Here is a 72,089-nt window from a genome sequence, read left to right as displayed (position 1 = left end):
CCCCAAACCGTTTAGAATTTTCAACTCTTGGTTGGAGAGAAAGGATTTTGACAAGGTGGTTCATAAGGCGATAGATGATTTTGTTTGGGTGGGAGAGGCATATTTGGTTTTAATGCAGAAATTGAAGATGATTAGGGAGGGTATTAAAAAATGGAAAAAGGATTTTTATCCAAAGAAAGGGAAACAAAAATGGCTCTAAAGGAAGATTTGGAAAAACTGGATGAATTGGCGGGAGGTAAAGAGTTGTCAGAAGAGGAGGAGTAGTCCAAATTGGAATGTTCGAAAGATTTAAAGGAGCTGTAGGCTTATAGAACTAAAGATCTTAAACAAAGAGCTAGGATTAGATGGGATCTAGAAAGAGACGAAAACTCGACTTTCTTCCATGGGTTCATAAACAGTAGATGCGCGATCAACAATACACCTGGGCTCTTGATTGATGAGGTATGGACATCAAAACCATCCTTGGTTAAAAAAGAGATAATAGGCTTCTTCAAAAACGTGTTCAAGGAAAAGTCGATAATAGACCAAAACTTAGGTGTTATAATATCAGGAGGCTTTCGAGAAAGGAGCTGGGATCCGTAACGGTCCCTTTCATGGTGGAAGAGAACAAGAGTGCGGTGTTCGAGTGTGGGGCTGACAAAGCGCCTGGGCCAGACGATTTTAATTTCAAATTCATTAAATGGTACTGGAATTTCTTTGAAAATGATTTTTCTAACATGTTAGCTTCCTTTTACAGCAAAGGCATTATATCGGCCGGGTGTAGCTCTTCTTTCATAACTCTTATCCCTAAGAACAAGGATCCGGTGGGGCTAAATGACTATAGACCTATAAATCTGATCGAGGTGATAAGCAAAACTATTTCTAAGATTCTTACAGATCGCTTCAAGAAGGTTATCGGGTCTATAATCTCAGAAAATCAGATGGCGTTTCGTAAAGGGTGGTACATTCTTGACAGCCCCTTAATGTTAAATGTGTTAATTGCTTGGATTAAAAAAGTTAAAAAAGGCTTTCCTTTTAAAAGCTGATTTTGAAAAGGCTTACGATAACGTTAATTGGGGATTTCTTTTGGATTCATGGGTCAAATAGGATTTCCTATGTAGTGGTGCAAGAGGGTTAAAGGGGTTTTAATGTGGGCGAGTTCTTCAGTCTTAGTTAATGTGCCTCCTACTTTTGAATTTAAGTGCTCCAAAGGTATTAGACAAGGAGACCCTTTGTCGTTATTTATGTTGCTCTTGGTTACGGAAGCTCTATCTAGCATTTTTTTTCTGTAAAGCTGGAGTAGAAGGGTTGTTTAAAGGAATTCAAACCCCTAATAACGGCCCAGAAATCTCTCATCTTTTTTACGCCGACGATGCTCTCATTCTGGAGGACTGAGATAGAGTGAATGTAGCTAATGTGGCTAGATGCTTGAGAATCTTTTATTTGTGTTCTGGCTTAAAAATTAATCTTCATAAATCAAACTTATACGGGTTGGGTGTGGAAAATTTTGCTATCACTGAGATGGCTAAGGTGATTGGTGTAAAACTGATAATATTCCGCTCTCTTACTTGAGAATTACGGTGGGGGCTAATATTAATAGAATTAATAACTGGGATCCTATAATTGGTTTTTCAATAAAAGGTTGTCGGTTTGGAAAGCTAAAACAATTTCGATAGGGGGGAGGCTTACTCTGATTAACTCTGTGTTGGAGAGTCTCCCTATCTATTTTTTCCCTATACAAGACCCTTGCCAGAGTTATTAAGATCCTTGAAGATAAAATGAGAAAATTCATTTGGGCAGGTTCTAATGATTCTAATAAAATGAATTGGGTGGTTTGGGGTTGGATCACTTGGCCTAAGAAAAACAGGGGGATTGGGTATTAACAGACTTAAAGAGGTAAATGAGGCTCTTTTAATTAAATGAGGTTGGAGGTATAGGGTGGAGTATCATAATCTTTGGAGGAAGGTGGTGGAAGCTTGTTATTGTAAAATCAATCAAAGGAACTTCCTTCCGCTTAACGGTAACATCCCAGGGAGTTGGAAAAATATTGTTAATCTGATTTGTAAAATGAAGATTAACGGGAAGGGTGTTAATCGTTTGATTTTGGGTAAGGTGGGGAATGGGCATGAGATTCAGTTTTGGATTGACACCTGGGTGGGCGACATTCCTTTCATGGAAAGATGGCCACCTCTGTTTGGTTTGGAAATGTTTAAATATTGCAGGGTGGCAAATATAATTGGTACGAATCAGGAAAATGGAGATTCTTCATGGAACTGGCCTAGACAGCTCGAGTCAGATGTGGAGCATTTGGAATGGCAGGAACGTCAAGATATTCTCAACTCAGTCACACTTTCCAACGATAAGGATTCTTGGTGTTGAGATGGTGGCGATCAGTGTGGTTTCTCGGTGAAGGCAGTCAAAAAGGCTTTAATTGGTGATAGAGGGGCAAGCCCCCTCCCTGATTTTGTTTGGTGTAAATGGGTGCCTCTTAAATGCAATATTATGGCCAGGAGATGTAATTTGGATAGGTTGGCTACGAGAGTTAATTTAAGAAGAAGGAACTTAGACATCACATCGGTTATGTGTCCTTTTTGTGATGAGTACGAGGGAACGATAAAGCACTTATTTATTGCTTGCTCGGTGACTTATCAGGTTTGGTCCGAATTCAGTGTGTGGTGCAACATTCCCCCAATTTATGCTTTTGATTTCAAAGACATTTTGGAGATTCATAATTGCTATCTATTGGGTAAAAAAGCAAAGAAGATCATATACGGTTTAGTGATTATCTCTTGCTGGTGTATTTGGAAAGAAATGAATGAGCTGATAATCAAACAGATTAATCGAAGCCCGCAAGATATTATAAGGGAGATTAAATCGAGGGGTTTCGGCTGGGTTAAAAATAGAACTTCGTGTGTTAATGTACTTTTGGTGATAAGTGCAAGGCTTCCAACATTTAGGGTCTTTATTGTACAAGTGCCAAAAGTTAGTCCCAAGAAGTTCCTAGGGACAATTTGTCCAAGTTTTGGAAGGAATTTCTTGGTCAGAGTTTTATGTAAAGTTAGTCCCAAGAAGTTCCTAGGGACAATTTGTCCAAGTTTTGGAAGGAATTTCTTGGTCAGAGTTTTATGTATAGATTAGCTTTTGTCTGAGTTTTGTGGCAAAAGCTCTGAGCTTTGTGCTTTATGTTTTGTCCGGGCTTTCTAGTTAGTCTTGAAAGTCCGGGTTTCACCTTGTATATATACTTTAATATGGAATAGACAAGGTAACGATTTCTGTGTGAATTTCTGTGCCCTAATCATTGTGTTTTGTCTGGCGGCGCTTTGTGTGAGTGACGTCATTCATCTTCATCAAGAATACTCAGTGTATTCTTGATTTCTCTCTCAAATCCTTGCATTCTTGTGTTTCATCTACAGTGGTTGATCATCAGGTGGATTCCGCACACCTGTTGGTTGCTTTGGCTGAGTGAGATCTTGGATTAGGAGGCCTTACAAGTGGTATCAGAGTAGTGTGCTCATACTACTGTAGGTGTTCTTAGTTTGAAGGTTTTGGTGAGAAAAGTTCATACTTTGATAGGGTTTTAGTGAGAGTTTAGTGAGTTTTTGTGTTCTATTCATGATTCTTCATTCATATCTAGTGATTTGATGATGGATTTTGAGTAGTTTAGTGAGTTTTTAGTGTTTTCTTCATCTGGGTTTTACAGGGGTTTTTGTTCTTGTTCATACAGAGCTTTGAAGGTGATAAAAGATTCTGAGTTTGATCTTTGGAAGCTTGGTCCGTGGTTTACACTTTGTGTTTGTGTCTCCGGGGTATTGTTGAACCAGTGTGTAGTCACATTGGGGAGATACTCCGAAGATTGATTTCTTCTGAGTTTTGAGACTTGTCTGAGTTTTCAAATTCAGTCTGAGCTTTTGTCCTTGTCCGAGTTTTTCCTTTTAAAGTTGTTAAGAGTCTGAGTTTCTTTTTAGGTTTGTCCGAATTTCTCTTGTTTAGGTAAATTAGTGTCTGAGTTTTTTGTCTGGTCCGAATTTCATTAGTTATATTAGTCCGAGTTTGAGCTACTTAGTCCGAGTTTGTTTTTAACATACTCTAGTCCGAGTTTGTTTTTTAACATATCCAGTCCGAGTTTTTCTTCATTTCTTAAAGTCCGAATTTTTTATAGATCATTGAGTCCGAGTTTCTTGTTTTTAATTACAAATATATAGAGTCCGAATTTCAGATATAGTCTAGAGTCCGAGTTTTAGGTTAAGTTGAGTCCGAGTTTTACTACATATATTAAAGTCCGAGTTATAATTTATTTATTTAGTCCGAGTTTGAGCCTTAGTGTTCATTATCCATTAGTCAGAGTTTTATCCAAAGGATAGGGAGTCCGAGTTTTTTTTTAAAGTATTAAAGTCCGATTTTCATCTTATTATTCTAGATCCGAGTTTCTCTTTTTATTTTGTGTTATAGTGTCCGAGTTTAATACTCTGAGTCTTTGGTCCGAGTTTAGTAGAGTATTCCATAGTGAGTCCGAATTTTTATAGAGTCCGAGCTTTTTGATTAGTCCGAGATTTAAGTCTTTGATTAGTCCGAGTTTTTCTTTTAATTTTGGTGTGTGATTTTTTTTGGTAAGTCCGAATTTTAAGGGTGTCTGAGTTAAATTTCTAACAGTGTTGTGTCCGAGTTCTTTTGTCTGTGTTCTATTTCAGGTTTCTGTGATCCGGGGTTCACACTCTGACTAAAGCTCACTTCACTGCTTGGAAGTTCTCTGTTGTTTTTCTGAAATGGCAAACAACAATCTGACTACAATGGTGCAAAACCTCAAGCACAATGCTGAGGTAGGAAGCAGCGACAAACCTCCTTTGTTGATAAACGAGCTTGATTTTCCTGAGTGGAAGGAGCGTTTTGAAAGATATGTGCGAGCAAAAGACATCAAAATTTGGTTGTGTATCGTTAAAGGATGTGGAGCTACTCCAGTACGTACATTGACGATTGATACGTATTTGGCACTCACTGATGACCAAAAGAAGTTTTATGACTGTGAAGAGAAAGCTATGTCAATGATAACGATGGCAATGACACAGTCTATACTTCATACGTTTCGTAAGAGAAATAGCTCAAAGGAATTGTGGGATAGTATGATCCAGCGATATGAAGGAAACGAAATGTACAAGAAACGACGTCTCGAACGTTTGAAGACTCAATTCGTTGTGTTCAAGGCGTTGAAGAATGAATCATTTGATGACACTGTGAATCGATTTTATCATCTGCTGAGCGAACTTGATAGAAGTAAAGAGGGTATCTACACTGAATTCGAGAAGGTTGAGAAGTTTCTGAATTGTCTTTCGAGAGAATGGAATATGTACACCGCTTTGATCAGAGAGGGTGTTCTCTACGAAGAGCTTACATTGGAAGAAGCTGTTCAGAAGCTGAGGGGTTACGCTTGGAATATGGAAGATCAAGCATCTGATTTCGAGAAGATCCAAGATCCTCAGTTGTATAAGGCTTCGAAACCAACGGATAAGGGTAGTAATGGTGGAGTCGGTGTTGCTTTGTATTCGGAAAATGAAGGTCCTGCAAGTGAACACGCCTTCATAAGCAACAATGACAGTTCAGGTGGAACAAACAATTCAAATCAAGGGATGTACTCTTCTAGTGGAGCTCAGAAATCTCAAGGAACAAGCCTGAACATTCCTAAGATAGATGCAAGCTGTTTAAAGATGATTGAAGAAAACATGAGTCTGTTGGCGTCCTTCATGACTGCCTACGAGAACTTCTGTCTTGGAAAGCTCGTTGAACCGTCAAGTCTCGATGAGGACTTTGATCAGATAGATCAAGACGAAATGGAAGAACTTGATCTACAACTCAATATGGCACTGTTAGTCCGAAGAGCGAAGAAGTTTCTGTTGAAGACGGGTAGGAAGTTCATAGGAGGTCAGACAAAGACTCGAATGGGAGTCGACATGTCCAAAGTAAAATGTTACAACTGTGGTATCTACGAGAATTTCGCACGTGATTGTCGAAAGCCGAAAATGGAAAGATCTGACAACAATTCCCGAGGAAATAATTCAAGACCTCACAACAATTCATCAGCTGGTACCTCTAACTCAAGTGCTCGTTCAAGTGGGTCTGAAAATCTTACACCTTCGACAAACAATGCCATGGTGGCTCAACCTCTACAAAATGTGACTGAGCCTTATGACTGGGGTTGTGCCTTGGAAGACATTTCGGGAGCTATTGTGTCACAAGCTTTTATAGCTGAAATTGTGAACGAAGAAGTGTGTGAAGAGGTTGTCGAAGAGACTAGCATTGAGGAGCTTGCAGTTATAGCTGAGGTTATTGGGGAAGAATTGGATTCGGGGAATGTTGCTGAGAATGAAAGTCTTTCGATCGAAGAGACTGTTGAGAAGTCTAGCAAGACAGAAGATGGAGAAAAGGGAGAACGCTTTGAATTCAACATCTCCACAGCCGAAATGCAGCAATTTGCGGATGCAGAAGCTAAAAGGTTGGAAGAAAACTCCATAGAAAACGAGGCTTGTGCATTCATGGCTGGCATTGAGGTAAAATCATCTTCTGTAGATAAGCGATGTGCTAGATGTGTTGAGTTTGTGACTAAGATAGATAGATATGCACTTCATAACACAAACTTAATTGCAGATTTAGAAAAATCCAGAGAACTCATTGCTGTTTTGTCTAATTCGGATAAAGAACACCGAATTAAGATAAAAGCACTGAAAAATGATATCTCTGAATTTGAGAGACTTGTGGCTGTGGGTAATCTTAGAAATCAGGAATTAAAATCTGAACTTGAAATGAATCAAAATTGTGTTTTGGAAAAGAACAAAATCATTTTGGAAAAAGATAATCTGATTTTAGATTTGCAACGAAAGATCGAAAAGTTCAGGGATTCATCCGAAGTGATGAACTTCTGTATTAACAGCCAACGTCTCAAAGAATCTGAGGAAGGAATGTTTGGCATTGGTTATAACAAGGTGCCTCCACCGGTAAACCATAATTATACATCAATGCCAAGCATCGATCCTGAATTGGCAAACTTTGTGCCAACGACCCCTCTGACAGTTGAACCACAAAGTGAGTCAGAATCTGAACCAGATGAAGTCACTGACTCAGATCAGTCGAAGAAGAGTGGAATTTCAAAGAAAAATGAGGTGAACCTTGAAAATATTGAAAATTTGATAAGCAACAAGATTTTAGAAATTTTCAATCAAGTTCAAAATGAGAAGTCAAAACCTAAGTCACGTGGGAAAACTAAAAAGACTTTGAAAAATATCCCTAAAACTGAGTTTGTTAAAGGGGAGGATTTTGTCAAAGAAGAAGTAAAAATCGAAACAGGTTCCAACTCTCAGTTTGTGAACCAAATTTTGAAAAATTCCACCAACGCCTCTTCATCTTCGACCGATCATGAGGAACGTCCGAAGAACGCTGCGAAAATTCGCAAATGCTACAAGTGTCGTGGGAAAGGACACTTAGCAGCAGACTGTCCAGATGACAGGGGTAAATCACTTGTTGATCCTGATCAAAAGAAACCTTTTGTTGACAAGCCACAAAATGAATCAGTTAATGTTGAAAAGAAAAATGGTAAAAATCAAAAGGTTGAGAAAAACAAAGTGATTAAACAAGAAGTAAAACCTGATGTTAAACCAAATGTTAAATCTCAACAAAATCAGGATCAAGAAGAGAAACCCGTTGTTATTAACCGTGGGGACAGATCAGAAAATGTGCCTCAAAGACATGATACTCGTGAGAAAACCCCTCACAGACGACAAAATCATGTCACCTTTCAAGGAGTTGAGAATGACAAACGTTCTGGAGGTTCGAACAACAACTATGCTAGACCTCATGCACAGAACAGATTCGTGAATGATCGAAATGCGTCACCCCCCCGATTTCCAAATCAAAGACCGCATTCGGATAATCATCCACGATCATTCTCAAGACACGAAGATGCTCCTAGATTTGGTAGGAATTTTGAGCCTCCCAGGAATCAAAATTACAATTACCAAAACTATGGAAGCCGAGGGTATGGAAACTCTGGTTATACCAACAGATCGTCAACTCCGTATAATCCACGATTTGCGGGGACTCATTCCAACAATTTCCAAAATGGAAATGGTGGACACAGAGGCGATGATGGTTATTTCAAAGAGTTTTCTTATGTTGACGAATCAGGACGACCCAAGACCATCATGGCTTGGGTCCCACACTCTAACTAAATTTTTGTTGGGGAGTGTAGGAGCAGCTGAAGAGGGCTATCTATATTTGGTATATCGATAGTGGCTGTTCCAGACACATGACAGGAAATAAAGAGTTATTGAACAATTTTAAACAATTTCGTGGTGGTTATGTGAATTTTGCCGGTGAAAAGGGTGGTTACATCACCGGTGAAGGCTCTGTGTCAAATGGAAAAATCACGCTGCATAAAGTGAACTACGTTGAAGAACTGAAGTACAACTTGATGTCGGTTTCTCAAATCTGTGATAACAAGTACACGATGTTGTTCACTGATAAAACGTGCTTCGTTTTGCGTCCGGGATTTGCTGTTCCTGAAGATTGGATCGTTATGAGGGCTCCAAGGGTGAATAACACATATGTCATGGACATGCGCCCATTGGTTAACTCGACTGCTCCAGCGACATGTCTACTTTCAAAGGCAACTGAAGATCAATCGTATCTCTGGCATAGGAGAATGGGCCACGTGCATCTGCGAAAAATGAACCACTTAGTGAAAAACAACTTGGTGTTGGGGGTTCCTTTACGTAGTTTTAATATGCACAACAAATGTGAATCATGTGAAAAAGGAAAAATCAAACGAAAGCCTCATAAACCGAAAACAGTTAACTCTATCCAAAAACCACTTGAGTTGCTTCACATGGATCTTTTCGGCCCGATCCATGTTGCTTGCATTGGTGGTATGTCTTATTGCTTAGTTGTCACTGACGATTTCTCACGTTACTCATGGGTATTTTTCTTAAAAACAAAGGATCAAACCGCTGGTATTTTAAGAGACTTATTCAAACAACTTGAGAAAAATTATTCACTTCCTATTAAGAAAATCCGAAGTGACAACGGCTCTGAGTTTAAAAATCAGTATATGGATGAGTTATGTCGTGAAATGGGAATCATTCATCAGTTCAGCGCTCCATATGTTCCTCAACAGAACGGAGTTGCAGAACGAAAGAATCGTACCCTAATTGAGGCGGCCCGCACTAGGCTTTCTGAATCAAAATTACTAATTTTCTTCTGGGCCGAGGCGGTGAACACTGCATGTTATGTGTTAAATCATGTGCTTACTGTCAAAAGAGAAGATAAAACTTGTTATGAATTACTTGAAAACAGGAAACCGAACCTATCTGGTTTTCAGCCTTTTGGGATTAAGTGTGTTATCAAACGCACCAAAGATACTCCGAAAATGGGGGAAGTTGGTGAAATTGGGTTCTTTTTGGGTTATGCCAATGGAACTCCAAACAAACGCGTTTATAACATCAAGAAGCGAACAGTGGAGATCGTGTTTGACATAACTCCTTTGAGTTTCGATCCTCCACCGTCCGAATTCGGTCCCAAAAGCGGATATGATTATGATAAATTGTTTGATTCGTTTGATCTTCCTGATGTTTCAGAAGAAGATTCAGAGGTTGTATACACACATCTTGTGAACAAAGATGAAGTGGATGCGAGCTGGAGAGCAAGTATTCCTACTAATGTGTCTTCGAATGTTCCAGTCGCTGATTCTTCGACCGTAAATGATGTTGTTGCTGAGCAGATCCCCAATGCAGTGGCTCAAACTACAAGTGGAGATCTATACGTTGACTTTTCAGCATATCCAAATGTTAATGCGTCTTCTGGTAATGATCAAGCTTCTAGTAGTAATGCAAATGCTGAGGGGGAGATTCAATCGAATTTGGGAAACAATCTTCAAGCTACTGCAATCCCAGTTCCAAGAACAAATATTCATCATCCTGTTGATAATATTATTGGGAATCCAAATGCAGGAGTGCAAACGCGAAGGAGTATTTCAGAGATGCAATGTCTGTTCTCTGCTATCAAGAAAGAAGAAATCTACAATCTTAGCCTGCATGAATGTTTTATCTCTCAGATAGAGCCGAAGAACTATCAAATGGCTCTGAAGGATAATTCTTGGTGTGAGGCGATGCAAGAAGAGTTAGCTCAGTTCGACAAGTTAAAGGTGTGGAATTTGGTCGATCTTCTAAAAGGCCAACATGCAATCAACACGAAATGGGTTTTCAAGTGCAAGAAAGACGATAAGGGTGTCGTTGTCAGAAACAAAGCACGGTTGGTTGTTCAAGGCTTCAATCAGGAAGAAGGGATTGATTATACAGAAGTTTATGCACCGGTGGCAAGACTGGAAGCTATTCGTTTGTTTCTAGCCTTTGCTGCACACATGCGTTTCAAAGTCTATCAGTTGGATGTGAAAAGCGCCTTTCTTTACGGGAAATTGCATGAAACTGTGTATGTGTCCCAACCACCGGGTTTTGAAGCTCCAGGGTTAGACAACAAGGTCTATTTGTTGGACAAGGCTCTCTATGGTCTCCATCAGGCTCCTCGAGCTTGGTACGAGACGTTGTCAAAGCATCTTTTGGAGCATGGGTTCTCGCGTGGTGCAATCGACTCCACACTGTTCATTTTGAAGAAAGGGGGAGATTTTCTGATCGTGCAAATTTACGTTGATGACATAATCTTTGGTTCTTCAAATGAAGAGTTGTGTCGTGAGTTTGAGACGGTGATGAAGTCAAAGTTTGAAATGAGCGCGATGGGCGAGTTATCATTCTTTCTAGGTCTTCAAGTGAGTCAAGAAAAAACCGGGACGTACGTGCATCAGACAAAGTATGTCCACGAGATTCTCAAAAGATTTGGATTGGAAGATAGCTTACCCTATGACACGCCTCTACCGACAAATCTCAAGCTTTCACCCGATGACGAGAAAGATCCTGAAGTGGATCCGACTCTATATCGAGCAATGATAGGTTCATTGATGTATCTTACTGCTTCACGACCAGATATTATGTTCTCTGTTTGTTTGTGTGCTAGGTACCAATCAACTCCGAAGGAATCGCACTTGAAAGTTGTCAAGCGTATTTTCAGATATCTGAAAGGGACGCCTAAGCTTGGATTGTGGTATCCAGCTGAAGATGGTCTGGATTTGATGGCGTATGCTGACGCAGATTTCGGAGGGTGTCGGATGAATAGAAAGTCAACCTCTGGCGGCGCACAACTTCTTGGAAATCGTCTTGTCTCTTGGCAATGCAAAAAGCAAGTTGCCGTTTCTCTATCCACGTGCGAGGCCGAGTACATTGCTGCTTCAAGCTGTTGTGCTCAGGTTTTGTGGATTCAGCAGCAAATGAGGGACTACGGTTTGAATTTTACTCGAACTCCTATCCTTGTCGATAATAACTCTGCCATTTCCATAACAAACAATCCAGTAAATCACTCACGCACTAAGCACATAGATGTTAGGCATCATTTTATTCGCGACTGTGCTGAGAAGGGTTTAATAGAAGTGGTTAGGGTAGACACCTTGGATAATCTTGCCGACCTGTTTACGAAAACATTCGATCGGGCTAGATTTGAAAATCTGGTCCGAATGATTGGCATGATCAACCCAGAGTAAAATACTTTCAAAACTCGCATAGAAACTTTACTTTATCTTTCTGTACAGTTCTTACCGCTTTCGAAAAATTGAAAAACTCCAAAAATATTTTACTTAGTTGTAGGATAAATTTCAGAAAAATACAAAAACATTTGAAAAATCTAAAATGAAGTCGTGTTGAGATATAAGGGAAATGATAGTACATCGGTTAGTCGTATCTGGTGCAGGACTATGGCTATATATATATATATATATATATATATATATATATATATATATATATATATAAGATTAACTGTTAAATGTGACAGCTTCATTATATGTTGCTTCGGTAGGTTTTACGCGTAAATAAGAACCTGTCTTTGGTATATAAACATAATGAACTGCGTAACTCGTGTGGCGCATCTCTCGGATATATGGTCTTGGTACCGTAATTTCGTTTGATAGATTGCCGAGGTTCTGAGATATGTGGTCTTTATGCTATTTATCATCTGGGTATCATGGTTGTTTCTTTTACCGGAAAACAACGGGGACGCAAGTCTAGATCTTCCATGATACCATACATACGTGTAAATATCTTCAATACATGATGCATTCGACCCAAATAAGTGATAAACTGTAACACCTCGAATTTTTGTGTCCAATAATGTGTTAACACGTGTCATTTGTTTACACGTGGCATTGATATTAAATAAAGGACTAATTTTGACAAACCTTGAAAGTATATAAATTCGAGTGTTATAAATGTCAACAAGGGTAAATATACTGTATAGTAACCCTAAATAAATGCTTGAACCTTCAAACGAATGTATCATAGATCGTACGAAAGCGAAACACGAAAGAAAGTGAGAGATTACAAGCTACAGGGGTTAACTGTGTCAACATGTTTAATTATACCTCTGAGTGACCCTTTAAAGTTCCCAAGGCTTTGTAACGGTATTATACACTCACTAAAATACAACATATAAATTCCGCGAAGTTTCGTTATGAAACGAGAAAGTTACGATCGAATTCGTAGGAGAAGGGTTAAAAGCGTCAATAATGAAAGTAAAGGCTTTCTGAATAATTAATAAACTAACCGGGGACTTAACAACGCGGGTAAATAACACGAGGTCCCTAGTTGTAATTAACCGAGGGCCAAACCGCAAAGTTACCCCTTCAAACCCGAAAGGTCAGGTAAATCATTACGAAAGATTTCGTTATTAATTACCAGGATTCCGTAATCATTACAAAAGATTTTAAAAACCTGAAAAACAGACCTCTCGCGACCCGCGTGAAGGTTAGGCTTAAGTTGAGGCGGGCCGCGAGCCTCCTCTTTTACGCGTCTGATATTTGAAACTCAGGCGACCCGCATTAAAAGTGCATGGAACTCCCATGCGGGCCGCGTGGGACGCCCAGATGCAGAAAACTTGTAACTACTTGCCTCTTGGAGCCTTTGAACGACCAACAACCAATAAATGAGGCATGGGCACCCTATGCTCGACCCATATCACTTAGGGACACCTGCCCATGATCCATGATCAAATGTAGACTGAGTTGTGATGATCTTGAGGTCTTTTGAACACTATAAATAGCCACACTTGGCTCATAAGTTCACCACACTTCAAACAACTCACCTCTGATCATTCTAAGGCTCCCAAGCATCCATCTCTGCTCTATAAGCAAGAAATAACTTCTGTAAGTCGTTCACAATCAATATGGTCTTGCATTTTCATAGTTATAGCTTATAAACACAACTGTCGTAACTAACGGTTGTCATTACAATAACTTGCAAATGGTTCAGTCTTATGACGGATCAAAAGTAGTTATGAGCTGGTATTTATGTGGGTAATAAACCCCTAAAAGGGTTCCCTCTGACCACCACTCTAACTATGTCAAATATCAAGTCAAACGCGCACTTAAAAAGTCAACAGAAAGTCGTTTTGCCATTTTCAACATAATCTGTAATGTATACGTTATGAAACCTGTTTTGATGTTCATAAAACATGATATTAAGCATATAAACTTGTTTGCGCTCGTTTGAATCGACCATTTGCTATATTGACCCGGTTCGGAGCCGAATGTCGCAAAAGTTTGACTTTTGCATTGACTTCAGTTCTGACCCGTTTTAGTGAGGTATAGATATACCTTAGGACTCTCTTAGGACCAGGTTACATGATGGTATAAACCTCTGTGATCGGTTCACGAGTTATCCGAGTCTTTTGCGCATTTCCGTTAATCGCCTAAAAGTTGACCGTAACGCCATTTTGAAAATAAAACGAGTATTTCGGACACGTGAACGGACCAGAACCTTGCCTATTGAATTATAAGCATGTCCTTAAATTTTCACGCCAATCCGAGGTCTAGAATGAGAGTTATGCTAAAAAGCGCAATTAAAGTAAACTTTTGTAAATAACGGCGCGATTAGCATAACGCCTATCTAAACCAAGATTTCGTCACCAAAACTTTTACCCACTGTATTAAAATAATATTTTGGGAATTTTAAATATTTTTACTAATTTTTACCTCGCTCATAACCTGCGGTTATGGCTACGGTTCGGTAAATACCGAATATGCCCTTTTCGGCCAAAACTTGAGTTCTACAAGGTCTTTTGACCCGATTCCAGTTGCTACTGATTTTAAATAATAAATAAAGTATTTTAGACTTTATAAACTGTTCGGGAAACTCAGATTTCCTGTAGAACTCGAAAAGCTCTTTAAAAGTCTTTAAAATGACCAAAAAGCCCCCACGGGGCGTAATGTTAACTTAAACTCGTTACGGGCATCACGGAAGGTATCCTACTGATACCACAACCTCTTTAAGGCATATTGACTTAGGAAATAAGCATAAGACTCTCATGGTTAACCGTTTCGCCTATTGCGCGCACGGTTCGGCTTATGAAACTAGTTTTCATAAATTAGCCGATACGGGTCAAATTATATTATTCGAACCCCAAAATCCAGAGTGTGAACCATAAACCCATATAAAACAAGTCTCTGAACTTGTTGGGTCAGAATCACACTCCATTCTCGGTTTTTGCCTTTTCGCGCGATTAAACCATATCTATATATATCGGAACCAACCGGTCTAGGCTACGGCTAATATAAGGACCCGTTAGGATTCTAAGAGGTTAATTAAAACCTTCGTTCCAGATTAGGAGCCCCGGTAAAAGCTATCGGCGATTTAATCGAACTAAGGATATATACTTGCAAAGGTAAATACTTTTAACTTATTTCCCCTATATGGGCTTGGGTTACGGTATATTAATACCGCTTGATTGAGCATTATATTTTTCCATCGCTTAGGTGGTTAATTAAATAATATGATCGGCTCATTTAAACAGTTTTGTTTCTTAAAAGCCTTTGGGGGGTTTAATGACCGTTGTCCCGGATATCCTTGGCATCATTTTACAAAATGGCCACGACCATCGACATCCCGGTGTAGGCGTACACCCGGTATATATTGTCGACATTAAATTAAAAGACGTAGCCGTTGGTTTTTATACTACGGTTTTACGCAATGTGGTGTGTCTATAAATCTTTAACCCGGCACGACCCGGGCTACTGAACGCATAAAAGAACATGTAAAACGTTCACAAGATTTTATTAATTTTCCCAAGTTATAAAAGAGTTTGTGCCTTGTGCATTCAAATCAATTTTAATAAACATTTTCAAATGTGTCAGTTGAATGTATTTACCAGTGTAAACTGACGTATTTTCCCCAAAAAGATTAAGTGCAGGTACTATACGAAATGGGCTGGTATTAGCTTCCTAAGCATCACGAATAGTCTCGCAAACTCGATGCCGTATCTGAATGAACAATATTTTATTATTATTTTGATCCGCTGTGGATATATTCGACTTCTGTAATACATTTGATATTACAACCAGAGGTTGAAGTATATATTTATCTTTAAGCTTCCGCTGTGCATTTATATAATTGTGTGGTTTGACTATATTGTTGCCAACATCGTCACGGTAATCCCCCACCGGGCCCACCGGTGAAACACGTGGAAATCGGGGTGTGACAGGTTGGTATCAGAGCCAACATTGAGTGAATTAAACACTATCCTAATGTGTTTAATCTCAATGACACAATTGCACATACTTGAGTCTAGACAAGAACTTAGGACAAATTCGAATTGTTATTCCAATTTTGTCTTTTCTTTTATTATTGGAATTTAAAGTTTTATAAAGCAGGAAAATGCCACCTGTTATATTCCGAGGAAGAGGAAGGGGAAGAAGAGGCAGAGGAGAAGTCGTGACACATCACGATAACGAAGCTGGACCATCAGGTACAAGACATCCTTCAATGACAAGGAGCGAAGAACCACAACGACGAAGAGATCTTTACGAACCTGCGAGGCATTCCACCTCGCACAGCTCGACGCCATCTTACCGGCACTCCTTTGGGCCAAACTCAGAGAATGATCCCAACAACCCACAACCTTCCTTCATACCTCTACAACGTTCGGTATCGCACCGAAATTACGACGACCCTACTCCATACTTCATAGGTCAGTTTAATCCGGCTGACTACATACAGGAACCTTCAGGCTTTGTTCCATTAGGGCCACAAGATCACTTCTCCGAAGACCATATGGATGAAGACACTGATCCAACTGAACATACTCGCCCACGCATCCGATAGAAGTCTCTGATGGGTCATCCTTCCATGGCACACCCTATCAGGGACCAGACAGTTTCCAAGCGTTGTTCGACCGACATGAGTGGTACTACACGCCACCTCAACAGACATCACAACAACCGCGACATCCACAGGATCCCTCTGAGGATTCACGCTTTGAGGCAGTTACGCCACCACCTCCGCCACCGGCGCAACCAGTAATGCCTGATCCGCCAAGGCGTAGGAGGACAAATGCTCGTATGTCCACACGAGGAGGAGGGGGTATCCACTTCAGCACCCCTCGACACTCTAGTAGTAGCCACTATCCGCCACTACAAGAAGAAGGACCTTCAAGTCCTATACAGGAGGCGAACTCCGCACCAGCTGCACCAAATTCGCCACCATTTGGGTATGACCAACCCATACCTGCTTACACGGGTCCAACGGCTTACAACCCGTTCGAACCGTCGCAAGCACAATATAACTACAATTATGAGCGCGACCCGTATATGGTGTCGGCTAGATATAATGCGCGCTACCCCGACGGAGCTCATGGGAACATGGGACCACCGGACTACTCAGCTCATGGGTATCCAATACCTCCCAGACCCCCAGTTCCGCAACAAGCGCCACAACCACGATTCTCTCCTCCTGAACAGGAAGAGATACTCCATCGACTAGATCGTGTGGAGAGAGAGTTCGAAGAAGAGAAAAAGAGCCACCGAGGATTTCTCAAGGGCTTGGCGAACCTACTAAAGGGCAAAAAGAAGAAACGTGACCACTAGCCCTTAATAGTTGTACTAATGTAATTTCTACTTTGAAATAAGTCCCTGCGTGGACACTTATCGTAATTCAGTCCCTACGTGGGCTTATCTTTTAGTCCTTGCATGGACACCTATTTTGTATTAGTCCCTGCGTGGACTTGTCACTTATTTTAAACCTCTATGGAGGTATGTACTATTTGAAAGACCCGTTTAGGGCAATATGTAATTGTATTTAAGATATTGGAATGTATGTTATGAGTTTTGTTTTAATACGTATGAAATAAATCAAAACCAATCCTTTTAAATTGATCTGCCTAAATAAAGAATCTTACGAGTGAAACCTAGCCTGGTGTCTTTTAAGATCCGGTCAAGATGGTAGGACTTAATTAAAAGATTCAGATTCCTTGTTAACCGCTGCAAGCATGTTAACAACCATGGCAGATGTGATTCGTTAAAATCACGCGCGTCATTCTTATACAATAATCCTTTAAGGATTTCAAAACCCAACTAAATGATTTATAAATCGTGGGTTAAATCACCAATGAAGGTGATCAATTATATTAAAACATCCATTAGTGATGTAGTGCCTACAGGCCAATCTTATTAAAACATCCATTAGTGATGTAGTGCCTACGGGCCAACCATATTGAAACATCCATTAGAGGTGTAGTGCCTATGGGCCATAATAATTGTCTTATAAAGACAAAAGGCAGTGGTGGTCTATGACTCTCTGTCAGAAAAAGATAAAAGGACTACGGTTCAAATCTCTATGCCTTTGGTTCTCTGAAATCTCGGCTAATAATATAAACCATCCTCGTGATTAGGCTTTATGCCGCCAATATTATTGATATACCTGAAATAGGATATATTCAAATCCTAATATCTAATGAAGTAATAAGTTAACCCAATATGGTCTCTGTTACCATGGTTGACAAATTGTCATAAAAGACAATTATATAATAATCTCCTGAATAAAATTTTGTTATCTTCTGTAACAGATTCAAGTTACAATGGCGGATCCCAATGGAGAGAACAGCCATACAAATGAAGATGACTACGACAATGCGCCAGTGCATCTGACAGGCGCACAGCTAAAGGCTCTGATTGACAATGCTGTTCAGGCAGCTCTTGATCGTCAATACACTGAGTCTCAAGGCAGAACTGTATCAAAACCACCCTCTAAACCAAAGACACACTCCAAACCACCCTCTCAACCCAAGAAAGATGACGACAAACACTCGTCCACTGAGAACAGCGTTCATCGCGATAGGGAATATACTGATGCATCAAATGCTAAGGGTTGCACTTACAAATACTTTGTATCTTGTAAGCCCCGGGAATTTACAGGGGAGAAAGGTGCTGTTGATTGTATCACCTGGCTAGATGAGATGGACACTATTGTGGACATCAGCGGGTGTGCAGAGAGGGATGTGGTGAAGTATGTGTCCCAGTCATTTAAGGGCGAGGCCCTGGCGTGGTGGAGAGCGTTGGTGCAGGCATCAGGTAAGTCTGCTTTATACAAAATGACGTGGGAGGAATTTATTGCTCTCATTAAGGAAAACTACTGCCCTCAGCATGAGGTTGAGAAGATCGAGGCTGACTTTGTGTCACTGGTGATGACGAACCTGGACTGCCAGGCATATTTGACGAGTTTCAATACAATGTCTCGTCTGGTCCCATACCTTGTGACACCAGAACCTCGAAGAATTGCCCGTTTCATTGGGGGCTTGGAGCCTGCGATAAAGGCAAGTGTAAAGGCCTCTCGGCCGACGACCTTCAGGTCAGTTACTGACCTCTCCTTGTCTCTCACCTTAGACGCTGTCCGTCTGAGGACACTAAGGAGCAAGGAGGCTGAGAAGAGAAAACGTGAGGATGATACCCCACGAAGATCTGGAAAGAAGCACCGTGGAAACGGTGACGGCAAGAAAGGGGCTGAGACAAAGAAAGATGGGCAAGCTGGTGAAAGGCCCAACTGCAAAATCTGCAAGAAACCCCACTCTGGGAAATGCAGATTTGCATCGAACTCACAGTCGCAATCAAAGACTCCTTCCTGTGGACTATGCAAGTCCAAGGATCATAAGACTGTGGAGTGCAAAAAGATCAAGGATGCAACCTGCTATGGTTGTAATGAAAAGGGGCACATCAAGAGTAACTGCCCTAAGTATGCCAAGAAGGCGGAAGAGACAAAGAAGTCAAATGCGAGAGTTTTTCGCATGGATGCAAAGGAAGCGGTCCAGAACGACAATGTGCTTACAGGTACTTTTCTCGTAAATAATATATTTGCAAGAGTACTATTCGATTCTGGCGCTGATAAATCCTTTGTAGACCAGAAATTTTGCCAACTACTAAATATGCCTATCAAAACCCTTGATGTGAAATACGAAGTAGAGTTAGCAGACGGCACGATAGAAACCGTCTCCACTGTCTTAGAGGGATGTGAAATATCCATTAGGAACCATTCTTTTCCTTTATCCCTACTTCCCTTCAAATTAGCGGGTTTCGACATTGTGCTAGGCATGGACTGGTTATCCCATAATCAGGCCCAAATCATTTGCGGCAAAAGGCAAATAGTTTTAAAGACTCCGAGTGGTGAATCTCTTACCATTCGAGGAGATACGCAGTACGGGTTACCCGAGGACGTATCTATGCTCAAAGCTTCAAGGTGTTTGAACAGAGGCTGCGTAATTTACATGGCTCAGGTGATAATAGAAGAACCTAAGCCGAAGATCGAGGATCTTCCTGTCATTTCTGAATATCCCGAGGTTTTTCCTGAAGAACTACCTGGTTTGCCACCAGATAGACAAGTGGAGTTCAGAATAGACATCATTCCTGGAGCGGCTCCGATAGCTAGAGCACCTTACAGGCTAGCTCCAACGGAAATGAAAGAACTGAGGACCCAGTTGGATGAACTGCTGGCGAAAGGTTTTATCAGACCTAGTTCATCTCCCTGGGGAGCACCAGTCCTATTTGTAAAGAAGAAGGACGGATCGATGCGGTTGTGCATCGACTATCGAGAGCTAAATAAAGTGACCATAAAGAATAGATATCCTTTGCCGAGGATCGATGATCTATTCGATCAACTGCAAGGAGCAAGCTATTTCTCGAAGATCGACTTGAGGTCGGGCTATCATCAGCTAAGGGTCAGAGATGAGGATGTACATAAGACAGCATTTAGGACTCGCTATGGTCATTACGAGTTCCTAGTGATGCCTTTTGGGCTCACAAATGCACCGGCTGCGTTCATGGATCTCATGAATCGCGTCTGCAAGCCGTATTTGGACAAATTTGTCATAGTCTTCATCGACGATATCCTTATATATTCCAAGAACCAAGCTGACCACGAGAAGCACCTCCGTTGCATTCTCGAATTACTACAGCGTGAGAAACTCTACGCCAAATTCTCGAAATGTGAATTCTGGCTACGAGAGGTTCAGTTTTTAGGGCACGTTGTGAGTGAGCGTGGTATCCAAGTAGATCCCGCTAAGGTAGAGGCGGTCATGAACTGGCAAGAACCAAAGACGCCTACCGAGATCCGTAGTTTCCTGGGGTTAGCAGGGTACTACAGGAGGTTTATTGAAAATTTTTCGAGGATTGCTGCGCCCTTGACTTCCCTAACCAAGAAGAAAGAAAAGTTCATTTGGGGCCCAAAGCAGCAAGAGTCCTTCGAAATACTGAAGCAAAAGCTAAGCAACGCACCTGTGCTGACATTACCGGAAGGTACAGATGAATTCGTAGTTTACTGCGATGCATCACACACAGGCATGGGATGTGTGCTTATGCAGAAGGGCAAGGTGATTGCCTATGCTTCAAGGCAATTAAAGGTGCACGAAAAGAATTACACCACCCACGACTTGGAGTTGGGTGCCGTTGTATTTGCACTGAAATTGTGGAGGCATTACCTTTATGGTATTAAATTTGTGATTTATTCTGATCACAAAAGCCTCCAGCACCTGTTCAATCAGAAAGAGTTGAACATGAGGCAATGTCGTTGGATGGAAACCTTGAATGACTATGATTGCGAGATCAGGTACCATCCCGGCAAAGCGAACGTGGTCGTTGATGCCTTAAGCAGGAAAGAAAGGGTAAAACCTATTCGAATCAATGCCAAGAGCATTGAGGTCAAGAACAATTTAATTGAAAGGATTTTAGCGGCACAGCGAGAGGCTGTGTTGGAAGCTAATTATCCTAATGAAAAGTTAGGAGTAACTGAGGAGCAGTTGACTCTTAGCAAGGATGGAATCCTTAGATTAAACGGACGAATATGGGTTCCGATCTATGGAGGACTACGAGATGTTATCCTCCAGGAAGCCCATAGTTCCAGATATTCAGTCCATCTTAGTGCAGACAAAATGTATCAAGATTTAAAGGCAAACTATTGGTGGATAGGCTTGAAAAAGTCTGTGGCCGCCCACGTAGCAAAGTGCTTGACTTGTGCTCAAGTCAAAGCCGAGCACCAAAAGCCGTCCGGCTTGCTACAACAGCCTGAACTTCCCGAGTGGAAGTGGGAATGCGTAACTATGGACTTCATAACCAAGTTACCCAAAACCAGGAAAGGAAACGATACAATATGGGTCATAGTTGATAGGCTGACTAAATCAGCTCACTTCTTACCCATCAAAGAGACATATAGCTCCGATATGCTAGCCCAACTGTATGTTGATAAGATTGTAGCCTTACACGGCATACCTGTGACTATTATCTCCGACAGGGATACCAGGTACACGTCTCACTTCTGGAAGAGTTTCCAGCAATCTTTGGGCACGCGTTTGAACTTCAGTACGGCTTACCATCCACAGACGGACGGTCAAAGTGAGCGTACTATCCAAACGCTAGAAGACATGCTTCGTGCATGTGCAATCGATTTAGGCGGTAACTGGGATAAGAATCTACCCCTAATCGAATTCTCCTACAATAATAGCTACCACACCAGCATAAAGGCTGCGCCTTTCGAGGCATTATACGGTAGGAAATGTAGATCACCTGTTTGTTGGGCGGAAGTAGGAGAGGTCCAATTATCGGGACCGGAGATAGTTTTCCAGACAACGGACAAGATTGTCCAGATCCGGGAACGTCTCAAGGCTGCCCGCGATAGGCAGAAAAGCTACGCTGATCCGAAACGTAAGGATCTTCACTTCGAAGTAGGTGAAAAAGTGTTGCTTAAGGTATCACCCTGGAAGGGGGTGATGCGTTTCGGCAAGAAAGGCAAACTGAGTCCGAGATACATAGGACCTTTTGAGGTCATTGAACGGGTCGGGTCAGTCGTCTATAAGTTGAACTTGCCTGAAGAGCTCAATGGAATTCACAATGTGTTCCACATCTGCAATCTCAAAAAGTGCTTCGCCGATGAATCATTGGTGATTCCACACACAGATGTGCATATAGATGAGAGCTTAAAATTTATAGAAAAACCTTTGTCGATTGAAGATCGACAGGTGAAGAAGCTTCGAAGAAAGCACGTACCGATTGTAAAGGTCAAATGGGATGTTCGTAGAGGTCCCGAATATACGTGGGAAGTCGAAGACACAATGAAGGAAAAGTACCCCTATTTATTTGAGTAAATCTCGGGTCGAGATTTATTTTAAGGGGGTGAGGATGTAACACCTCGAATTTTTGTGTCCAATAATGTGTTAACACGTGTCATTTGTTTACACGTGGCATTGATATTAAATAAAGGACTAATTTTTACAAACCTTGAAATTATATAAATTCGAGGGTTATAAATGTCAACAAGGGTAAATATACTGTATAGTAACCCTAAATAAATGCTTGAACCTTCAAACGAATGTATCATAGATCGTACGAAAGCGAAACACGAAAGAAAGTGAGAGATTACAAGCTACAGGGGTTAACTGTGTCAACATGTTTAATTATACCTCTGAGTGACCCTTTAACGTTCCCAAGGCTTTGTAACGGTATTATACACTCACTAAAATATAACATATAAATTCCGCGAAGTTTCGTTATGAAACGAGAAAGTTACGATCGAATTCGTAGGAGAAGGGTTAAAAGCGTCAATAATGAAAGTAAAGGCTTTCTGAATAATTAATAAACTAACCGGGGACTTAACAACGCGGGTAAATAACACGAGGTCCCTAGTTGTAATTAACCGAGGGCCAAACCGCAAAGTTACCCCTTCAAACCCGAAAGGTCAGGTAAATCATTACGAAAGATTTCGTTATTAATTACCAGGATTCCGTAATCATTACAAAAGATTTTAAAAACCTGAAAAACAGACCTCTCGCGACCCGCGTGAAGGTTAGGCTTAAGTTGAGGCGGGCCGCGAGCCTCCTCTTTTACGCGTCTGATATTTGAAACTCAGGCGACCCGCATTAAAAGTGCATGGAACTCCCATGCGGGCCGCGTGGGACGCCCAGATGTAGAAAACTTGTAACTACTTGCCTCTTGGAGCCTTTGAACGACCAACAACCAATAAATGAGGCATGGGCACCCTATGCTCGACCCATATCACTTAGGGACACCTGCCCATGATCCATGATCAAATGTAGACTGAGTTGTGATGATCTTGAGGTCTTTTGAACACTATAAATAGCCACACTTGGCTCATAAGTTCACCACACTTCAAACAACTCACCTCTGATCATTCTAAGGCTCCCAAGCATCCATCTCTGCTCTATAAGCAAGAAATAACTTCTGTAAGTCGTTCACAATCAATATGGTCTTGCATTTTCATAGTTATAGCTTATAAACACAATCGTCGTAACTAACGGTTGTCATTACAATAACTTGCAAATGGTTCAGTCTTATGACGGATCAAAAGTAGTTATGAGCTGGTATTTATGTGGGTAATAAACCCCTAAAAGGGTTCCCTCTAATCACCACTCTAACTATGTCAAATATCAAGTCAAACGCGCACTTAAAAAGTCAACAGAAAGTCGTTTTGCCATTTTCAACATAATCTGTAATGTATACGTTATGAAACCTGTTTTGATGTTCATAAAACATGATATTAAGCATATAAACTTGTTTGCGCTCGTTTGAATCGACCATTTGCTATATTGACCCGGTTCGGAGCCGAATGTCGCAAAAGTTTGACTTTTGCATTGACTTCAGTTCTGACCCGTTTTAGTGAGGTATAGATATACCTTAGGACTCTCTTAGGACCAGGTTACATGATGGTATAAACCTCTGTGATCGGTTCACGAGTTATCCGAGTCTTTTGCGCATTTCCGTTAATCGCCTAAAAGTTGACCGTAACGCCATTTTGAAAATAAAACGAGTATTTCGGACACGTGAACGGACCAGAACCTTGCCTATTAAATTATAAGCATGTCCTTAAAGTTTCACGCCAATCCGAGGTCTAGAATGAGAGTTATGCTAAAAAGCGCAATTAAAGTAAACTTTTGTAAATAACGGCGCGATTAGCATAACGCCTATCTAAACCAAGATTTCGTCACCAAAACTTTTACCCACTGTATTAAAATAATATTTTGGGAATTTTAAAGATTTTTACTAATTTTTACCTCGCTCATAACCTGCGGTTATGGCTACGGTTCGGTAAATACCGAATATGCCCTTTTCGGCCAAAACTTGAGTTCTACAAGGTCTTTTGACCCGATTCCAGTTGCTACTGATTTTAAATAATAAATAAAGTATTTTAGACTTTATAAACTGTTTGGGAAACTCAGATTTCCTGTAGAACTCGAAAAGCTCTTTAAAAGTCTTTAAAATGACCAAAAAGCCCCTACGGGGCGTAATGCTAACTTAAACTCGTTACGGGCATCACGGAAGGTATCCTACTGATACCACAACCTCTTTAAGGCATATTGACTTAGGAAATAAGCATAAGACTCTCATGGTTAACCGTTTCGCCTATTGCGCGCATGGTTCGGCTTATGAAACTAGTTTTCATAAATTAGCCGATACGGGTCAAATTATATTATTCGAACCCCAAAATCCAGAGTGTGAACCATAAACCCATATAAAACAAGTCTCTGAACTTGTTGGGTCAGAATCACACTCCATTCTCGGTTTTCGCCTTTTCGCGCGATTAAACCATATCTATATATATCGGAACCAACCGGTCTAGGCTACGGCTAATATAAGGACCCGTTAGGATTCTAAGAGGTTAATTAAAACCTTCGTTCCAGATTAGGAGCCCCGGTAAAAGCTATCGGCGATTTAATCGAACTAAGGATATATACTTGCAAAGGTAAATACTTTTAACTTATTTCCCCTATATGGGCTTGGGTTACGGTATATTAATACCGCTTGATTGAGCATTATATTTTTCCATCGCTTAGGTGGTTAATTAAATAATATGATCGGCTCATTTAAACAGTTTTGTTTCTTAAAAGCCTTTGGGGGGTTTAATGACCGTTGTCCCGGATATCCTTGGCATCATTTTACGAAATGGCCACGACCATCGACATCCCGGTGTAGGCGTACACCCGGTATATATTGTCGACATTAAATTAAAAGACGTAGCCGTTGGTTTTTATACTACGGTTTTACGCAATGTGGTGTGTCTATAAATCTTTAACCCGGCACGACCCGGGCTACTGAACGCATAAAAGAACATGTAAAACGTTCACAAGATTTTAATAATTTTCCCAAGTTATAAAAGAGTTTGTGCCTTGTGCATTCAAATCAATTTTAATAAACATTTTCAAATGTGTCAGTTGAATGTATTTACCAGTGTAAACTGACGTATTTTCCCCAAAAAGATTAAGTGCAGGTACTATACGAAATGGGCTGGTATTAGCTTCCTAAGCATCACGAATAGTCTCGCAAACTCGATGCCGTATCTGAATGAACAATATTTTATTATTATTTTGATCCGTTGTGGATATATTCGACTTCTGTAATACATTTGATATTACAACCAGAGGTTGAAGTATATATTTATCTTTAAGCTTCCGCTGTGCATTTATATAATTGTGTGGTTTGACTATATTGTTGCCAACATCGTCACGGTAATCCCCCACCGGGCCCACCGGTGAAACACGTGGAAATCGGGGTGTGACATAAACAATCACATGTCCCACAAAATTATGCGGGAGTCAAGTTCCTCCTCAATAAGTGATTCTATCACAAAGGACTTGCTCCTGTGCCCTTTGCATCTGAAATTCAAGTTCCTCCTCAATAAGTGATTCTATCACAAAGGACTTGTTTTCAATCCCAAATAAGTGAGTATCTCACATTAGCTTATACGTCAAAAACAGATGATAAATAGTATACTCACCAGTAAGATGATCTCTCGCGCATACCTTGATACGGGAGTATATTCTGAGGTCGGTAAACATAGTTATTGTCAGCCTTTAAGACACTTAATTCCATATCTCGAAAACAGTGTTCGAAAGCGTGCTAAAACTTAAGTGGACCACAATACCGTTGAACGTCTTGAACTGTCAACATCATACTAAAAGATTAAATTTAAATGCTATGGTTCTTGTGTTGGGTACTGACAGTAAAACCGATATGATTCCTTTGCTCCGACTTCACAAAAAGATAATTAGTGTAAATATGTTCTTAGGTTTAACGTCTTTAATTTAGTTCAAATTGAAAAACCACAAAAAGATTTTGTTTTTTTTCTTGTTTCTATGTGCGAGTTATCTTATTAAGAATACTCTAGGGTTGTGAAAATTGTTTAAATAAGTTATTAAATGTTGGTTGTTTAATATTTCAATTGTTTATTCTGGGGTATTGGAATTTATTTTTGGGATCCAGGTTTGGGCCGATATCTTCGGGGTCAAGTTTCTTAATCCTGGGTTAAGTGTTTCAGGTCTGGATCGTTCATCTCAAGATGGAAAATTTGGAGAAGCTGTGTGCATCTGGATCGTTCATCTCAAGATGGAAGATTTGGAGAAGCTGTGTGCATCTGGATCGTTCATCTCAAGATGGAAGATTTGGAGAAGCTGTGTGCGTCTGGATCGTGCATCTCAAGACTGGGGAAACAGTGATTTCTGAAAAGAAGGTGACGGTTGAGATTGCTAAAGTGCTGGATCTGATTTGGCTTGCAAACTTGAGGGAAGCACACTTGAAGAAGCTTCGTCGCCTGCCCCTAAAATACAATGCAGAGGATCGTGTTCTTGCGGACCAGTTCATCAAGGTGGTCCAGTTCTGTGTGAAGAACAAGGTCTGGGCAGGTAGCAAATTTTCAAAGAGAGTTTGAAGATCTCAAGTTCAATGAAGACCATGCACTGATCAAGGGGGAGTTTGTTAATGCACTTTTGGTGATAAGTGCAAGGCTTCCAACATTTAGGGTCTTTATTGTACAAGTGCCAAAAGTTAGTCCCAAGAAGTTCCTAGGGACAATTTGTCCAAGTTTTGGAAGGAATTTCTTGGTCAGAGTTTTATGTAAAGTTAGTCCCAAGAAGTTCCTAGGGACAATTTGTCCAAGTTTTGGAAGGAATTTCTTGGTCAGAGTTTTATGTATAGATTAGCTTTTGTCTGAGTTTTGTGGCAAAAGCTCTGAGCTTTGTGCTTTATGTTTTGTCCGGGCTTTCTAGTTAGTCTTGAAAGTCCGGGTTTCACCTTGTATATATACTTTAATATGGAATAGACAAGGTAACGATTTTTGTGTGAATTTCTGTGCCCTAATCATTGTGTTTTGTCTGGCGGCGCTTTGTGTGAGTGACGTCATTCATCTTCATCAAGATTACTCAGTGTATTCTTGATTTCTCTCTCAAATCCTTGCATTCTTGTGTTTCATCTACAGTGGTTGATCATCAGGTGGATTCCGCACACCTGTTGGTTGCTTTGGCTGAGTGAGATCTTGGATTAGGAGGCCTTACATCGTGTAATTACATTAGTTGGGCGGAATGGTGTAAATACCCGTTGTATATGTTGTAATTGTTTACCCTTTGCTGTTTGTGTCGGGGGATTTGTTTTGTTTGGCCTTTTGCCCGGTTGGGTCGGAGGCATGTTTTAATGAAGTTTTCTTTTCAAAAAAAAAAATAATAATAATAATCACATTTGGTTAGCAATAAAATTTACGAGGCGCAATTTAAATCATGAAGGGATAATAAGTTTTTGTTATATAATTTAACTATATTTTTTAAATGTTTATAAGTTTTGGATAATACTCATTTATAAAAAAAGAAATAAAAGTAAAAGTCATATATGTAAGTTATTGGTAATTTAAAGAGGTTACATCTGTATCTGATTGTATGTTAAATAAGTACTAAATTATTATTAAAGTTAAAAAGTAAAGAGTTAAATGCCATTTTAGTATTTGTGGTTTGGGCCATTTTGGCAGTTTAGTCCAAAGGTTTCATTTTTCGCCTGTGTGTCCAAAAAGGTTTCATTGTTGCCATTTTAGTGCACTGGGTTAACTTCATCCATTATTTCTGTTAACGAGAAGGGTGATTTGGTCATTTTATATGGCCGAATTGCCTTTCTATTTAACAGAATTACATATAAAATCGCCCTTCTCGTTAACAGAAAAAATGGATGAATTTAACCAAGTGGACTAAAATGGCAACAAATGAAACCTTTTTGGACTCACAGGAGAAAAATGAAACATTTGGACTAAAGTGGCAAAATGAACCAAACCACAAAGACTAAAATGGCATTTAACTCAAAACTAAAAGTCCAATCAGAAATGAATATGTGAAATACAAGGTGGTGGTAAAATTAAAATTTATACATCTATATAAAATTTACAAATACGATATTCTAAAAAGAAGATAAATAAATATAGGAATTGGGAAAATACTACAAAGTATTTTACAAATTGTTGGTGCACTTGTGTCTGTACTTTGTCTGTATTCGGTTTCGATGTAAACGATGTCCTTGTCAGTCCTGTAAGTTGACCAAGTCAACCGTCCTCCTGGTTTGACTTGGCCAACAGTTAGCAAATTGGTTGTATTGTCTGTGTCGAAGGATAGCTCATCGAAGGATAATGTTGATCCTTCGAGGTGCTCGAAAGATGAACCTTCGATGGATGATCTATCGATCATCCTTCGAGGTAAATGCTGATCCTTCAAAAGCCTTGTAGTCGATAGATGATCCTTCGACCATCTATCGGATCCTTCAGACAAGACAATCTGTGCTGGGTATATATATACCCATGCAATGTGTGTTAGAAGAGAGACTTGTGAGATAGATGCACACCGAGAGATAGAGAGATTCTTGAGAGCATTCTGTCCGAAACACATACACACACTTTGAGAGTTTGCAAAACACATTTGTGAACATTATGCTTGTAACCGGAACCTTTCATTCGCATTAATACAAGTGGTGTTAATCGGTGAATCTTTGTGTGTTTGTGTTTGTGCTTGCTTCATCCCGGTTTGCTCACTAGCTTGGATTCCGCACTTGCTAGTGGGTTTGTATAACAAGGTTTAGGTTCGTCATCCTCCGAGAGGGACCTACAAGTGGTATCAGAGCTAAGGCTCTTTACCTTGTTTAAAACCGGGTTTTGTTCAAGTTCTTGGTGTGTTTGGACACTTGGTTTAGATCCCGTTTTTAGTGTTTTTCTTGGATTTCTTGGCATAAAAACGTGTTCTAAACCAACCGGGTGTGTTTAAAAGCGGGTTGGGTAACTTAAAACTTGTGTTTAAGTGACTTTGTGAATTCCGGCCAAACTCCGGTCATAATTCCGGTGACTGGTTCTGGATAAGGGGTGTACATTTTGGGTAACATTTTCAAAGTTGGTGGGAAAGTACATTCTGACCATCCCTTTTGCCGAAAGTTGACCTTACCAACCTATCACCTTTTTCACCAACCTTTCACATCAGTGTCAGTGTGTCAGTGGGTTTCGAAGGATATCTTTCGACATCGAAAGACCATCTTTCGATCAAGGAAGCTTCGATAGATATACATCTTTCGACCCATCCTTCGAATTCAGAGTGTTATCCTTCGAACCAGGGAATCTATTCGAAAGACAGTTCATCGAAAGATAAGGATATATACTCGAAAGATAAGGATCTTTCAAATAGTGAATCCTTCGAGTTTGTGAATCTTTCGAAATCATTGTTCGAGATACAACAGTGATCTTTCGAGCACTCTTGATCCTTCGAACAAGATTTGATCTTTCGATTGTGGTCTGTTTATTGTTAACAAGTTTCTGTTTTTCAGATCTTTCGAACCAGAATCCTTCGACTGTGTGTGATCTTTCGGGTGGCCATCATCTTTCGAGACATTGATATAGAATTTATTTTTCTTGTCAATCATGAATCCGAATTGGTGGAATCCGGCTCCAGACAGTGGAAAATATACAAGTTCAGGTTCCACTCCCTCATGGTGGGGTACACCGGCTCCCGATAGTGGAAAGTACACATGCACAAGTCTATCACCTTCATGGGCCGAGTCTCCGGTGTCTACATCTTCACAAGCAAATGCCATATCTTCAAGTCAATGGGCATTAGTATCGAATCAAACTCCGAGCATCCAAAGTATCTTATTGAGCGAAAGTGAAACCGGAAGTTTGAATCGACCTCCGAAGTTGATGCATTTAAATGAATATCCGGGCTGGGTTGATAGATTCCGTACATACGTTCTTGGTCAAAACACCGAACTGTGGATACGTTTCATCACTGACTTCGATCAAGCTATAGAAGTTGCTGCTTCAGACACTGCTACGTTTGCCGATCTTCCTGAAGATCAGAAGAAAACGTATGATCTGGAAAAGAAAGCATACGCCATTCTCACTCAGGCGTTGAGCAAGGATATTTACCATCAGTTTGTCAGTTTCAAGACAACCAAGAAGCTGTGGGACGGGTTGAAAACCAGAGGAGTAGGGAATGAAGCAACACGTCAGTTACGTCATGATCTGCTCAAGAAAGAATTCGACTGTTTCACGTGCATGGATAAGGAGTCTTTGGGAGACATGACAAGCCGGTTTTATCATTTGCTTACTGAGTTGAATAATTTTGGTGTAACAACAACTCAAGCAGAAGTGGTGAAGAAATTTGCTGATGCTTTGCCTCCTCAATGGAGCAGTTTCTTGGAAATCCTAAAGTATAACGGAGTGTTGAGAACTACAAATATCAACGACTTCGTGCAGCTTTTGGAAAACAAGGATCAGGAGGAAACATTAAAGGCGAAGAGAGTTCCACTGCCACAAAATCCAGAAATGTATTATGGAACTTCAAGTACTTCGTCTGCAAGAACTGGTCCACATGCTCCACTGCAAACGGCGTTTGTCACAAGCACGGATATGTATGGCAATCCAGTGCAAGTTCCTGTTAAGCCACCTCCCACCACAGACATGTATGGAAATCCAATACAACCACCACCTCCTCCTCCTGCTCAAACACAACGTGCATGCTATGGAGGAACATCATCTGCTGGTCAACAATCAAAGCCAAGTACTGTACAGCTCGACACTTCCAGCTTCTCTAAAGTCAGTGTAGAAGTAGCTAAGGAACACATGGAGCTGCTTAACACTGTAGTGAGCGCGTACTGTGGGTTAATTGAAGGTCAGATTGGCAACATTAATCTGACACAAGAAGACTATCGGCAGATTGATAAAGAAGAGATGGACTTGATGGATATCAAGTGGGCCTTTGCTAGTGCTGTGAGAAGAGCAAAGGATTGGATGGAAAGTACTGGCAGAACCAGCTTGGAGAGTAAGCGAGACACCAAGTATGGGTTCGATAAACAGGCAGTGAAGTGCTTTAACTGTGGTGAACGGGGTCACTTTAAAAGGGAATGCACAAAGCCAGCACAGCACGGGAACCAAAACCCCTTCAGAAACCAAGGTAACCAGCAGAACAGAAACAATGAGCGTACATTGGTGCCCGTCAACAACCAAACCAACCGGGCACTTGCGGTTCAGGTGGATGAAGGTTGTGACTGGTCAATCCAGTTGGGTGGTGATGCTCCCGATGGAACAGCATGTTTTGCTCAAGTTGTGAAGGAGTTAGTTCACACCAGTGGTGGAGAATCTTCCGCCAGTGGTGGTGAATCGTCTGAAGATGAAGACTCTTCTGGGTACAGCAGGAGTGTTGATGAAGAATCATCCAACTCTGGTGATGATCATGTGGGTGAGACATCAAATGCAGCAATCGATGTAGATATTGATGAACTTTTGGAGGAAGCTGCAGTAGAAACTCAAAGAAGATCTATTCTGGTGGATCAAGCTGCTTTTACTTCGTCTTCTCTCCATTCAGCCTTTATGGCTAATGTCGACGGTTCATCAAGTCAGGTATGTGTCGATGAACCCACTGCTATTACTTGTGATGAATGTGATAGATTGCGTGCTAGATGTGCTGATGTGGAGAAAAGTACGTCTGAGTTGCAAGGCAAACATGATGCTTTACAAGCTACTTTGTTTGACTTGCAAGACAAACATACTACATTGAATGAGAATTTGAGTGACTTGCAAAGTAAGCATGAAGCTTTGCAAGAAAAGTATGATGTGACTTTTATCCACAATCAGAAATTGACTGTGGACCTTTCCAAATGCACTGAAGCCAACATGTTTTACGAACACCATGAGAAGGAATTTAAGTCGGTAATCGAAAAATTAAAGAAAGATAAAACCGAACTAACTAAAATGGTTTCCAGAAAATAAACGGACATTAATTTGTATATCTCTCGTCTTGAGACAATGCAAAAAGAAATGGCTTGTGTAAAAACGGAAAGTGAGGCAATCCAACTCAAGTTAGATAGTTATTTGAGTTCTAGCTATGTGTTGGATCACATTATTGAGGCGCAAAAGGAGAAAAGGGACGTCACGTGCATAGGCTATAAGAATTGTCCACCACCAGTGAGACATAATTATGATGCCATGCCGGATGAGGAGGACAGGGTGTTCTTTGAACCATCTGTGCCTCTAGATGTGAAAGAGTTTGCAGCAGGACTCGGATACCAGAAAGAAGTATCCTCAGATTCAGATGGGTCAGCAGATACATTTGTAACTGCTGAACAGAATCAGGATCCTCCAGTTGTGATTGAGGATGCTGATTCCTCTGATGATGAATCTGATGATACTGATTCAGCAAAGTCTGATGCGGTAGCCAAAAATGAGGACATACCTCTCGAGAATCACATTCTATGTGACCCTCCTGCAAAACCCGCTAAGACTGTTGCAATCGAGTCCTCGTCTGAAAACGAGTCGGAGAGTGTGAATTTGCTGTACACTCTTGTTGGTGATGATAAGATTTATTCAGACAAAGATTTTCCTATTAAGAATGTTAATCAATCCTTAATCAGTAAAGTCTTTGAGAATTCGACTAGTAAGTTTTTGGGAAAGACAGGACCACGTGTTACAGTTACACAGTGTCTTCCTATTCCAAAGAATGAAATTCGAAAACAATACGGCAACAAGAAATTACCAACAGTGCAGAAACAGCAAAATCACACCAAGCCAAAAGCAAAATCACCGGCTCAAACTCAAAAGAAGCCGAATCAGAAGAAAAACAAAAATGTAAACTTTGTGAAATCGACGAGAACGGACAAAATTGAAACGTTTGAAAATAAATCTAACTTAGATTTTGTCAAGAAAGCTACTGTTTTGAAGAAAAAGGAACAAAACAGTTCAAAGCCTAGTACCTCGGGTTCACAAAGTTCAACATCATCGGCTAAGCAATCACATGATACTTCGGGATTTGTTGAACGAAGATCATGTTTTGAGTGTGGAACAATTGGACATATAATTCAAAATTGTCCATATCTTCATAAGCAAAAAGAAAAGGTTGATGTTCCCCGTGATCAAACTGACCGCAGGCAAACTGTTTCTGCAAAACAAGATCCCCGCCTTGTAAAAGAAAGGGAAAAGAAACAGAAACGCCAACAGGTCAAGAAAATTGAAAAGGCAATTAAAACCGATGTGGTTAACAAAACATCTGTTTCTGTAAAACCAGACAATTCAAAAACTTCAGACAACCATGAAGTTAAAATTTTAAAGAACAACACTGGTAAAACAAAGCAGACCTGGAAACCGAAATCGGTTACTGAATCAGGGGGACCATCACAATTCACCAACCATCAAAGACAAGAAGTTATTGTCATTGATGAAAATGGAAGACCCAAGACCACAATGGCTTGGGTCCCCATCTCCAACTAATCAATTGAGTTCATGTGCAGGGTGTTCCAGGAGGAACTATCAGTAGTCATTGGATTGTTGATAGTGGGGCATCCAGGCACATGACAGGCGACATGAACCTTCTCTACGACGTCAAATCTATTAGAGGAGGTTATGTTGCTTTTGCTGGAGATCAAGGTGGATATATCACGGGTGAAGGAATGATATCCAACGGGATTGTCAGCTTTGACAAGATCAACTTTGTGCAACAACTTGATCACAGTCTTCTTAGTGTTTCTCAAATCTGTGACAAGCAGTTCTCAGTACACTTTGATGCTAATGGATGTTATGTGCTGAAACCCGGCTTCAAAATTCCAAAAGAATGGATTCTCTTGTCGGCTCCAAGGATAAATGATTTGTACGTCCTTGATATGAGCCAAGCTATTACTACGTCTGCACAAGCAACTTGTTTCGTTTCCAAAGCCACAGAAAAAGACACTATCTCTTGGCACAGACGAATGGGTCACATTCACTTACGAAAAATGAATCATTTGGTTTCAAATGAATTGGTGAATGGTGTTCCCCTCAAAAATTTCCATCTTCAAGACGTCTGTGTTTCGTGCCAGAAAGGAAAGCAAACTAAGAAGAAGCACCCTACTAAGAAGATCAACACGGTGGCAGTTCCTCTTGAACGTTTGCACATGGATTTGTTCGGTCCTGTCAAGCACAAGAGTATTCGGGGTGATCAATACTGCCTCGTGATTACAGATGATTATTCAAGATTTTCTTGGGTGGCGTTCATGGCACACAAGAGTGAAACCTTTGGCATTATCAAAAACTTAATCATTCAGATTGAGAATTTGTATAAGTTGAAGGTTAGGCGGATATGTAGCGACAATGGTACTGAATTTAAAAATCATGCCATGGCGGAGTTTTGCACTTCAAAGGGTATTCTTCATGAGTTTAGTGCAGCTTATACTCCTCAACAGAATGGCGTCGCTGAACGTAAGAACCGCACATTGATCGAGACTGCTAGGACAATGTTGGTAGAGTCGCAGTTGCCCATTCCATTCTGGACTGAAGCTGTGGCCTCTGCATGTTACACATTGAACCGAGTCCTTACAGTCAAAAGGCACAACAAGACCTGCTTTGAGCTTCTTCAAAAACGGAAACCAGATTTGTCTTATCTCGAACCGTTTGGAGCTCCATGCACAATCATCGATCCTAATGGAAAGTTTGGGGCAAAAGCAATTGATGGATACTTTCTTGGGTATGCCACCCCTAACTTACGAGTCTGGAATCTAGAGACTAAAAGGGTCGAGGAATGGTCTGAGGTCAGAGTACAAAGGCACACCTTGCCAGTCAAATGTCCGGGTCAACCTTGGACGTTTGAGTACGATGACTTCTTCAATTCGATCAATGTTGAAGCCGTTGAAGAAAGTGCTGCGGCTAGGATGTTTTTCGAGAGTGACAATGCAACAGTTTCACCGGTGGTTCGTCCAATTCTTGTTAATCAAGAACCATCTTCTTCGGTGAACAATAATACTCTCCACAATGAGGATTTTCATGATGCAAACGAATTGAACGAATCTTCAGAGGATGATGAATTTCTAGATGCAGATCAAGAAGCCCCAACAACAGCAGTTCATGGTACTTCAGAGGGTACTCCTCCAGTGGATGCCCATAGAACAGCTGAGGCTACTGCATCATCCTCTTCGTCAATTCCGGGCCTTGATTTGGTTGTTGATCTTAATCTTAACAACCTGGGTATAAATATTCCAGTTCGAGAAAATCCTGAAACAAGGATTCATAATACCCATCCTCAACAAAACATCCTTGGAAATGTGCAAAATGGCATTCAAACAAGAGACATGTTGCGAAACAACAACAATGCAGGCTTGTATGCGGCTATTCGAGAATCCGGGCAACAAAACGATTGGTCCTTCGCGTGTTATGTTTCACAGGAAGAGCCAAGAACTTGGAAAGAAGCCTTGAAAGATAACGCTTGGGTTGAAGCAATGCAGGAAGAGCTGCAACAATTCCAGAAGCTGGGTGTCTGGAAACTCGTAGAGAAACCTGCTGGATACAAGAAGATTGGTACCCGTTGGGTGTTTAAATGCAAAAAGGATGACCGCGGAGTTGTTATCCGAAACAAAGCACGTTTAGTCGTTCAAGGTTTTCGTCAGATAGAAGGGATCAACTACAACGAAGTCTATGCGCCTGTTGCACGTCTTGAAGCTATTCGGATCTTTCTAGCCTATGCGTCCTTCAAAGGATTCAAGGTTTATCAGATGGACGTGAAAAGTGCATTTTTACATGGTGTGGTTGAAGAAGAGGTATACATCGAACAGCCTCCAGGTTTTGAAGATCCTATCCATCCCGATCGGGTTTGGTTGCTCAACAAAGCTCTATATGGTCTTCATCAAGCACCGCGAGCTTGGTATGCAACCTTATCACACTATCTGCTGGAGAACGGTTTTCGTAGAGGTCTTATCGACTGTACTCTTTTCATCAAAGAACAAGATGGAGATCTTCTTCTGGTACAGGTATATGTTGATGATATTATTTTTGGTTCTACTAATGATGTCTTGTGTAGGAATTTCGAGCGCATAATGCAGGATAAATTCGAGATGAGTGCTATGGGGGAAATGACCTTCTTCTTGGGCCTACAAGTGCAACAAACTGAGTCTAGGATATTCATCCATCAGACTAAATATGTTGGTGACATCTTGAGCCGGTTCCAGATGTCTGATGCAACGCCCATTGGTACCCCATTACCAACTAATCACGGAATTACTCCAGACTTGAAGGGTGAAGCTGTTAGCCCCTCAAACTATCGCGCAATGATCGGATCTCTTATGTACCTCACAACATCAAGGCCAGACATAATGTACCTAACATGCCTGCTTTCCAGATACCAAGTTAACCCGAAGGCCTCACATCTTGCAGCTGTCAAAAGGATTTTTCGTTATTTGAAGGCGTACCCTGACACCGGTTTGTGGTACCCTAGGGATAATAACTTTGAATTGGTAGCTTTCAGTGATTCTGATTTTGGCGGATGCAAAATCGACTGTAAATCCACAACGGCTGGATGTCAGTTCTTAGGAAATCGCCTAGTCACATGGCAGTGCAAGAAGCAGACATGCGTCGCTACATCAACATGTGAAGCTGAATACATTGCTGCCTCAAGTTGTTGCTCCCAAGTTCTTTGGATCCAACAACAATTGCGGGACTACGGTTTTGAATTCCTAACTACTCCTATTTACGTTGATAATTCTGCTGCTTTAGATATCACTAGAAATCCTGTGCAGCACTCAAAGACCAAACACATCGAAATCAAATATCACTTCATACGTGATTGCTTTGAGAAAAGGCTAATCGATGTTGTTAAGGTCCACACCGATGACCAACGTGCCGACCTTTTTACCAAAGCTTTTGACAAATCAAGATTTGACTTCTTATTATTGGTAAACGGCATTAAGGTCAAGCAAGAGTAAAACCAACATCGGAAAATCATTTTTGTAAATATCTTTGTGTTTTAAATTTCTCTTAGTTTATTGATTTTAGGGGGAGTAAATCCAAAAGTCTGAAAATCCAAAAACATCGAAAAATTTCAAAAACACAAAAACAATAGAAAAACAAAAATGAGTTTCCTGGCGAGCAAAAGAGAAAATGATAGTACATCAGTGGTCTATCCAAACCTCTTTAAACCTTAAATGAAAAACGATAAGCAGCTCTATGTAAGATGTATCGGTAGGCTCACAATCATTTTAAAGTGTGCAGGGTGATATAAATCTTAAATCGACTGAAGATCAGGTGGGAACCATTCATTGGCATATGGTCTTAGTACCGAAATTTCGTTTGATAGATTGCCGAGGTTCTGAGATATTCGGTCTTTATGCTGCTTATCATCTGGGTATCATGGTTGTATCTTTTACCGAAAAATAACGGGGACGCAAGTCTAGATCTTCCATGATACTATACATACGTGTACATATTACATACTGCATTCGACCTCAATAAGTGATAAACAATCACATGTCCAAATCAAATAAGTGATAAAATATCACATTTATCCGGGAGTCAAGTTCGTCTCTCTGCTGTACGAAAGTACTGACCTGTTCACGGACTTGCTCCTGTGCCCTCATGCATATGAAAATCAAGTTCCTCATCAATAAGTGATTATATCACATAGGGCTTGTTTTCAAATCAAAATAAGTGAGAATCTCACATCATATACGGTCAAACAGATGATAATTGGTATACTCACCGGTAAGATGAACCCTCGTGCATACCTTGATACGGGAATGTGTCGTGATATGGATGAACACCGGTCGGTAAGTATAAATCATACCTTAACGTATCTCCTCGCCATGATTACATCTGATAAGTTGAGCTTAAGTGGACAACAATACCGATAATTGTTATAGGATGTTTGTCTTAATGTTAACTAACTGAACAACAAGAGCGTTTTGGCATGACCGTACACTGATATGATTCTCTTACCCTCGAAACTCGCAAAAAGAATGTCTGTATATATTTATTTACTGCTTTCAGTCTTTACATTTGAAAAATTCAAAAATACCAAAAAGATTTTATTTCTATTTTATTTTCGATCGTACGATGTTGGAGCTCGAGTCTTCGTTACCTGAAACCTGACTGAAAACCGAACTGACTAAATCTTCATAAACGGTCGAAATTTGCATGTTTTGAAAGTTAAAGACTAAAATTGACAAATTTATTAAACTTTCAAACTGTCGGACGGTGTTTGATTGTGACATGGTCATACGTGTGTCATTTGTTTATGCTAACTATATTCCAAGCAGTTGTTCTCATTACGCGTTTAGATTTCTTGCATGTGCAGATTCTAAAGGCAAGGAGAACATAGTCGACGACAAGCTTCGGAATGAAGACACGACGTGAAGGCACTCACAAGATGAAGATGATCGAGTTGCCGCTGACTATCATCAACACCACAAGGATCTCACTTCATAAAGATCAAGTATTTCACGAGCATAACTCAAGGGGGAGCTTATGTTAAGGGGGAGTTTGTCAACACACTTCCTACACGATACGGGTAGTTTGTTGATACACTCTCTGCTTTCAAGACGTGAAGACTTTGAAGATCCTCCGACACTGAAGACTTGAAAGGACATCAGAGTCTTGAAGACATGAAGATCAAAGATGATCAAGATCGAGACAAATTCACAACCATCGAAGTTCGAGACAAAGCTACAGCCAAGGGGGAGTTTGTTGGTGCACTTGTGTCTGTACTTTGTCTGTATTCGGTCTCGATGTAAACGATGTCCTTGTCAGTCCTGTAAGTTGACCAAGTCAACCGTCCTCCTGGTTTGACTTGGCCAACAGTTAGCAAATTGGTTGTATTGTTTGTGTCGAAGGATAGCTCATCGAAGGATAATGTTGATCCTTCGAGGTGCTCGAAAGATGAACCTTCGATGGATGATCTATCGATCATCCTTCGAGGTAAATGCTGATCCTTCAAAAGCCTTGTAGTCGATAGATGATCCTTCGACCATCTATCGGATCCTTCGGACAAGACAATCTGTGCTGGGTATATATATACCCATGCAGTGTGTGTTAGAAGAGAGACTTGTGAGATAGATGCACACCGAGAGATAGAGAGATTCTTGAGAGCATTCTGTCCGAAACACATACACACACTTTGAGAGTTTGCAAAACACATTTGTGAACATTGTGCTTGTAACCGGAACCTTTCATTCGCATTAATACAAGTGGTGTTAATCGGTGAATCTTTGTGTGTTTGTGTTTGTGCTTGCTTCATCCCGGTTTGCTCACTAGCTTGGATTCCGCACTTGCTAGTGGGTTTGTGTAAGGCCTCCTAATCCAAGATCTCACTCAGCCAAAGCAACCAACAGGTGTGCGGAATCCACCTGATGATCAACCACTGTAGATGAAACACAAGAATGCAAGGATTTGAGAGAGAAATCAAGAATACACAGAGTATTCTTGATGAAGATGAATGACGTCACTCACACAAAGCGCCGCCAGACAAAAGAGAATGATTAGGGCACAGAAATTCACACAGAAATCGTTACATTGTCTATTCCATATTAAAGTATATATACAAGGTGAAACCCGGACTTTCAACACTAAGTAGAAAGCCCGGACAAAACAAAAAGCACAAAGCCAACACAGAGTTTTTGCCACAAAACTCAGACAAAATCTAATCTATACAAAACTCAGACAAAGCAAAAACTCTGACTAACAAAACTCTTCCAAACCTTGGACAAGGTTGTCCCTAGGAACTTCTTAGGGACAAGAGAAACTCTGACTAACACAAACTCTTCCAAACCTTGGACAAGTTGTCCCTAGGAACTTCTTAGGGACAAATTCTCCCTAGGAACTTCTTAGGGACTAAGTTTGGACATTGTTCAATAAAGACCCTAAATGTTGGAAGCCTTGCACTTATCACCCAAAAGTGCATTAACAAACTCCCCCTTGATCAGTGCATGGTCTTCATTGAACTTGAGATCTTCAAACTTCCATTGGTAACATGGGAGTCATGCACTTATCACCTTAAGTGCATTAACAAACTCCCCCTTGATCAGTGCATGGTCTTCATTGGTCTTGAGATCTTCATCCTTTCTTCGAGAGCTACTTCCTGCCCTGACCTTGTTCTTCACACAGAACTGAACCACCTTGATGGACTGGTCAGCTAGAACACGATCTTCTTCATTGTATTTTAGAGGCAGGCGCCGAAGCTTCTTCAGATGTGCTCCCCTTAAGTTTGCAAGCCAAATCAGATCCAGCACCTTAGCAATTTCCTCCGTCACTTTCGTTTTAGAAATCACTGATTCCCCAGTCTTGAGATGCACGATCCAGATACACACAGCTTCTCCAAATATTTCATCTTGAGATGAACGATCCAGATGCACACAGCTTCTCCAATCTTCCATCTTGAGATGAACGATCCAGACCTGAAACACTTAACCCAGGATTAAGAAACTTGACCCCGGAGACATCGGCCCAAACCTGGATCCCAAAAATAAATTCCAATACCCCAGAATAAACAATTGAAATATTAAACAACCAACATTTAGTAACTTATTTAAACGATTTTCACAACCCTAGAGTATTTTTAATAAGATAACTCGCACATAGAAACAAGAAAGCAAAATCTTTTTGTGATTTTTCAATTTAAACAAAAATTAAAGATTAAACCTAAGAACATATTTACACTAATTATCTTTTTGTGAAGTCGGAGCAACGGAATCATATCGGTTTTACTGTCAGTATCCAAACACAAGAACCATGGCATTTAGCTTTAATGTTTTAGAATGATGTTAACAGTTCAAGACGTTCAACGGTATTGTGGTCCACTTAAGTTTTAGCACGCTTTCGAACACTGTTTTCGAGATATGGAATTAAGTGTATTAGGCTGACAGTAACTATGTTTACCCACCTCAGAATATACTCCCGTATCAAGGTATGCGCGAGAGATCATCTTACTGGTGAGTATACCATTTATCATCTGTTTTTGACGTATAAGCTAATGTGAGATACTCACTTATTTGAATTTCAGATGCAAAGGGCACAGGAGCAAGTCATTTGTGATAGAATCACTTATTGAGAATAAACTTGACTCCCGCATGATTTTGTGGGACATGTGATTGTTTATAACTTATTCGGGTCGGATGCATCATGTTTTGAAGATATTTACACGTATGTATGGTATCATGGAAGATCTAGACTTGCGTCCCCGTTATTTTCCGGTAAAAGAAGCAACCATGATACCCAGATGATAAACAGCATAAAGACCACGTATCTCAGAACCTCGGCAATCTATCAAACGAAATTACGGTACCAAGACCATATATCCGAGAGATGCGCCACACGAGTTACGCAGTTCATTATGTTTATATACCAAAGACAGGTTCTTATTTACGCGTAAAACCTACCGATGCAACGTATAATGAAGCTGTCACATTCAACAGTTACCTTTATATATGTATATAGCCATAGTCCTGCACCAGATACGACTAACCGATGTACTATCATTTCCCTTATATCTCAACACGACTTCATTTTAGATTTTTCAAATGTTTTTGTATTTTTCTGAAAATTTATCCTACAACTAAGTAAAATATTTTTGGAGTTTTTCAATATTTCGAAAGCGGTAAGAACTATACAGAAAAGATAAAATAAAGTTTCTATGCGAGTTTTGAAAGCATTTTACTCTGGGTTGATCATGCCAATCATTCGGACCAGATTTTCAAATCTAGCCCAATCGAATGTTTTCGTAAACAGGTCGGCAAGATTATCCAAGGTGTCTACCCTAACCACTTCTATCAACCCCTTCTCAGCACAGTCGCGAATAAAGTGATGCCTAACATCTATGTGCTTAGTGCGTGAGTGATTTACCGGATTGTTTGTTATGGAAATGGCAGAGTTATTATCAACAAGGATAGGAGTTCGAGTAAAATTCAAACCGTAGTCCCTCATTTGCTGCTGAATCCACAAGACCTGAGCACAATAGCTTGAAGCAGCAATGTACTCGGCCTCGCACGTGGATAGAGAAACGGCAACTTGCTTTTTGCATTGCCAAGAGACAAGACGGTTTCCAAGAAGTTGTGCGCCACCAGAGGTAGACTTTCTGTTCATCCGGCACCCTCCGAAATCTGCATCAGCATACGCCATCAAATCCAGACCACCTTCAGCTGGATACCACAATCCAAGCTTAGGCGTTCCTTTCAGATATCTGAAAATACGCTTGACAGCTTTCAAGTGCGATTCCTTCGGAGTTGATTGGTACCTAGCACACAAACAAACAGAGAACATAATATCTGGTCGTGAGGCAGTAAGATACATCAATGAACCTATCATTGCTCGATATAGAGTCGGATCCACTTCAGGATCTTTCTCATCATCGGGTGAGAGCTTGAGATTTGTCGGTAAAGGCGTGTCATAAGGTAAGCTATCTTCCAATCCAAATCTTTTGAGAATCTCGTGGACATACTTTGTCTGATGCACGTACGTCCCAGTTTTTTCTTGACTCACTTGAAGACCTAGAAAGAATGATAACTCGCCCATCGCGCTCATTTCAAACTTTGACTTCATCACCTTCTCAAACTCACGACACAACTCTTCATTTGAAGAACCAAAAATTATGTCATCAACGTAAATTTGCACGATCAGAAAATCTCCCCCTTTCTTCAAAATGAATAATGTGGAGTTGATTGCACCACGCGAGAACCCATGCTCCAAAAGATGCTTTGACAACGTCTCGTACCAAGCTCGAGGGGCCTGATGGAGCCCGTAGAGAGCCTTGTCCAACAAATAGACCTTGTTGTCTAACCCTGGAGCTTCGAAACCCGGCAGTTGGGACACATACACAGTTTCATGCAATTTCCCGTAAAGGAAGGCGCTTTTCACATCCAACTGATAGACTTTGATACGCATGTGTGCGGCAAAGGCTAGAAACAAACGAATAGCTTCCAGTCTTGCCACCGGTGCATAAACTTCTGTATAATCAATCCCTTCTTCCTGATTGAAGCCTTGAACAACCAACCGTGCTTTGTTTCTGACAACGACACCCTTATCGTCTTTCTTGCACTTGAAAACCCATTTCGTGTTGATTGCATGTTGGCCTTTTGGAAGATCGACCAAATTCCACACTTTTAACTTGTCGAACTGAGCTAACTCTTCTTGCATCGCCTCACACCAAGAATTATCCTTCAGAGCCATTTGATAGTTCTTCGGCTCTATCTGAGAGATAAAGCATTCATGCAGGCTAAGATTGTAGATTTCTTCTTTCTTGATAGCAGAGAACAGACATTGCATCTCTGAAATACTCCTTCGCGTTTGCACTCCCGCAGTTGGATTCCCAATAATATTATCAACAGGATGATGAATATTTGTTCTCGGAACTGGGATTGCCGGAGCTTGAAGATTGTTTCCCAAATTTGATTGAATCTCCCCCTCAGCATGTGCATTACTACTAGAAGCTCCACCATTACCAGAAGACGCTTCAACATTTGGATAAGCTGAAAAGTCAACGTATATATCTCCACTTGTAGTTTGAGCAGCTGCATTGGGGATCTGCTCAGCAACAACATCATTTACGATCGAAGAATCAGCGACTGGAACATTCGAAGACACATTAGTAGGAATACTTGCTCTCCAGCTCGCATCCACTTCATCTTGGTTCACAAGATGTGTGTATACAACCTCCGAATCTTCTTCTGAAACATCAGGAAGATCAAACGAATCAAACAATTTATCATAATCATATCCGCTTTTGGGACCGAATTCGGACGGTGGAGGATCAAAACTCAAAGGAGTTATGTCAAACACGATCTCCACTATTCGCTTCTTGATGTTATAAACGCGTTTGTTTGGAGTTCCATTGGCATAACCCAAAAAGAACCCAATTTCACCAACTTCCCCCATTTTCGGAGTATCTTTGGTGCGTTTGATAACACACTTAATCCCAAAAGGTTGAAAACCGGATAAGTTCGGTTTCCTGTTTTCAAGCAATTCATAACAAGTTTTATCTTCTCTTTTGATAGTAAGCACATGATTTAACACATAACATGCAGTGTTCACCGCCTCGGCCCAGAAGAAAATTGGTAATTTCGATTCAGAAAGCATAGTGCGGGTCGCCTCAATTAGGGTACGATTCTTCCGTTCTGCAACTCCGTTCTGTTGAGGAACATATGGAGCGCTGAACTGATGAATTATTCCCATTTCCCGACATAACTCATCCATATACTGATTCTTAAATTCAGTGCCGTTGTCACTTCGGATTTTCTTAATAGGAAGTGAATAATTTTTCTCAAGTTGTTTGAATAAATCTCTTAAAATACCAGCGGTTTGATCCTTTGTTTTTAAGAAAAATACCCATGAGTAACGTGAGAAATCGTCAGTGACAACTAAGCAATAAGACATACCACCAATGCTAGCAACATGGATTGGGCCGAAAAGATCCATGTGAAGCAATTCAAGTGGTTTTTGGATAGAGTTAGCTGTTTTCGGTTTATGAGGCTTTCGTTTGATTTTTCCTTTTTCACATGATTCACATTTGTTGTGCATATTAAAACTACGTAAAGGAACCCCCAACACCAAGTTGTTTTTCACTAAGTGGTTCATTTTTCGCAGATGCACGTGGCCCATTCTCCTATGCCAGAGATACGATTGATCTTCATTCGCCTTTGAGAGTAAACAAGTCACTGGAGCAGATGAGTTAACCAACGGGCGCATGTCCATGACATATGTGTTATTCACCCTTGGAGCCCTCATAACGATCCAATCTTCAGGAACAACAAATCCCGGACGCAGAACGAAGCAAGCTTTATCAGTGAAAAGCATCGTGTACTTGTTATCATAGATTTGAGAAACCGACATCAAGTTATGCTTCAGTTCTTCAACGTAGTTCACTTTATGCAGCGTGATTTTTCCATTTGACACAGAGCCTTCACCGGTGATGTAACCACCCTTTTCACCGGCAAAATTCACATAACCACCACGAATTTGTTTAAAGTTGTTCAATAATTCTTTATTTCCTGTCATGTGTCTGGAACAGCCACTATCGATATACCAAATATAGATAGCCCTCTTCAGCTGCTCCTACACTCCCCAACAAAAATTTAGTTAGAGTGTGGGACCCAAGCCATGATGGTCTTGGGTCGTCCTGATTCGTCAACATAAGAAAACTCTTTGAAATAACCATCATCGCCTCTGTGTCCACCATTTCCATTTCGGAAATTGTTGGAATGAGTCCCCGCAAATCGTGGATTATACGGAGTTGACGATCTGTTGGTATAACCAGAGTTTCCATACCCTCGGCTTCCATAGTTTTGGTAATTGTAATTTTGATTCCTGGGAGACTCAAAATTCCTACCAAATCTAGGAGTATCTTCTTGTCTTGAGAATGATCGTGGATGATTATCCGAATACGGTCTTTGATTTGGAAATCGGGTGGGTGACCCATTTCGATCATTCACGAATCTGTTCTGTGCATGAGGTCTAGCATAGTTGTTGTTCGAACCTCCAGAACGTTTGTCATTCTCAACGCCTTGAAAGGTGACATGATTTTGTCGTCTGTGAGGGGTTTTCTCACGAGTATCATGTCTTTGAGGTACATATTCTGATCTGTCCCCACGGTTAATAACAGCGGGTTTCTCCTCTTGATCCTGATTTTGTTGTGATTTAACATTTGGTTTAACAACTGGTTTTACTTCTTGTTTAATCACTTTGTTTTTCTCAACCTTTTGATTTTTACCATTTACCTTTTCAACATTAACTGATTCATTTTGTGGTTTGTCAACAAAAGGTTTCTTTTGAGCAGGATCAACAAGTGATTTACCCCTGTCATCTGAACAGTCTGCTGCTAAGTGTCCTTTCCCACGACACTTGTAGCATTTGCGAATTTTCGCAGCGTTCTTCGGACGTTCCTCATGATCGGTCGAAGATGAAGAGGCATTGGTGGGATTTTTCAAAATTTGGTTCACAAACTGAGAGTTGGAACCTGTTTCAATTTTTACTTCTTCTTTGATAAAATCCTCCCCTTTAACAAACTCGGTTTTAGGGACATTTTTCAAAGCCTTTTTATTTTTCCCACGTGACTTTGGTTTTGATTTCTCATTTTGAACTTGATTGAAAATTTCCAAAATCTTGGTGCTTATCAAATTTTCAATGTTTTCAAGATTTACTTCATTTTTCTTTGAAACTCCACTCATCTTCGACTGATCTGAGTCAGTAACTTCATCTGGCTCAGATTCTGACTCACTTTGTGGTTCAACCGTTAGAGGAGTCTTTGGCACAAAATTTGCCAATTCAGGGTCAATGCTTGGCATCGATGTATAATTATGGTTTACCGGAGGAGGCACCTTGTTATAACCAATGCCAAACATTCCTTCCTCAGATTCTTTGAGACGTTGGCTGTTAATACAGAAGTTCATCACTTCGGATGAATCCCTGAACTTTTCGATCTTTCGTTGCAAATCTAAAATCAGATTATCTTTTTCCAAAATGATTTTTTCTTTTCCAAAACACAATTTTGATTCATTTCAAGTTCAGATTTTAATTCCTGATTTCTAAGATTACCCACAGCCACAAGTCTCTCAAATTCAGAGATATCATTTTTCAGTGCTTTTATCTTAATTCGGTGTTCTTTATCCGAATTAGACAAAACAGCAATGAGTTCTCTGGATTTTTCTAAATCTGCAATTAAGTTTGTGTTATGAAGTGCATATCTATCAATCTTAGTCACAAACTCAACACATCTAGCACAACGCTTATCTACAGAAGATGATTTTACCTCAATGCCAGCCATGAATGCACAAGCCTCGTTTTCTACGGAGTTTTCTTCCAACCTTTTAGCTTCTGCATCCGCAAATTGCTGCATTTCAGCTGTGGAGATGTTGAATTCAAAGCCTTATCCTTTTTCTCCATCTTCTGTCTTGCTAGGCTTCTCAACAGTCTCTTCGATCGAAGGACTTTCATTCTCAGTAACATTCCCCGAATCCAACTCTTCCCCAAGAACTTCAGCCACAACTTCAAGCTCCTCAATGCTTGTCTCTTCAACAACCTCTTCATACACTTCTTCGTTCACAATTTCAGCTATAAAAGCTTGTGACACAATAGCTCCTGAGATGTCTTCCAAAGCACAACCCCAGTCATAAGGCTCAGTCACATTTTGTAGAGGTTGAGCCACCATAGCATTGTTTGTCGAAGGTGTAAGATTTTCAGACCCACTTGAACGAGCACTTGAGTTGGAGGCAGCATTTGATGCATTGTTTTGAGGTCTTGAATAGTTTCCTCGGGAGTTGTTGTCTCTGTCAGATCTTTCCATCTTCGGCTTTCGACAATCTCGTGCGAAATGCCCGTAGATCCCGCAGTTGTAACACTTTACCTTGGACATGTCGACCCCCATTCGAGTCTTTGTCTGACCTCCTATGAACTTCTTACCGGTCTTCAGCAGAAACTTCTTCGCTCTACTGACTAGCAGTGCCATATTGAGCTGTAGATTAAGTTCTTCCATCTCGTCTTGATCTATCTGATCAAAGTCTTCATCGAGACTTGACGGTTCAACGAGTTTCCCAAGACAGAAATTCTCGTAGGCAGTCATGAAGGACGCCAACAGACCCATATTTTCTTCAATCAACTTCAAACCGCTTGCATCTATCTTAGGAATGTTCACACTTGTTCCTTGAGATTTCTGAGCGCCACTAGAAGAGTACATCCCTTGATTTGAATTGGTTGTTCCACTTGAGCTGACTGTGTTGCTTATGAAGGCGTGTTCACTTGCATGACCTTCATTTTCCGAATACAAAGCAACACCGACACCACCATTACTACCCTTATCCGTTGGTTTCGAAGCCTTATATAACTGAGGATCTTGGATCTTCCCGAAATCAGATGCTTGATCTTCCATATTCCAAGCATAACCCCTCAGCTTCTGAACAGCTTCTTCCAATGTAAGCTCTTCGTAGAGAACACCTTCTCTGATCAAAGCGGTGTACATATTCCATTCTCTCGAAAGACAATTCAGAAACTTCTCAACCTTCTCGAATTCAGTGTAGATACCCTCTTTACTTCTATCAAGTTCGCTCAGCAAATGATAAAATCGATTCACTGTGTCATCGAACGATTCATTCTTCAAAGCCTTGAACACAACGAATTGAGTCTTCAAACGTTCGAGACGTCGTTTCTTGTATATTTTGTTTCCTTCATATCGCTGGATCATACTATCCCACAATTCCTTTGAGCTATTTCTCTTACGGAACGTATGAAGTATAGATTGTGTCATTGCCATCGTTATCATTGACATTGCTTTCTCTTCACAGTCATAAAACTTCTTCTGGTCGTCAGTAAGCGCCAAGTACGTATCAATCGTCAACGTACGTACTGGAGTAGCTCCACATCCTTTAACAATACACAACCAGATTTTGATGTCTTTTGCTCGAACATATCTTTCAAAACGCTCCTTCCACTCAGGAAAATCAAGTTCGTTGATTAACAAAGGAGCCGCGGTAATTCCAGCTCCAATAGCGTATATTTAAGAAGTTCCCAGGGACAACTTGCCAAAGCAACCAACAGGTGTGCGGAATCCACCTGATGATCAACCACTGTAGATGAAACACAAGAATGCAAGGATTTGAGAGAGAAATCAAGAATACACAGAGTATTCTTGATGAAGATGAATGACGTCACTCACACAAAGCGCCGCCAGACAAAAGAGAATGATTAGGGCACAAAAATTCACACAGAAATCTCTGTGAAAGCACCGGATCGATGACATACATCAAACATTGCACTTGATTCAAGACATGAAGAACAAAATATGAAGAACAAGATAGAAAGATGTAGAAGATGAACTCTTTATTATGAATCAGTCATCACAGATTACACAAACCAAAGGAGTATACATCATCTACAAGCTGGTTTAGATCACAAAGATCTAAACCCTAGCTTTCTCTCACTAACACATAGTCTCTTTCTCTCTAGAATTCACACAGAAGAGTGGGAGAGGTGCACCCAGCTACAAGAGTTGCACAAAGCTTTCTCTAAAATCGTTTCCCTAATCTACACAATACACACATATATATAGGCTAGGACTAAACCTCGGACAAACCAATTCTCCACCAAAACTCAGACAAAAGTTTTCCCAAAACTTGGACAAGTTGTCCCTAGGAACTTCTTAGGGACAAATTCTCCCTAGGGACTTCTTAGGGAACAAAACTCTGACTAACAAAAACTCTTTCAAAACTTGGACAAGTTGTCCCTAGGAACTTCTTAGGGACAAATTCTCCCTAGGAACTTCTTAGGGAACAAAACTCTGACTAACAAAAACTCTTTCAAACCTTGGACAAGTTGTCCCTAGGAACTTCTTAGGGACAAATTCTCCCTAGGAACTTCTTAGGGACTAAGTTTGGATACTTGTTCAATAAAGACCCTAAATATTGGAAGCCATGCACTTTTCACCCAAAGTGCATTAACAACTCCCCCTTGATCAATGCAGGTCTTCATGTGGTCTTGAATTCTTCGTTATGGTTGACTTTAACTTGGACTTCTGCTTTGGTTGACCAGAACTGATAAGCGACAGTTACCCGGCAGGAACTGCACTTACAGTCTCCCCCTTAACTGTTGCATCAGTTCTGTGTGGCATTGATAATCTTCAATCACGGATACTGCACTTAGAGACTCCCCTTTAACTGAAGATATCATGTCAGCTTTCAACTTTGGCTGAGACTTGATCTTTCTGGTAGAGCACAACGATCTTCAACCCTTCTAATTAAAGACTTGCTGACGATCACTTAAAGCCGCTTTGAGAAACCCGAAGAATCCAACATCAAACACTGTAGATCCTCCCCCTCAAACTACTCCCGAATCAAATTAACGCGAACCGACCTACAACCACATGTAGGAATATCGCTCGATACATTAATCTTCAAACCTAACCGGTAGCAGAAAGAAAAATTGGATTTCCAATGCCCAATCTTGAACACTTCAAACTTCACAAAGACATGAAGCTCAGTGCGATAAGTTAATAACAAACTGAACTTTGTAAAAGTACATCCACCATCTTGATCAAAAGTCTTCAACCCTTCATGTATGATCTCATCTCATCACGAATCTTCATGAATCAATCTCCTATCTTCGCGAATCCCCTGAATCCCCGATGGCTCTCATCTCCGACCTTCCCCTCAAATCAAGAAGCCCCACATTATTTCGAGACCAGAACTAATCTCCTCTACTCTAAATAAGGCTTTGTCTGACAGTTAAAGGGGAGTCTCTAAGTGCAGTATCCGTGATTGAAGATTATCAATGCCACACAGAACTGATGCAACAGTTAAGGGGGAGACTGTAAGTGCAGTTCCTGCCGGGTAACTGTCGCTTATCAGTTCTGGTCAACCAAAGCAGAAGTCCAAGTTAAAGTCAACCATAACGAAGAATTCAAGACCACATGAAGACCTGCATTGATCAAGGGGGAGTTGTTAATGCACTTTGGGTGAAAAGTGCATGGCTTCCAATATTTAGGGTCTTTATTGAACAAGTGTCCAAACTTAGTCCCTAAGAAGTTCCTAGGGAGAATTTGTCCCTAAGAAGTTCCTAGGGACAACTTGTCCAAGGTTTGTAAGAGTTTTTGTTAGTCAGAGTTTTGTTCCCTAAGAAGTTCCTAGGGAGAATTTGTCCCTAAGAAGTTCCTAGGGACAACTTGTCCAAGGTTTGGAAGAGTTTGTGTTAGTCAGAGTTTCTCTTGTCCCTAAGAAGTTCCTAGGGACAACCTTGTCCAAGGTTTGGAAGAGTTTTGTTAGTCAGAGTTTTTGCTTTGTCTGAGTTTTGTATAGATTAGATTTTGTCTGAGTTTTGTGGCAAAAACTCTGTGTTGGCTTTGTGCTTTTTGTTTTGTCCGGGCTTTCTACTTAGTGTTGAAAGTCCGGGTTTCACCTTGTATATATAGGGTCGTGCCTCCGGCGTTGTTACTTTGAAGAAATTAGAGTGCTCAAAGCAAGCCTACGCTCTGATACCACTTGTAAGGCCTCCTAATCCAAGATCTCACTCAGCCAAAGCAACCAACAGGTGTGCGGAATCCACCTGATGATCAACCACTGTAGATGAAACACAAGAATGCAAGGATTTGAGAGAGAAATCAAGAATACACAGAGTATTCTTGATGAAGATGAATGACGTCACTCACACAAAGCGCCGCCAGACAAAAGAGAATGATTAGGGCACAGAAATTCACACAGAAATCGCTGTGAAAGCACCGGATCGATGACATACATTAAACATTGCACTTGATTCAAGACATGAAGAACAAAATATGAAGAACAAGATAGAAAGATGTAGAAGATGAACTCTTTATTATGAATCAGTCATCACAGATTACACAAACCAAAGGAGTATACATCATCTACAAGCTGGTTTAGATCACAAAGATCTAAACCCTAGCTTTCTCTCACTAACACATAGTCTCTCTCTCTCTAGAATTCACACAGAAGAGTGGGAGAGGTGCACCCAGCTACAAGAGTTGCACAAAGCTTTCTCTAAAATCGTTTCCCTAATCTACACAATACACACATATATATAGGCTAGGACTAAACCTCGGACAAACCAATTCTCCACCAAAACTCAGACAAAAGTTTTCCCAAAACTTGGACAAGTTGTCCCTAGGAACTTCTTAGGGACAAATTCTCCCTAGGAACTTCTTAGGGAACAAAACTCTGACTAACAAAAACTCTTTCAAAACTTGGACAAGTTGTCCCTAGGAACTTCTTAGGGACAAATTCTCCCTAGGAACTTCTTATGGAACAAAACTCTGACTAACAAAAACTCTTTCAAACCTTGGACAAGTTGTCCCTAGGAACTTCTTAGGGACAAATTCTCCCTAGGAACTTCTTAGGGACTAAGTTTGGACACTTGTTCAATAAAGACCCTAAATATTGGAAGCCATGCACTTTTCACCCAAAGTGCATTAACAACTCCCCCTTGATCAATGCAGGTCTTCATGTGGTCTTGAATTCTTCGTTATGGTTGACTTTAACTTGGACTTCTGCTTTGGTTGACCAGAACTGATAAGCGACAGTTACCCGGCAGGAACTGCACTTACAGTCTCCCCTTTAACTGTTGCATCAGTTCTGTGTGGCATTGATAATCTTCAATCACAGATACTGCACTTAGAGACTCCCCTTTAACTGAAGATATCATGTCAGCTTTCAACTTTGGCTGAGACTTGATCTTTCTGGTAGAGCACAACGATCTTCAACCCTTCTAATTAAGGACTTGCTGACGATCACTTAAAGCCGCTTTGAGAAACCCGAAGAATCCAACATCAAACACTGTAGATCCTCCCCCTCAAACTACTCCCGAATCAAATTAACGCGAACCGACCTACAACCACATGTAGGAATATCGCTCGATACATTAATCTTCAAACCTAACCGGTAGCAGAAAGAAAAATTGGATTTCCAATGCCCAATCTTGAACACTTCAAACTTCACAAAGACATGAAGCTCAGTTCGATAAGTTAATAACAAACTGAACTTTGTAAAAGTACATCCACCATCTTGATCAAAAGTCTTCAACCCTTCATGTATGATCTCATCTCATCACGAATCTTCATGAATCAATCTCCTATCTTCGCGAATCCCCTGAATCCCCGATGGCTTTCATCTCCGACCTTCCCCTCAAATCAAGAAGCCCCACATTATTTCGAGACCAGAACTAATCTCCTCTACTCTAAATAGCAACTTAATAAGGCTCAATCTTCAACTAGTCGTCAACCGAGAATTCAGCTTCATCATGTCAACACTTGATTAATAACATAAACACACGTGACAAAAACTCCATCACACACGAGCTATTTCACGCACAAGCTTTATATTTACAAAGAAAACAGGAACTTTTTTTTTACTCCCCCTTTTTCTTTGTAAACAATACAAAAATCCAAACAAGTCTTATTTTCTTCACCTCCTTACTTGATCCGGACAACATAAGTACCATAAAACTTTTCGATAATCCGAAACCGACTTCAAGTCTTCAAACTACGCATAATTCTGACTCTTAGTTAGTTATCCGGTACCCCAGGTAACCCGGAATAACTAGAAAAACTCGGAACATGCACAACTCGAAACTTCCGAACTACACAAGCTTCTAAACTTAGTTAAAAATCTGGTACCCCAGGTAACCCGGAATTCTAGAAAATTTGGAACTCGTAAAACCCGAAAGCTCTTGAAACCTCGAATCAGATCATCGGAATAGTACTTAGAGTACAAAGAAATTCAGAACAAGCAAAGACATCCGAAAAACCCATAACCGATCACCAGTTCGTTGTAAAACCGTTCGAAGCTCATTTTCCAAGCCTCGCAACAGAACCGGTTTCCTGATCACCCCGTTCATCCCCACTTGCAAGCATCGCTCCCACACTTGTTCTTCGGCGCTCGCAGTCGCAATAATCAGCGGTCGATTACGGCTACGAAACTTACGAGTCCGTGTGGCAACTTCAAAGCCGTCCATCTCAGGCATGTGGAGATTCGAAATCACGACGTAAAACGGGCTCATTGTGGGCCCGAGCGAGCTCAAGCACTCGAAACCCTCATTGATAAATACCAACAACATCTTCTGCGATTTCGCACTACCGTCAGCCACCAACAGTTTCGCAATCACCGGACACTTCAAGTTCAAACCCTCACCAAACTACGCCGTTTCATTAATACTCAACTTCTCCGGCTCGAATACCACAACCTGCTTCGGTATCCCAAACGACACCGTGTCACCGTCTCTCAAAAACTCGGAAACACAATGACTGTTATAAGAGACTGACACTCGGAGAACAGAGGCTCAAAAACAATCGAAGTAACAGTTTTACATAACCTCGGAACAGAAACAAAACATTTCACATAAAAAAAATTCGGAGCAATGAGACCAAACTTGGAGAGTTTAGTTTTATAAACTCGGAAACAACAGTTAACAAAAGACAACCTCGGACCAACTGTTTGACTTTGACTGTTTGAAAAGACAATCCTCGGACTGAAAAGTGTTTCAAAAACTCGGAGCTGAATTTGGGTCAAAAACTCGGAATGTATAACTCGGTAACATATGGACAGAAGTTAAAACTCGGTAACATATGGACAGAAGTTAAAACTCGGGGCTGTTTAACAAACAAACAAAAAAACTCGGAGCTTTTGAGTAAAAACAACATATCACGGACCTGTTACTGTTTAAAACAACATATCACGGATTAAAACAGCATATCTCGGACCTGATTAAGACCTCTAAAACTGAAAAGCTTGATTAAAAACAAACTTGGACTGCAGATTTAAAAGCATACTCGGAACAGTTTAATAAACCTCGTAACATCATGAAGTTTTGAAAAACTCGGTACAGCATGATGAAACTCGGAGATCATCGTGAACCTCGGAATCTTAATCGCTGTCAAAACAGTCACAAAACTCGGAAAATCCATTGAAAACCTCGGAGACAGCCTAACAAACAAACAGCCTCGGACCATTGCAGAAACTCGGAGAGTGATGCTGTAAAACAGATGAAACTCTCATCTGTTAACAAACAGATGAAAAACGGAGCAGCAGCCGGTTAAAAAACTCGGTCCTGCAGAAACTCGGACCAGACAAAGATTTGTAAAACCCGGACCAACTGGAATTGCCAAAACAAACTCGGAGGTCAAAACTCGGAGCCAAGTGAACAGTAAAACTCAGACTGCAGTTGACTAGTTGACTGTTTTTCAGAAGTCAAACTTGGAACAAATGGAAATAATAAACTCGGAGTGTGACCCGGACCTGAACGCAAAACCTCGGACCTGGAAGCAAAACCTCGGAACAGATGGCACAGAGTTTTACAAGACAAAACTCGGTCAAAACATTTATGATTCAAAACAAAACAGAAACTCAGAGCTTAGAATTTAATAGACCTCGGAGTTGAAAGCAAACCTCGGACCGTTTGTTTCACTTTGACGGATTGAAAAACTCGGGACAGTTGAAATTTTAAAACTCGGAAATCAGTGAACTGATTGAAACTCGGACACACTGTTTAATGTTACTAGATAAAAACTAGGAGCAACCGTTTGCCTTATGAAAAGCTAACAAAACTCGGACAGGCCACACATCAACAAAACTCGGACAAGTATAAAGAAACTTGGACAAGTATAGAAACTCGGACCATTCAAGTAAAACTCGGATCACACAGAACTGATGTCTGAGTTTTTTATTGTTTCAAAATTCGGACCAGCACCTGATTAAACAAAGATAAACCTCTGACTTTTGAATAGAGGTTAAACCTCAGACTATTGGAAACTCAGAACACTTAAAACCAAAACTCAGACAATTACTCAGACAAACTGAAGCTCAGAAGAATCAACTCTCCGGACTTTCTCCCTAGTGTGACTTCACACTAGTTCACCAAAACCCCGGAAGCAACAAACACAGAGTTTTAAAAACTCAGACAAGATTAACACTAAGAAAAACTCGGACAGAGCAAATTTTGGATCAAACCTCACATCTGCAACAACTTGGAGAACAAAACAACCACGAACAGCTTCATTTTCTTCAACTTTTCTGCAAAATCTTCAAGTCTTCAAGATGTTTGGCGGAAACAAACATCAAATCAAGAGCAATGGTGATTCGGATGGCGGTTAGACCATTCTGAATCGGTAACCATGCTCTGATACCACTGTGAAAGCACCGGATCGATGACATACATCAAACATTGCACTTGATTCAAGACATGAAGAACAAAATATGAAGAACAAGATAGAAAGATGTAGAAGATGAACTCTTTATTATGAATCAGTCATCACAGATTACACAAACCAAAGGAGTATACATCATCTACAAGCTGGTTTAGATCACAAAGATCTAAACCCTAGCTTTCTCTCACTAACACATAGTCTCTCTCTCTCTCTAGAATTCACACAGAAGAGTGGGAGAGGTGCACCCAGCTACAAGAGTTGCACAAAGCTTTCTCTAAAATCGTTTCCCTAATCTACACAATACACACATATATATAGGCTAGGACTAAACCTCGGACAAACCAATTCTCCACCAAAACTCAGACAAAAGTTTTCCCAAAACTTGGACAAGTTGTCCCTAGGAACTTCTTAGGGACAAATTCTCCCTAGGAACTTCTTAGGGAACAAAACTCTGACTAACAAAAACTCTTTCAAAACTTGGACAAGTTGTCCCTAGGAACTTCTTAGGGACAAATTCTCCCTAGGAACTTCTTAGGGAACAAAACTCTGACTAACAAAAACTCTTTCAAACCTTGGACAAGTTGTCCCTAGGAACTTCTTAGGGACAAATTCTCCCTAGGAACTTCTTAGGGACTAAGTTTGGACACTTGTTCAATAAAGACCCTAAATATTGGAAGCCATGCACTTTTCACCCAAAGTGCATTAACAACTCCCCCTTGATCAATGCAGGTCTTCATGTGGTCTTGAATTCTTCGTTATGGTTGACTTTAACTTAGACTTCTGCTTTGGTTGACCAGAACTGATAAGCGACAGTTACCCGGCAGGAACTGCACTTACAGTTTGTATAACAAGGTTTAGGTTCGTCATCCTCCGAGAGGGACCTACACAAATATTTAATTGATTAAATGATATTAGATAGGGGAAACATGTACTGATGGGGTGGTGGTCCATTGGTAAAGATAAAATTTTTAAACACCTTGGGAGAAAGAGTTCTTGGGTTCAAGTCTCACATACCATAGGAATAAAAGAGATTTGCCATTCAAAAAAAAAAAAGATGGGGGAAATATGCAAATATTCATTAAAGGTAAAATAGTCATTCTAAAAGTAATTTTAATGAAAAGATGAAATATGTAATATATTTTTTTTGAACAACAAACATGTAATATATATATGAGTTAAGAAGGGAAATATGTAATTGTTTTTTATTTTATTTGAGAAAATACGTAATAAACTAGCAGCTTATGAGAGGAAATATGTAAAAAAAACCCTTAAAAAATATAACCCGTTAGTCATGTATTTAATTAGATTATGAGTTTAATTATCATTTGTGGACAAATATTTGAAAATAATAAAAATATTTATAATTTCGAAACCACATATTACTTTTAACTTAAGTTTTAATCACCAATGGTTATGAAAATATAAATTTTCATTCAAAGAAACTTTCAGTTGCTAGTTTTGCGAGATAAAATTTTATTGAAGCGCAATTGGACCAATTCAATGTTAGTCCTACAAACTTGTGGAGAATTTAGAAGGGTGGCAACTGCACTAAATTACATACATGTACATACAAAATCACACGAATAAATATATAAAATTCAGATGTATCTTTCTTTTAGCAAATTCCAAGGTGCCTCCACACAACAAAACTTTAACGGTTTATAAATAAAACAAAAACCGGCCAGCTTCTGATAAATGTGATAAGATACATATAGATTCTGTTAACTCTTTCTCTGTTAGCATGATCACATATTTACTTTAAGGGTTGTTTTTCTTGAGTAACTAATCGGCAGTGGCAATGCTGCTTCAGCTAAATGTGATACTGATCGGGATACTGATTGCGATACTGTCAACGACAAAGGCAGAATCCCAAGTAGCTCAGTCCCTACCTGGCTGCCCAGATAAATGTGGAAATATTACAATTCCATATCCATTTGGAACACAAAAGCGCTGCAGCTTGAGCGAAGCCTACCAGGTAAACTGTAAGAATTTAAGCGTCCCCAAAGCCAATTTTAAAATCTTAAACATAACAGTAGATGGTCTAATGTATGGCTTGTTGCCAGTGGCCCATCAGTGTTACAACAGCACTGGCAGTATAAACCAGTTACAACACAACATAAAGCTGTCTAGGTTCCGAATATCAAGCACACTCAACCTCCTTACGGCAGTTGGGTGTCACGCTAATGCCGCCCTCAAGGATCTGAAGGATGGAAGCTACGTAAGTGTATGTATATCAAGGACCAGTTGTAATGGTTTAGAAAATGGTTCTTGTTTTGGCCAAGGTTGCATGCAAGTACCCCTTCCTTTTAGGCTCACAAAGTTTCGTCTTCATGCACAAAGAGTCACAACGAAAGTAGGGAGTTGGAGTTTTAATAACTGCACATACGCGTTTCTTGTTCAGAAAGATCAATACACATTTCATGAAACTGATCTTGATAAGATGCACAATAGGTCATTCCCAGTGGCCCTTGAATGGACAGTTGGTAACACGAGTTGTAAAGAAGCAAAGAAGAACAAAAACAGTTATATCTGAACAAGTTATGATCCCCGAACATCATAACACCTACTAAAAATATCTAATAGCTAAGATATGTAACTAATACTTGAAATTAGACTAGATTGTAACTAATTTAGTTTAACCTATGCTAGACCCCCCCCCCCCACCTACCTTACGGCCCACACATGGCCTATTTGATAGATTTTATTTCATTTGTTTATTGGATCTTGTCCCCCCTACAAAGACATATTATACAAAGGTTAGTGTAAGAATATGGTTATAAGTAGTAACCTTGTGATCTTGAGCTCATTATCTCACACCCACTAACACACACTTCTCCTTCCCTCTCCTTGCTCCCATTCTCGGCCGAAACCCATCACACCCACCATCACCATCATTTGATCTCCTTCAACCATTACAAGACAATACAAGAGTGTTAAAGTTCAAACAAAGAAGCTTGGAGCTTTTGGATCTTGAAGGACCTTTCTTATTTGCTTTTATCCACCACATTTCTTCACTTGAACTTCCCTAGTCTTGAAATAGTGGTAAGAACTTGGATCCTTGCATTTTACATGTTGTTTAAGTGGTTAAAGTAGGTTACTTGATGATAAAATTAAAGAACACTAAGAAACTTGAACTTGAAACATGAACATAAGCTAAAGTTATGAAGAAATCATGTTGTTTAATGTTGATATGCTTGTTGATCACTGTTTGTTAGTAGAAATGATGTGAATCACCATGTAGTCTTGCTAGATCATGATTAAAAACATGATCTAGCAAGATGAGAAAGTAAAAATGTTGTAGGATGATGGAATCATCCACACATAAACTATGAACTTGAATGAATGAATATTTTCTTGAAAAATAAATATCAAAGTAGGTTATAATCATGTAGATCTAAAGATCTATGAGTGGTTTTTCGAAAGAACCAAGTGAAAAATATAAGTTTCATTAAAACTTGGATCTTACATAAACTAATCACATTTTGGTGGATAAACAAGTGTAGAAACACTTGTATGACAAGAAAATTTCATGAAGAAATATTTTTTAGAAGATACGATTGGAAGTTGTAAACACACAAACTCTTTAAAAATAAAGTTTTTAAAGAACTAAGCACATTTTAAAAGGTAACAAAACTTACTAAGGACACTAGTAAGTTACTACATATTTTTATAAATTTTTAAGTTAATGAGTTTATAGTTTATGCTTGTTTTTGACAAGTTTGGTAAGTAGAGGTTATATATTGTTGATTGAGAATTGTTTGAATGAATTTTTGAAAAGAAAATGATATGCTAGTAAGCATGGACACCTCCATTTACAAAGGAAACTCTGGCGAAATTTTTCTAAGATTTCAACACTTAGAAAATATTTTTCTAGCAAGTGTTTACAAACGTATTTTTAACCTTGTTTTCAAAATAAACTTCGCCATGATTTTTATTACAAAATACCAAGTGCCGGAGGTTGATTTTTGTAAATAAAATTTGATATATATATATATATATTTAGAATATATATATATATATATATATATATATATATATATATATCTTATATTAGAACACTTGTGTGGATATTTGTTTATTTGTGAGATAGTTATATTATTTTAGGGTAAAATAATGTGACTTAGCGATATAACTTGACAGTTGAATTGTGTGGTATGTGATAGAAAGTAATGAGTAAATAAACAGTACGTAGGACACGTGTTATGCATGAAAAACTGATTGTTATGTGTACCTTATTAGGACGTGCTTGATTTCCTGATTATTAGAGTAACTAATCTAACCGAGCAAACCAAGGTGAGTTCACACACTTTCTAAGGCATGGGATTCCCGGTGGTTGGGAATGGGTTAAAGAATTTAAAACGAAATCTACATATTCTTCTTGAGTAGGATATGTACGGCCATCCTCCGTAGGTAGGATGCCAATATTAATCCTGCGTATTCTCCTTGGGTAGAATACGTATGTTCGTCCTCCTTGGGTAGGACAACAACCTTAAAACTTACTAGACAAAACTCTATCATGAAGTACCTCAATTTATATCAACTTAATCGCCGAGGCCAATGGCGAGCGGGTCATTAGTTAATAGCGCTATTAGGTTTAACAAACCTCACACCGTGCCAGTCGGACGAGCGTGTACTAATGGACTATGGCAAACTGTCAGTGATGATAGACACTGATGTAGGGCACAACTTATTTTTGTTAGTAGTCGATATGGTACGGTCTAGTGGTTCACAAGGGAAAGCCCCCACTGATCATGGATATGGTTTGGGTAATAAAGAATGACCTGGTTAATTATACTTTCAACTACGGGGTAACCCCCACGGCAATTACGCCAACGAAAGACAAACCACGTTTTCGGAAACCACTTAAAACTAAACAACCAAAGGTGAACTCACTCAACTTTGTTGTTGACTCGTTGTTACATGCCTTACAGGTCGTTAAATGCTTACAGAGCTTGCACGAGGAGGCGGTTGTTGTGGAATATGGATCGTTATGTTCCGTGTTAAAAGTTTAATCCTTATAAACTTATTAAACCTACGTTTTGGACTTTAAACTTATGAACTATGAACTTATGTTTTGGACTCACGTTTTATGCTTCCGCTGTTAACTTAAAGTCAATTACTTTCTTTAGGTCACCAATTATATTGTGGTTGGTTTTATTTACTTAATTACGTTGTTCAATATGATTGGTGGCTCGATCCTGGTCATGTCACGCCTCCAAGCGGTAATACTCCGCATGGTGGATTTTGGGGGTGTGACAACTGACACAAATGGTCACTTTTGTCAAAAACTCAAACACCCAACCTTACTTTTAGACTACTTTTTCAACAACAAATCATCACATGTGCAATTTTGTCAACTTAATATATAATAATCATTAATCACAAACACTTTGATTCAAACAATACACAGATCAAATACCAATGTATATCAAGAACAGTTTGAATATTCCAAGAACACTATAATGATTCTGGCCAAACTTATCAACAGATAAAATTTTAGTGACCCAAATTTTTGCTAAAACTTTCAATAAAAACCCACAATAACATACATGCATGTAATATAACAAGGTTTCCACTAAAACAAGAAGCAAAACATAATGATTTTCAAGGTTTTGAAAAGAAGTTTTTCAGAAAAATGATTTTCAACAAGAGCATAAACTGAAATACACTTTCAAAATCTATCAAAACATGAGAAATAATTCTGAACCCAATTTTTTTGTGCAAATGTTCAATAAAAATCCTTTCTTAGCTTGTATAAATGAAAACTAACAAGATTTTTATAAGAAGAATCAGCAAAAACACAAGATTTTCAAAGATTTAAACCTGATTTTTCTGAAAATATAAACTTTCTGTTTCCAAAATCAAGAACAAATCTGGAAACACATGAAAATCTACTTGGTTTTAACAAGGAATCGAGCCAAACGCTCTGATACCAATTGTAGGTCCACCCGGAGGATCGAGTCAACCTCTATTCCTGTTTTCCGACAAACCCGTGAGTGCGGAATCCAAACGGGTAAGTTAAACCAAGTTACGAACACAAACACAACGATTCACCGATTAACACTCCAATGTATTAATCTAGAAAACGGTTACAAAGCAATGTTTACAAGATGCTTTCATAAACTCTCAGTGTGTGTGTGTGTTCTCTCAAAGTCTATGCAGACTCGTACCGTGTTCTGTCTGTTGTGTGTGTATTTATACTAACATGCTCGACGAAATCAAGAAGCTGACGAAATCCCTCGGCGAACTTGGATTTCGTCGTGACTCATCTGGACGAACATGGTGACTTCGTCACCTGTGAGATTTCGCCAAGAGGACTTCGCCACACATGAGGTGTTTCCATAACAAGGGATTTCACCACAAGTGATTTCGTCACATGTTGGGCTTGGGCCATGGGCTTAATCATGTTGGGCCAAACACAAACAGAACATATAAACATAATCTAAAATGCAAACTGCACACACGCAGTTGCATTTATATCAAACATTACGAAGTAACTAGCATACCGAGTCAAGACAGGAGGATGTCTTGACTATGGCCTTCACTTCGTAGCCGAGTTGAACCGAGCCGAGCCGTATCCACATAATATGTATCAACACATTTAATAGTCCATTAAGAGTAAAATAGTCATTCTAAGAGTAATTTTAATGAAAAGGGGAAATATGTAATATATATGAGTTAGAAAGGGGAAATATTTAATTGTTTTTTATTTGGAAAAATACGTAATAAACCAGCTTATGAGGGGGGAATATGTAAAAAAACCCCTAAAAATATAACCCGTTAATCATGTATTTAATTAGATTTTCAGATTTTGAGTTTACTTATCATTTGTGGACAAATATTTGAAAATAATAGAAATATTTTCTAATTTCGAAAAAACATAATACTTTTAACTTAAGTTTTAATCACCAATGGTTATGAAAATATGAATTTTCATTAAAATAAACTTTCAGTTGCTAATTTTGCGAGATAAAATTTTATCGAAGCGCAACTGGACCAATTCAATGTTAGTTCTACAAACTTGTGGAGAATTTAGAAGGGTGGCAACTGCACTAAATTACATACATGTACATACAAAATCACACGAATAAAAATATAAAATTCAGATGTATCTTTCTTTTAGCAAATTCCAAGGTGCCTCCACACAACAAAACTTTAACGGTTTATAAATAAAACAAAAACCGGCCAGCTTCTGATAAATGTGATAAGATACATATAGATTCTGTTAACTCTTTCTCTGTTAGCATGATCACATATTTACTTTAAGGGTTGTTTTTCTTGAGTAACTAATCGGCAGTGGCAATGCTGCTTCAGCTAAATGTGATACTGATCGCGATACTGATTGCGATACTGTCAACGACAAAGGCAGAATCCCAAGTAGCTCAGTCCCTACCTGGCTGCCCAGATAAATGTGGAAATATTACAATTCCATATCCATTTGGAACACAAAAGCACTGCAGCTTGAGCGAAGCCTACCAGGTAAACTGTAAGAATTTAAGCGTCCCCAAAGCCAATTTTAAAATCTTAAACATAACAGTAGATGGTCTTATGTATGGCTTGTTGCCAGTGGCCCATCAGTGTTACAACAGCACTGGCAGTATAAACCAGTTACAACACAACATAAAGCTGTCTAGGTTCCGAATATCAAGCACACTCAACCTCCTTACGGCAGTTGGGTGTCACGCTAATGCCGCCCTCAAGGATCTGAAGGATGGAAGCTACATAAGTGTATGTATATCAAGGACCAGTTGTAATGGTTTAGAAAATGGTTCTTGTTTTGGCCAAGGTTGCATGCAAGTACCCCTTCCTTTTAGGCTCACAAAGTTTCGTCTTCATGCACAAAGAGTCACAACGAAAGTAGGGAGTTGGAGTTTTAATAACTGCACATACGCGTTTCTTGTTCAGAAAGATCAATACACATTTCATGAAACTGATCTTGATAAGATGCACAATAGGTCATTCCCAGTGGCCCTTGAATGGACAGTTGGTAACACGAGTTGTAAAGAAGCAAAGAAGAACAAAAACAGTTATATTTGTAAAGAAAATAGTATATGTGTAGACTCTCTTGTGAAAGTGGATCAAGGTAACCCAGGGTATACCTGTAGTTGTGCTAAAGGTTACCAAGGAAACGCATACCTCCCGCACGGTTGTCAGGGTATATTAACGATTGTTTGTTTAGATAATACCATCAATAAATATGAGTAAATACATGCAATATTGAAGCCAATTTGCGTTGTTTTTCAGATGTCAATGAGTGTGAAGGACCTCAAAATGATTGCGTATACGGGGTGTATGGATGTCTTAACACGAATGGGAGCTACACTTGTTCATGCCCCTCTGGGATGCTTGGTGATGGTAGAGAGTCTGGGAGTGGCTGTACTCATATAGAAGCAAAGTCACTTAGAAGTTTCTTATATATCGGTGAGTATATACTCGTTTTTTTAAAACCCATTTCCTTGATTAGTTGTTATAATTTTGTTTGTCCAGTCTTGAGCTAGCATATTCATAAAAAAAAAAAAAATAAATGCCCAGTCTAGGGCTCCATCCATCTTGTATGATGGCTTGTTTGTTAAATGTCCATCTTGTATGAGTGAGACAAACATAGTCTTGTGCTTTAGATATACAACTTAAAAAAATGATACTTACAATAGCTCACTCATTGAGGTTAACCAGGTTCAGGTTAGACAAACACAGATCGAGTCCGCCATACTTGTATGTTTACCGGCCAAGGCTTTTTATAAGTATTCATGAACTTGATTGTAAATAAATGTGTTCTAAATACAAAAATATATTGAATGGCAGCCATCGGCACAGGCCCTGCAGCTTCAATTGTTCTAACATTTATCTTATACTGGGGACTCAAACAAAGGAGGACAATAAAGAATAAGGAGATGTTTTTCAAGAAAAATGGTGGCTTAATTCTGCAGAAAATTCTATTTGAATCAAAACAACCCTCCCACAAGGCTAAGATTTTTGCAGCAAGAGTTCTTGTAAAAGCAACCAATAACTTTCACAAAACCAATGTCATAGGTCAAGGAGGCTATGGTACAGTTTACAAAGGGACATTAGAAGATAATACAAGGGTTGCCATTAAAAAGTCCAAGTCGATTGATGAGAACCAGATCGAGCAATTTATCAATGAAGTGATCATGCTATCAGAAGTTAGCCACCCAAATGTTGTCAGACTCTTGGGTTGTTGCCTAGAAACACAAACTCCTCTTCTAGTTTATGAATTTGTAACCAACAAGACTGTCTTCCACCACCTACATCAAAAGGACTGTGTATCTTCCATGACATTTGAAAGACGACTAAACATAGCCACACAGACTGCAGAAGCCCTTGCTCATATACACTCAACCACACAAATCATTCATAGAGATATCAAATCATCCAATATACTTTTGACAGATGACTATACTGTTAAAGTTTCTGATTTCGGGATATCAAGGTTCATTCCTATGGATCAGACTCACATACAAACACTGGTGCATGGGACTCTTGGGTACATAGATCCTGAGTACTTCCGCTCAGGAATTTTGACAGAGAAGAGTGATGTGTATAGTTTTGGGATGGTTCTTGTGGAGCTGATCACAGGAAGAAAGGTCTATTCATATGATGGAACTGAAAGTGAATTGGGTTTGGCAATGTTTTTTGTTTCATCACTAGAAAGGGGTTGCTTGATTCAAATTCTTGACGATCAAGCAAAGAAAGAAGGAATCAGTGACCATATTGATTATGTTGCCAAGATTGCAAAAGACTGTATCCAGCTAGAGGGCAAGAAAAGGCCTAATATGGAGGTAGTGAAAGAAGAGCTTGAAAAACTGAGACAATCTTTCATAAAGAGTTCTCCTGGTGAATCATGGTCATCTTCTCTTGATTGATTGATAAAGGCTGCTCTTCTCCAAAATGGATAAAGGTGAGAAGCAATTGGATGGACTTTAAGGGGTAGGAGAGAAAAATTTTTGGATGGTCTATGTGATTTGGTGAAATTTCACCTATAGTCCTCAACTTTTTAAAATACCTATAGTCCCCAACTTTTACACATTTGTTTTCTCGGATAGTCCCTAACATGAATGAGGGTTTTTTTTTTATGTTAAGTGGGTGTGAAATTACTAAAATACCCTTACTATTAAAACAAAATAAATTAACTATGTATTAAAGACACACACACACACACACACACATATATAGGGTGGGGTTCTGCTACAAAGTTTAAATCTCCTAAAATGTGTACAAATATATAAAACACCATAATTTCAGCTCTAAAACACACTCAAACCCACAAATAAAAAGTGAAGATTACTAAACACTATATTCAAACCTTAGCAATCCATAAAAAACTCCAAACACACCTTCGTAGAACTATGAATATAAAACACAATGTGGTAATCAACATAAAACACATAATTTTAGTCATTGGATATTCAGAGCCTTATCATCCAAAACAGAAAACAAAAGACACGGATATGGTGTTTTAGTAATTTTTATTATATTATTTGTGGGGTTTGGGTGTGTTGTATGACTTTTTACACTTTTTAGAAATTTTGGACTTTGTATCCAACTCCTAACACACACACGTGTATATATATAGGGGATGGTTCAAATGAAAACCACTTTTATTGTGAAAACTCGAAAACTAACTAAAAAAAGCCTAAAAAACACACAAAAAAATTTTTTTTTTTTTAATTTTTTTATAAAAATCGCTAGTTTTTATATATAAAAAAAACTTTTTTTCAAAAAAAAAAAATTTGTGTAGTGCACATGTGTAATAATACACATGTGTAGTACACATACATATGTGCAGTATTACACATGTGCACTACACAAAAAATTTATTTTATTTTTTTTTTTGAAATTTTTTTTAAATTAAAAAACCTGCGAAATTTTGATTGCAAAAAAAAAATTAAAAAAAAAATTTTTTTGTATGTTTTTTTGGCTTTTTTTAATTAGTTTTCGAGTTTTCACAATAACTAGTGGTTTTCATTTGAATCTTCCCCTATATATATATATATATATATATATATATATATATATATATATATATATATATATATATATATAGGGCAAGAATAAATTGAAAACGCTCATGAGTTAAAGAAATCCTGAAAACCTAATAATAGCCATTGATTAAAGTGGATGGATGGCTAGGATGAGTGTTTGCATATCTAATGCTTTTTATCCCTTCCTCTCATTATTAAAATAGATATGGTGTACATAAAGGGTAAAATGGGAAGAATTTTACACTTATTTGATACATACAAACAAAAATTTTGCATGTTGTAAGATAACTAAGTACAAAATGTCAACTTGTGTTTTGATGTGAAATAAAAAAATGTAGTCCACAAAAAGGTTATTAATGAATGAGTCAGACTTGTTAAAGCCATGTGCTTTTATTTCATTTTTTTTTCCAAAAAAATGTGACCACACTAAAAAAATATAAACTTTCACGTATAGTTGCAACATCGGCTAGTTTTTTTTTTTGTTTGTTAGAAAAAGTTGACTAATCATCTTGTTTTACCTTCTATGTACCATTTTACAATAGGTAAAATATGTTACATTATCTGTACCCATCTTAATCTTATTAAACGCTATATTTTACGATGATCACCTAAAGAAACTGTTACATTATATGTAACATTTTAAAAGAAAAAAGTAAAACAAAAAACGTTACATTTTCTGTATAATTTTGAGAAATGTAAACACCCAGTAAGATTCACATAAATGGTATTTTTTATATCCATCAAGCCTCAGACATCTACATCAGATGTAATTCTCCTTTTCTATGCTTTTACTTCTGATGTAAACGCACTTTATTTCTGTAACATAAAATGTTACATATAAACATATAATTTTTACCTGATAAATTTTATGTCACATATGTAACAACCACTTTTTTTGTAACACAAAAAAATGTAACAAGACATCTTTGTTTCTGTAACAGACACTTTATTTTTACAATAATCTAAAAAAGTGTAACAATGCACTTTATTTTCAGTAAAGGGCATTATTTCTGTAACACAAAAAATGTAATAGACATTTTTACCTTGATTGTTATATTTCTAACACAAAAAAATGTAACAACACATTTTGTTTCTGTAACAGTCACTTTATTTTTACAATAATCTGGAAAAAATATAACAACACACTTTATTTTTATAATAATCTAAAAAGTGTAACAATGCACTTTATTTTCAATAACAGGCATTATTTATGTAACACAAAAAATGTAACATGCATTTTTTCTTCGATTGTTACATTTCTAACACCCGATTACATAGTGTTACATAAAAAATGCCTAGATCTTGGAGGTTCGTAATTAAGACGCAAAGAATTGTTAATGAGAATTGTTACACCACAAATAAACTTCATTAACAATGATCCAATATAAGTAATGTAACTAGCAATGTTACAAAGTGTATATAAAAATATAACTTCATTAACATGAATCCAACAACAACAAATTTTTTAGATTGAATCATAAAATCAGTAATAAAAAAACAACATATCCAGAAAACAAGAACTTAAAAACATTCATTTTCTTGAACAAAAAAATAAAAAAATGTTGCAGATCTACAAAACACAAAAAAATGAAGATCTACAAAATACAAAAAAATTGCAAATCTGAAAAAAAAAACTGAAAACAAACATACTTATGGATCTGGAAGATCTTTTAGATCTGGAACATTATGTTCAACATCGAACATCTTTTGGATCATCTTCAGCATTGAACTGTCATCAGAAACATCATCTTCAACATTGAACATATTAAACCGGATCTGGAGCATCTTTTGTATCTGGTAGCATCTTTCCGGAGCATCTTCAACCAGAGCATCTGGAGCATCTTCAAACATCATCTTTTGGATTTGGATCATCTTTTGATTCGGAGCATCTTTTTTGGTTCGGAGCATCTGGATGATGATCTTTTCAACTGGATCATCTTAAGGATTTAGAGCACTTTGGATCTGGATGATGATCTTCAAGATTAGGAATAGAAGATAGAGATATAAAGAGAGAGAGAGAGAGAGAGAGAGAGAGAGAGAGAGAGAGAGAGAGGGGATTGTGATCTATGTAAAGAGAGAAAAAGCCAAGTATGTAATGACATAAAGAGAGAGAGAGAGAGAGAGAGATATCAAACTTACACTTTTTTGACACATGTAAAATGATGTAAATACCCCTCTCTTATGAACTAACTACTTTTTGTACATTTTTCATTTCTTCAAAAATAAAAAAATGTGATGTTACATTTTTTGCTATGTACCGTAACATGTATTCGTTTGAGAAAAAAAAGAATGTAACAACTGTCATTTTTTTAGCACAAGACTTGTTACAAAAAAATGAAAGTATATTATGTTGCAAATACAAATTTTCTATTAAAAATGAGATTGAAAAAGATAAACTCATAAAAACTGATGTGACTATTATATAAATAAAATAGTTGCATTTTATATGTTACACATTTTTAGAATGAAATAGTTCCATGTTATATGTTACATATTTTTAAGAGAATAAAAGAGTTGCATGTTATATGTTACACATTTTTTAGAATGAAATAGTTGCATATATGTTACATATTTTTAAGAGAATAAAAGAGTTGCATGTTATATGTTACATATTTGTAAAAAAGAAAGGGTTTCATAATATATGTTACATGTTGCGACTGAGATTGATTATCTAATGAAAAAATAGAATGTTTTGATGAACACCTTTCCCCCTTAACAAAAACTGTAAAAAATCTTCAACAAAAAAAAAGAACTGTGCAAAAAAAAAAAAAAGATTACTCGATATGGCTAGATATATTAACTTAATATAAAAAACACTTAAACATGGAGAACAAAATAATTAAAACATAGTATGGCTAGCCTAAAAAAATACATAATAAAAAGAACACACAACACTATTGTCGTACATGTGCCAAAATACAAAATACATCCGTGTAAATAGATGTATGAAATAACAATACATGTTGTTTTGGATATGATAAGCTTGTTTTAATGGAGCATGGGATGAGCATGTTATTGGTATTTAAAAAGAAGCATTGGAATCTCTATCTTACAATGATGCCTTTGCTTAGGGTTTGATGAAAGTTTGAAACTTAAAAAAAAATAAAAAACAATGTACCTTGGAGCATGCATTTAATGAGGAGTGTGATGGTTAACATGTTGGACTTCTCAAATCCCATAAAGTTTATCCTTGTGCAGTAAAAAAGATCCTAACAAAAAGTATGTCAGGCAAGGGAATTACATACATGCCCTCAACACCCTTTTCAAGAGCTGAGACGTGGCACTCTCGTGTCCATCTAATGGGTTTTCTGAGTTTTCATAACTAAGGTGGGTTTTCTCATTATAATTAGCCTATATATATATATATATATATATATATATATATATATATATATATATATATATATATATATATATATATATATATATATATAGCTTACGTAATGTACGATTAGGCCTATTGTATGATAACCGGCCTATATACATATATATATATATATATATACATATATATATATATATATATGTATATAGGCCGGTTATCATACAATAGGCCTAATCGTACATTACGTAAGCTATAACCACAACCATCAGATCATCTCATTTAAACCCCGTGCTTAACTAATTTACGTCATTAAATTAATCAAATTAAAATATATATATATATATATATATATGAAACCGCCAAGGTTAAAATCGTCCATTGCGAAATCAAACCCCCTGATAATCAGCAAAGAATACTCACAATCATACCGTAAACCCAAACTCAAAACATTGCATTCTTCTTCCCCGTTCCGTTCTACTTACCGATGCGATTCAATGAAGATTGATGAGTTTTGAGAAACGGAGCAAGGCCAACAACGATAGACCACAGTCAAAGAAGATGAATCTAGGTATTGAATGACATATGCCATTTTGTAATGGGGTTTACAGTGCCTTTGAATGACATATGTGATTTTCTATAGTTAGCTTTGTTTAGTAAGGTTTTGTCTGAAACCTATGGTCTTATAAGATTACGTATTGTTGTTAACTACGATTTTGTTAGGGTTTTTGTCTGGTACGATTTTTTATGAGGTTTTGTATGATTAGGTAGTTTTGGTAATGGTTAGCTGATACATGTGCGATATTATAAAGGGTTTTGTATGAAAAAATGCGATTTTATATGAATATCTTTGTTTGTTAATGTTTTTTGTCTGATGCATGCGATTTTATAAAGTTATTTTCGTCTAGGGCATGCGATTTTATATCATTATGTAGTTTGTGGTTAGCTTGTACATGCGAATTTATAAATCATCCATGCGATTTTATATGATTAGTTAGTTTTGGTATATGATTAAATGATACATGCGATTTTATAAATGTTTTTTGTCTGAAGCATGCGATTTATAAGATTAGGTAGTTTTGGTAATGCTTAACTGATACATGTGAATTCATAACTAATTCATGCGATTTTATCATAGTAAAGAACCAAAAATTGGAAATACTGTTATGGATACATTCATCAGTCAATGGGGGGGGGGGGGGGGGAACGCGATAATTACCCATGGCTTAATTGCAAATGCAATAGATAATCAAAGAGATGGGGGGAGCCTGTTTAGAATAAATTTCCTGAGGTACTGGATGACGTTTTTTGCGGAGATTACAAAGGCCACAACTGCAAATGATAGATGTTTGCTTGGTGTAGAGGCTGTTGAGGACATACCGCATCTAGATTGGTGCTCATATATCTACCGGACACTTTGCGTCGTACACGAGCGGGCTGGAATAACACAAAAATACAGTTCGTGGGACTGTTGCCTTTCTTACGGTATGCTTTACTACATTTGATAACATATTTACAAGATTAGATAATTTTGTTATATGATTAAATGATACATGCGATTTTATAAATGTTTTTGTTTGGACATGTGATTTATAAGATTAGGTAGTTTTGATGTTGGTTAACTGATACATGCGAAATCATAACTAATTCATGTGATTTTATCAGATTAGTGGATTTGGTAAATGGTTAAA

At 39.0% G+C, this 72,089-nt stretch overlaps 1 protein-coding gene and 1 long non-coding RNA gene across 2 annotated transcripts; both read left to right on the top strand.

The window, feature by feature from the left end:
* The first annotated feature begins 57,810 nt into the window (after positions 1-57,810).
* LOC118483336 lies at positions 57,811-61,170 on the top strand. Its single transcript, XR_004870415.1, has 2 exons — positions 57,811-58,051; positions 61,008-61,170. It is a non-coding gene; the product is annotated as an uncharacterized LOC118483336 (long non-coding RNA).
* A 2,208-nt stretch (positions 61,171-63,378) lies between these two features.
* LOC110887058 (putative wall-associated receptor kinase-like 16) lies at positions 63,379-66,042 on the top strand. Its single transcript, XM_022134964.2, has 3 exons — positions 63,379-64,231; positions 64,321-64,497; positions 64,879-66,042. Exons 1-3 carry the CDS (start codon positions 63,379-63,381, stop codon positions 65,955-65,957), a joined length of 2,109 nt encoding a protein of 702 aa, XP_021990656.1. The 3' UTR covers positions 65,958-66,042.
* The last annotated feature ends 6,047 nt before the right edge of the window (positions 66,043-72,089 follow it).

Source organism: Helianthus annuus, chromosome 10 (assembly GCF_002127325.2).
Source record: "Helianthus annuus cultivar XRQ/B chromosome 10, HanXRQr2.0-SUNRISE, whole genome shotgun sequence".
NCBI lineage: Eukaryota > Viridiplantae > Streptophyta > Magnoliopsida > Asterales > Asteraceae > Helianthus > Helianthus annuus.
Note: the sequence above shows the minus strand (reverse complement) of the source record. Positions and strands in the feature narration are given on the sequence as shown.

Excerpts from the sequence above, each read along its gene's own strand:
- LOC110887058 (XM_022134964.2), top strand. The coding sequence starts at position 63,379 with ATGCTGCTTCAGCTAAATGTGATACTGATCGCGATACTGATTGCGATA. Across the intron at positions 64,232-64,320 it reads CCTCCCGCACGGTTGTCAGG|ATGTCAATGAGTGTGAAGGA; the intron begins GTATATTAACGA and ends GTTGTTTTTCAG. Across the intron at positions 64,498-64,878 it reads TAGAAGTTTCTTATATATCG|CCATCGGCACAGGCCCTGCA; the intron begins GTGAGTATATAC and ends ATTGAATGGCAG.